The 71,863-nt window shown below is 45.5% G+C and overlaps 2 protein-coding genes and 6 long non-coding RNA genes across 12 annotated transcripts in view; 5 read left to right on the top strand and 3 right to left on the bottom strand.

Annotated features, from left to right (window-relative positions):
* Positions 1-4,501, bottom strand: part of LOC127311811 (uncharacterized) — a 7,309-nt gene extending 2,808 nt beyond the window's left edge. Inside the window, exons 1-5 of one of the 3 annotated variants that reach the window (XM_051342268.2) lie at positions 4,390-4,501; positions 4,113-4,300; positions 2,610-2,900; positions 2,081-2,205; positions 1,451-1,538 (exon numbers count right to left, since the gene is read on the bottom strand). In XM_051342268.2, the coding sequence (XP_051198228.1) occupies positions 1,451-1,538; positions 2,081-2,205; positions 2,610-2,763 (367 nt within the window). In that variant the 5' untranslated portion in view covers positions 2,764-2,900; positions 4,113-4,300; positions 4,390-4,501. Of the gene's footprint in view, positions 1-1,450; positions 1,539-2,080; positions 2,206-2,609; positions 2,901-4,112 lie in introns of all 3 variants that reach the window. The other 2 variants (XM_051342269.2, XM_051342270.1) reach the window with 2 other exon arrangements.
* Positions 4,502-18,408: 13,907 nt separating this feature from the next.
* On the top strand, positions 18,409-18,855 carry LOC139829993 (uncharacterized). The gene is made up of 3 exons (XR_011747979.1): positions 18,409-18,487; positions 18,569-18,706; positions 18,770-18,855. It is a non-coding gene; the product is annotated as an uncharacterized lncRNA (long non-coding RNA).
* Positions 18,856-20,398: 1,543 nt separating this feature from the next.
* On the top strand, positions 20,399-21,433 carry LOC139833479 (uncharacterized). Of its 2 annotated transcripts, XR_011749301.1 has the most exons (4): positions 20,399-20,654; positions 20,736-20,873; positions 20,937-21,001; positions 21,078-21,433. It is a non-coding gene; the product is annotated as an uncharacterized lncRNA (long non-coding RNA). The 2 variants fall into 2 exon arrangements; XR_011749300.1 differs by having other exon boundaries at positions 20,399-20,873.
* Positions 21,434-22,943: 1,510 nt separating this feature from the next.
* Positions 22,944-23,854, top strand: LOC139834159 (uncharacterized). Its single transcript, XR_011749589.1, has 3 exons — positions 22,944-23,029; positions 23,093-23,157; positions 23,233-23,854. It is a non-coding gene; the product is annotated as an uncharacterized lncRNA (long non-coding RNA).
* A 4,858-nt stretch (positions 23,855-28,712) lies between these two features.
* On the top strand, positions 28,713-29,354 carry LOC139830039 (uncharacterized). The gene is made up of 3 exons (XR_011749808.1): positions 28,713-28,839; positions 28,942-28,988; positions 29,192-29,354. It is a non-coding gene; the product is annotated as an uncharacterized lncRNA (long non-coding RNA).
* Positions 29,355-33,245: 3,891 nt separating this feature from the next.
* Positions 33,246-35,701, top strand: LOC127311812 (uncharacterized). Of its 2 annotated transcripts, XR_011748928.1 has the most exons (7): positions 33,246-33,303; positions 33,507-33,582; positions 33,664-33,801; positions 33,865-33,929; positions 34,006-35,058; positions 35,189-35,313; positions 35,416-35,701. It is a non-coding gene; the product is annotated as an uncharacterized lncRNA (long non-coding RNA). The 2 variants fall into 2 exon arrangements; XR_011748927.1 differs by having other exon boundaries at positions 33,507-33,801.
* Positions 35,702-58,831: 23,130 nt separating this feature from the next.
* LOC127315050 (FBD-associated F-box protein At5g60610-like) lies at positions 58,832-60,493 on the bottom strand. Its single transcript, XM_071824402.1, has 2 exons — positions 60,054-60,493; positions 58,832-59,816 (listed from the first exon to the last, which is right to left on the bottom strand). The coding sequence occupies exons 1-2, from the start codon at positions 60,491-60,493 to the stop codon at positions 58,832-58,834; spliced, it is 1,425 nt and encodes a 474-aa protein (XP_071680503.1).
* Positions 60,494-61,220: 727 nt separating this feature from the next.
* On the bottom strand, positions 61,221-64,796 carry LOC127311817 (uncharacterized). Its single transcript, XR_007857925.2, has 4 exons — positions 64,474-64,796; positions 64,317-64,380; positions 63,884-64,139; positions 61,221-61,586 (listed from the first exon to the last, which is right to left on the bottom strand). It is a non-coding gene; the product is annotated as an uncharacterized lncRNA (long non-coding RNA).
* Positions 64,797-71,863: the final 7,067 nt, after the last annotated feature.

Below are 71,863 nucleotides of genomic sequence, written 5' to 3'. Positions count from 1 at the left end.
CGGCAATTCGACCTATGGGTACGTCTGCCCATGGGCACCCGACCCGAATGGGTAGGGTATGGGTCCTGATGTTCGCCCATGAAGACGACACATGGGCAACCCGATTAGTAGTGGGTCGGGCATGGGTGTCAATCTATGCCCACGGGTTGCCGGACGGGTCACCCGATTAATATTACTAATTAAAATAATTGCATTATTTTTTATGGTACGTGGGCTATGGTACACATACATTATACATGTAGACAGTATACATCGTTTACACACATAGCTCTTGTATCCAGGCACCAAACATATGCATATTAGTACTACTTACACTCACAAAGTCATGAGCAGGAACACCACTCTTTATCCTGGCAGCCCAACAATGTGCCGATGTGTTCTAAAGAAGAAAGGCCCCATAGTGTAGCCAGCGGCCCATAGAAAAATAGCATGGCCGCTCATCACGCATAGTCACTGGCGCATGAACACGGAAACTTTAGTACCACCTCGACCATGTAGAGAGATGGATACATTCACAAGTCTATAAAATACAGGAGATGTCCTTCACTTGGTTAGAACGAAGCTCTTGCTACCTCACCAGGATACTAGACGCATCTTAAATTTTTATATGGAGAATGCCTAAGCTAGCCGCTAGCATGATAAATTTATTTATACTACTAAGCTTAAATATCGTCAAACTCTCCATTTTTTCTACCCGATGGGTTGCCCGATAGGGTTGGGTTGCCCGATGGGTTTGGGCATGGGTCTCATTCCTTACCCATGGGTAGGGTCATGGGTCACAGGTGTGCCCGATAAGGGTGATGGGCATGGGTCTAGTTTAGGTCAACCCGACCAAACCCGACCCATTGCCAGCCTTAATTCAGATACTTTAAATTTGCTACTAATTTCTCAAAAACAAATGCAACCATACAAAAAAAATGCCAGAGAAAAATCTAGCAGTGCATTATAGATCTAAACCAGTCAGGTAAAGAGAAAGCGGATACAGTGACTTAGGACTTCAAGATGGTCCACTTGTTACCACTCATCAAGGATTATCAGACACTCACAAATCGCCAACCCATAGAAAGAGCTCCATAATATATTAACCTGAATTGAATACTACAAATGGGACAGATCTATGTACTCCCTCTATCCCCTGAAACTTGTCTGAGATTCGTCTAAATTTGGTGTATCTAGACACTAAATAGTATCTTCATACATTCAAATTTTGATAAACCTCCAACATGTTTCATGGGACAGAGGGAGTATATCTTGGCCTAAAAATTTATAAATTAGGAAAAATGTGTGATTATATTGGTATTAGGACCTAAGGTATTCACGAAATAAGAATCATACCAAACAAGATGTTATCTTAAGCATAAATGTGGTACACAGATACATGTTCAGACGGTAAAATTTAAAATAACAATTTTTAATAGGGAAAGGAGTTCAATTGTCGAGTATTTTCTACCTTTGCCTAAGCCATCACCGTCGTCTTCGTTATGATGGTGGAATGGTTGAGAAAATATGGAAAGCTCTTCATCATTTTCGTGAGACTGCTGACAAAAGGAAGACCAAATAGACATATAAGAGTGTAAAGTAAATAACAGTTCAAGGAACAATCAAGTTCAGGATTCAGGTGATGCGACAAGTAATCCTACTCTAAATTTTGGCTCTAGCACTAATAATTAGCCATAAAAATGCTTAGTGCCAGAATCAAATAATTGCTGCACAATGATGGATGACCAATGTAGTCTTGCAGATGCAACAAATAGGCCTATGCCATACAAATACCTCAGGTATAGCTTATAAAGGACCTACGTAGTTTGTGTTTGCATTCCAAAATGTTGTTATGCAGAAGAAAAAAAACTCCCCCAGTCTCTAAAAATACTGCTAAACTTTTTCTAGATACGGACGTATCTATAACTAAAATGTGTCTATATACCTCTGTATCTAGAAAAAGTTGAGCAGCTTTTTTAGGGACAGAGCGAGTACTTAAATGAGACAGTTTCCAAATTTGAGCCCATTTTTATAACATAAGTAGAAAAAAGCAATTCAGCTAAATAAGTATATAGCACACTTAAACTAGAATGAACCATACCTTGTGATCAAGCATACTACTACTTGGTGCATTAGCAACTTCTTTTTCAGTATCGGTACAATCAGAGAGAGATGTCAATTTTCTACCACCACTAAGAGCTTCATTCTTCTTGGGCAAGTTTTCAGCTGCAGAATCATAATCAAAGCAATGATTAGTACAAAAGACAGCTCTAGTGGATACCCAGGTAACCAACTTCCTAAGAGCTCATAATATTACATTGTCCCAGAGGAACTTCTTATAGTAAACTGAAGTAATAATCACGGAAAACACATTTGCCAAAAGTGAGACAGTGTGTGAAAGGTCCTTATATATAACAGATTAGTTTGGAGTTTGGACTACAGAAAAACTGACAAATGACAATATACGGCAAGTAGGATATCTTAAAATAAAACTACTCTATTTATCTGTACTACTAAATGCAGGTTTTTTTAGTGGCTCTATGCAAGTTTCTATTGACTATCTTATTGTATACTTTACAATTAAATGTACACCATAACGCACAACAGTTGCCAAGGGAGGGAAATTTTACCAGGTTTCTGCTTTTTAGAGGAAGAAGTAATCAAATCATTGACTTTCTTATCAGGAACTGCACTTGAAGTTGACCTTCTGGGGTGTCTACTGGATTTCGTATTAACATGCTCGACAGTAGCATTTCTTGCGGGGCCTTTTTTTCTTGTCGGCATCCTTCAATCAAGAAGAATTCTTGTCCGCAGCTGGCTTGTATACAAGAAGAGGAATACCAGACCTTACAGCACGCTTCTGCCGAGATAGTTCAGGGTAATTGCACAAACTCCTTCAAAACAACCCTCGGAGTGCAGACCTGATGAAAATTGGCAAAGGGAATTAGGGCAAAGTCCAGCTCAAGGCTCTCTCAGTCAAAGCCTGATAAAGTGAAGGCAGCAAAAAATGAGAGGATGCTGCAGGATAACATTAACAATGAGGGTGTTGCAGGGTAACATAACAGTGGTGATTAAATGTGTACAGCAACAGAATTTTGCTTTCGATAGTTAGTAATTACTATAAACTCTCTGTAAGCACCAATCTTACACAACACATGAAGTTCACAGTCTCAGAGAAACATAGTTTCCTTGAGTCTACATTGCCCTGTGCTTAGCAATTCGAAAGATTCACATGACATTAATCCAGGGCTCTTGGCACTCCTAAATTTCATTCTTTTCGAGAAAATTCGTGTGCGCCTAATTATCCATGTGTCAGGAAGTGTCTAGGGGTCTGTGTGTTTGGGCTGCAGCTTTTGAGAAGCAGCTGTAGCTGGTGGGCTGTGAAGAAACAGCTGTTGGAAGCAGAGATTTGATGTTTGGCAGGAGTGCTTTTTACGCCTGCTGCTGTTGGTTTCAGGAGCAAAACGTCTGGAATGCCCCTGAGTGCTTAAGATGTCGTAGAAATGTTGTTTTGAAACGAAATAGCTATTTCTGACTGTTTTATTACATAAGTAGCATGTTTAAGAGCTGAATCACCTCAATTTACCAGTTTGTTTTCTAAAACAATTTTAAACATGCTTTCTATCGGAAAAACTTTGCAGTGCTTCGTAAGATAATACGAGATTGTTGCAACAATTTGTTTTACAAGGCTTCTCCATATATACAAACCCTAAAGAACTAGCAAGTTTCTAATGCCCATAATATATTACAAGACTTTACCATATGAACCCTAAAGAACTAGTACAATTTTCCAATGCCTAGAGTATTACAAGTCATTGGCTATGTCGTCACGAGTGTTGTTCATGCTAACATGGTCCCCTCCCAAATCACTGCCTACATTGCCCCCTGATGTGGAAGCAACATGCCGAGGAGGCATATAGGTCTGAAAGATACCCATCCTGATGTATCTCATCAATGTTCACAGATTTGAGCACTAAAAAACCCGCAGCACTTCAATTTCTCACAGCATTTCATGAACATGGCGTCAGCTCACAGATTTAAGCACTGAAAAACTCGCAGCACTTGATGTACACAGACTTCATAAGCATGTTCATCTCAAAACAATTAAATGGAGACAGGGGGAAGCGCCTCACCTTGCCGCGCCGCAGCAGGGGGCGGAGATCGGAGCAGCGCGTCGCCGGGGGAAGCTCGCAGGAGTCGGCGGCGCCTCGAACGCCTCCAGTCGCCCGGTGGAAGATGGGACGGCCCGAGCTTGGGGACGACGGGAATCGAGTCCTGGGGCGGCGGCGGGCGCTGGTGGCGGGGAAACCCTAGCCCTGCGCTGCCATGGAACGCGACGGGAAATGAGCGCGGGGGTGCCGGGCTGGCGCGTGGAGGGGTTGGGCGACTCGGGAGGCGGAGGAGGCTTACCGGCGGCGGCGGCGGCGACGGCGGGGGCCAAAACCCTAACCCTAGCGGCGGCGGCCGGAGGCGGGCGGGGGCGACGAGGGTTTTTTGAAACGGAGGCGGGGAGCGGAGCGGAATGGGGAGTGGGTGGGGAAAGCGTAGTGTCGAAGGAAAAGTAGTCGATGACGATTGGACGGGCGTTATTGACTCGCGGTGGGTTGCAGCCGGAGTCGATGACGGATGGTCCCGGGTGAGACGGGGCCGGTGGTGGGTCTACCTGTCGGTGGCTGGTCTGGGTACGTGTGGTGAGGAAAGATTGGCGGGGATTTGGGCGCGTGTGTGCACGGATGGATGGAGCTGACTCGTAGGACGCGAGTCAGATCGGATAGGGTAGCCTACTTTGGTGGTTTCCGATGGGCCGGGCAGGCTCGTGATCACTCCCGTCTGGCCCAACTCCGGCCCAACAAAATTGATCACGGCCACCTAAACAGGAGCCGATGCCAACTGCAGTACGGGGTGTGTTTGGTTTGACCTCAAACTTGTCCCGCCAAAATTATGCTCACCCAAAAAAACATCCGAGTTTGGGCATCCAGTTTTGGCTATATGCTCTGAATGCACAGCAAATTAAAAAAAAATCAAAAATTATGAATTTTCGTGCACCCGTTTTTTGTCACTATGGTTCGTGTTTGCATGTTTTTCGTGCAAAAAATAACGTACACGTTTTCCCAATACAAACGACAAAGTTCGACACTCAAGACAAGCGGCAAATTTAACACTCAACTTGTCATTTTAGCGCATGTCGCAGTAGTGGTGCTTTGTCCACAAACATTTGGAAAGAACCAACTGACATGAACATATACGTGTCTAATATTTTCCATATTATTTTGACATCAATAATATTAGTGTTCCGAATGGAGGGGTTCTTTGGAGCCGAATTGCATTTCAGACGATTATGCTAAAAACAAATATTATATCACTAAGAACATAGTATTTATACCTTTCACACACAAATGTCTCCATGAAAGCGATAAACCCTGAAGTGAACTAAGATGTTGGTTTCATTTTGATTAATGTAACATGGGCTTGGCTCTTTATCGTCTAAAAGAATATGTTACTCCATCAGTATAAAATTTGTAAGTTCTCTATTAGTTTTAAATCGAAAACATCTGATTTCGTTTTGGTAAAACAATGTGTAGAAGAAACACGAATGCCCTAACAAGCGCCAGCAATTCAAGCTGCTAGGTCACATAATTAAGCATCACCGGAAGACTGTGTTAGCTTTCTCGTTCATCAGCCAGCTTTTCATCTCCCACATCAATTCAGTCTGCATCCACAGGGGACCTTCGGCGAATTGGCACCACAGCTCGCCGATGACCGGAGCATTACAGAGCAAGAACTTGACCAGCGTCCTCTGCGCCCTGCCTTCCTGGTAATGTACCAGGTTGATCTCCCTCAATCGGTTCACCAAGCAAGGGATCATGGCGCCACCACTCGGCCAGTCGAGGATGTTGTGCCGGTTGTACTTGAGACGGTGCGTGTTGAGAAGATCCATTGCCTTGCAGTTGTCGCGGCCGGTTGGGAGAGGCCCATCGTCGTCAATGTCAGCCCCGGTCCCCGTCTCGAAGAACAAGGATAGCACCTCCAGGTTCGGGGCGTGATGGAGAATCCTGCTCGTCACGCTGACGGTGGCGGCGGCGTCGCCGTTGTGCAGCAGGTGTCCCCACAGCTCGAGGTGGTGGAGGTTCCAGAACGCCGGGAGCCTAGTGACGGCACCCTTACCGATGTCAGGGTACATGCGCTTGGACCTCAGGCGCAGGTGCTTCACGGATGCAAAGTGTTGGAGGAACGACGTGAGACTGGCGAGTTCCTCCGGCGCCGTGACCTCGCCGCCACAGATGTAGACGGTGCATGACGCGAGGGATGGCATGGTGGGGAACCAGCATGTGGCGCCCAACGTGGTCAGCAACGGCATCTCGGGCACGGCGCCACGGTACTCGAAGGTGCCAGCTCGGACACGTCGACGACGACGTGGGAAATGTTGTGGCAGCACCGTAGGGCGAGCCTGCGGAGGCGCGTGTCCAAGAGGGAGAGCATTGTCACCGCGTTGCAGGACTCGAGCGTGAGGTCCACGAGGCGCGGGCAGCCGGAGATGAGCCTTTGCACCAACTCCTCGGTATCGGAGATGCGGGTGAGGAGGAGCTCCTGGAGGGATGGCAGGCTGACGGCGGACGGCAGGGAGAGCCTGCAGGGCCCAATGCGGAGCGTTCGCAATGTGGAGCAGGAGAAGAGACCCCTCGGGACGGTGTACCGGAGTAGAGACGGACTTGGAACACTCTCGTCTTCGGATGAGACATTGCTATTGCCGCTGTCATCGTCCTCATCGGTGTCGCCACCGTCATCATCATCCCCCTCGCTGTCATCCTCTTCGTCGTCGTCGTCGTCATCGGAGTCATCTTCCTCCTCCGAGGTATCCGCGCCGTCGCGGCGACAGTAGATGGGCAAGGACCTGAAGCGGAGATCGAGCTCGAGCTCGAGCTCGGGGCCGGCCCTCTTCAGGGCGTAGGAGACCCACTGGTCCACGGCGACGGAGTCTAAGTAACTATAGTCCTGCAAGGCAACGCGGAGCGCGCGCAGCGGCGGCGCGGCACCCGGTTTGCGGTGGCGGGCGACGATGGCAGCGGTGATGGCGGCGCGGAAGGGCTCCGGTGGGTCGACCTCCGTGGGCCATCCGTTGTTGTCGTAGGTGGTGACGGGGCTGGGCTCCTCGAGAGAGAGGGTGTGGACTGCGGCGAAGGCGTCGCGCCACCGGGACGAGAGCGCGGCGGCGCGCGCGGCCTGCTTGGATGGGAGGAAGGAGAGGGCGTGGCCGAGTACGGCGTCATCGACCATGCTGATGCGATCTCTCCGAACCGGCGTCTTGGCGGCGTGGCCGATCTCCATCGTGCACGCACGTACGGGCGGCGCGCGCGCGGGGCTTGGACTCCATCGCTAGCTCGAGATGCAAACGACGAACTGTCTACGTCGGCGCGCGGCGGCCTCGTTGATCGAGAGGGCTAACTAAGTTTGCGCGCGTTACCGACCTGGCCGGTCTTGGGCAATACGTATCGGATGCGTGTCCAGACAAAAATTAGGCAGGCAAAAGAACCAAAACCAACGGAACAAAAAGGAAGATTAAGAGGTATCACTACCAGAAACCAGCATTTTCCTTTGGCCTGTCAATTTTCCTGTGAGGCCCGAAGTAGTTTACAGGAAAACACTGTATTTTTCAGTCGGTTTTGACTTGCCCGTCAGGAAAATACGTTTTTCTGTGTGCGGCTCAACTCACAGGAAAATGTTTACAGTTAACCGCCACCGTATTCGCGCGAGAGGCAAATTACACGCCAATATTTTCATCTCCGCGCCAACTCGAGACTGTTCCTGCCACGTCGCGCGAGAGGAAAAAAATAAGAAATGAGCAGATAAGGCAAGCCCTAGAAAATTTCCCCATTCTTTGTCTTCTCCACATCCTCATCGCCGCCGCCCTCAGCCCAGCTCCTCGCCATTGTTGGCCGCCGGCATCCTCTGCAGCCTCCTCGTTCCAGCGCCGCCGGCCTCCCATCTGCTTCGTCCTCCACCGCATACTGCTACCATATCCCTGCGCGGACAGATTCCATCTCCGACCTAGAGCTCCGCCACTCATGTATCCCTGACCTCCACCACCGCCTGCTCCTATGTCCATCCGCGAGCCCCGCGACCACCGTCCCCACCTCCATCCGCGAGCGCCGCCCCCCTGCCTTCTCCTCCCACCTCCATTCGCGGCCGGAAGTCTGTCCGAATCCTATCCGTTTGCAGCCGTCGCCCAACTCCACTCGGTCGACCTTGACAGCAACCGGCAATTCCTCTTCCGTTTTTCAGCAGATTCGTTTTTGGTGTGGTAAGTACTGCATTGATTATTATCCATACTTGATGTGCTGCACGGTGAAGTACCTAGCTAATTCATGCATGTATTGATTTGCTTAGAAGAAAAGGAAAGAGCAGGATGGGTTGCCGGGTGGCTGCATTCCAAACGATTTGAGGATAGCCTGGTTTGCATTATCTGTGATAGAAATTGGCTAGCTAGCTCAGATTCATTTTAGCTGAAAATATAAGCCATACTTGTCAGAAAACTAGGGCCATTTGTTTGACAGTATTGATTATTTTGTTTTCATGACGCAAGAGATAGCTTTGTTCTATTTTGTATGTTAAAGATTTAGGAGCCCGATTAAGTGTTGCGATTAGGTGTTGAGTGTCGCCTAAGCGTGCGGAAGCGGGCAGAAGCGAAGAAAAGTGCACTGCTGAGCATCCATGGTCGCCGGCGGCAAAACGAGAAACTGAGGGTAGGTGGGAGGGAAAAGTAGAAGATAGGGTTTCCGCCCCAGATTGAGGTCGACCTTGTCGCCGCCAACCATCCGCTGCGCCTCAGCACTTAGGTATTCCTTAATCCTTTTATTCTCCTTCACGTGCATGTGCTACTGGTGTGCTGTTGTGTGTATGTGAGTTGGTGTGGTGCTAAGATTTGCTTGCAATTTGTAGGTACTGTCAGGGTCGGTGCCTGAGGTGCCAATGGTATAGACCGGCAACTCAAGCAATGTTGGTTTGAAGTATGGCAAATATTGTGATCCAATCAACAAGAGTAAGTTGTTTGTGAAGATGATACCCTTTCTTTTCTAATTGTTAGTTAAGTAAATTTTGTCAGATTATATCAAGTGAATGGCATTGGATATGTGACATATTGATTCTTTTTTTCAAGCTTGATGTGCTGCATGGTGGTAGGATCTAGCTTTGAATCCTTCATACTGTCCTGAGCTATTATGGAAGGTGCAGCCCGTTGATACAACTTCTGCCTTTTGCCACCCTTGACAAAAAAGTAAAGGGTAAGCATTTAGGTTTAGAAGCAAGTTAGTTATCTCTTTACGTGGAAATATAAGTATTGCGTTTGAATAATTGTGATATCCTCTTGTAGCTTCTGTTTTGCATCTTCAGAAATGTTCGTGCAAAACAGAAGGAATTGTGTTGTGTAATTGCAGTTAAGTGCAACGCAGAATTAATAAGGTACCTCTCATACTTTGGAGATTACGAGTAAGATCCAAGGTTCAGTACCGATCGATAAGAGAGGTGTAATATCCTCTGCCCTTATCAAAGTATGCTTTATACTTTTATTTTCTACCTGTCTCGAGATATATACCATGAATAATGTTTCATAGTTATGTACACTTCCTATTTAAACTCATTGTATTCTTGCTTTTCCTGTAACTTTCTATTTTATTTTCCTTATGTTAGGATTAGGGAAGAATTGCACAGTTCTAGGGCAAGGGCAGGGAATATCATCAGTACAAGAACTCTGGTTATCCCTCAACAGGAAGAGGTACAGTTTCCTACTAGTCAATCCCCAGCCTCAATGATATCTTAATCATTTTGAGAAGCTAAAATGCAGATACTTAACTCTGTTATTAACTGGTTCAGCTAGGTGCTCATTTCTAGGTTCACCTATGTTCTCGTGTCACACTTGGTTAAAACTGATATTGCTACTATTTCTCACAGAACCAACATTGTTAAAACTGATCTTGCTACATTGTAATTTTTTTTGCTGAAACTGGTCTATTTCAACTTGAAGTTTCTGCTACTATTTCTCGCAGAACCATCTTGGTTAAAACTGATATTGCTAGATCGTAATTTTGCTGAAACTGCTCTATTTCAACTTGAAGTTTCTGCCGCGATTTCTCACAGAATCATCTTGGTTAAAACTGATATTGCTACATCGTAATTTTGCTGAAATAAGTTAGGTGTATGTTCCAAAGTTGATGTGAGGAACTGAGGTGCCAAGTAGATTCTGCTGATTATATCTTGTAGATATTATTTCTGCTTCCTGCTATCTTTTTGTAGCAACCTTTGCAACTTTGAACTGTTTAGTGTGACATTTGGCACACTTTTAAAAGTTCAATTATATCCATTGCAGGATCATCATAAAGAGAATCTTAAAACTCAAGTTGCAGAAAAAGCATCATGGAACATAAGATCTCTTCTACTGAATATTTACTTGATGCACCTGTGCGTTTTGAAATGGTTGAACTTGTGTTTATGTTGAGATTTGATGCATGTACGAAAATTCTATGGAATTGTATGACAATATATGTGATTTCATAACTCTACTGTTCATGTAAGTGACTGGTTTGATGTGTATCTTTTGTATATGCCAAGTACGGGCATAGTTATACAGAAGCATGATTCTGCTTTCCTATTTTTTTTTTGTTAATCCTTCCTTATTTTTCCTGATGGTTATGTCCTGACAGGATATATATGTTCGTGTTTTACCATGCCTGACATGAACATTTTGCTGTTAGCTACAGAACACCTTCAGGAAAACATGAAGAACCGACAGGAAATAGTTTCCTGTCAGCCAACCGTCAGGCATTTAGAATTTCCCTGTCAATTTATCCCTGGCGGTATTTTCCTGTCGGTCAACTGACAGGAACAATTACCCTGACGGTATTTGGTAATTTCCTGTAGGTGCTTAGCCGTGGGCAAAATACCAGTTTCTGGTAGTGTATTAAAATCTGCAATGATGCTCCCAGTGTTAATCACTTATTATTTGTTGATGACTCCCTTTTACTTATTGAAGCCAATGAAGGAAATGCAAGAGAAGTCAAAAGGATCCTAGACACCTATGAGAAATGTTCGGGCTAGATGATTAATAGAGACAAGTCCTCCGTTTTATTTAGCAAAAATACAAAGGAGCAGAACAAGAACAGGGTAAAGGCCATATTAAGTTTCAACAAAGAAGGACACTCAGGAAGGTACTTAGGCTTACCTGTCTATATTGGAAAATCTAAAGTTAAAACATTTGCATATCTAAAAGAAAAAATCTGGAAATGCATACAAGGATGGAAGGAGAAGTTACTTTCCATAGCTGGCAAGTAAATCCTAATTAAAGCAGTAGCACAAGCAGTGCCAGTCTATGAAATGGCATGTTTTGATTTAACCAAAAGTTTTGTGATCAGTTGAGCTCCATGATATGCAGGTATTGGTGGAGCCAGGTAGAAAAAGAAAATGGCATGCATTGGGTTAGCCGGGAAAGGATGACTCTACCCAAAAAAATTGTGGTGGCTTGGGATTCAGGAGTATACATCATTTTAACTTAGCTATGCTTGGAAGTTCTAATAGCAAAATATTTTCCAGATGGGAAGGTACTCCAAGCAAAACCAAGAAAAGGTATGTCATATACTTGGAGGAGTATACTGAAAGGAGTGGACTTACTGTGGTGATCCAGCAGATCACTGCATGGTGTAGTATGCAAGTCGTTGACATAACACCAATGAAATACCGTTCCACTAGTATTACATTGCTCAGAGTGGTACAACAGAAATATATGTGGGTCCAAGGCATGTCTATATAATTACAACACTGACTCTTTACAGAAGATCAACACAACCTCCTACTTTACAATAAGGTAAAACTGCAAATAATCTCCAGAAGAATGACTCGTAGTCTAATCTTATCACGAGCTCTATTTATAGAGGATTTGACTAGCTACAGAGATTATGACTAGATTCTAGCTAAAGAGGAGCTAGGATTAGGGAGCTAGTTCCCTTCTACTGCTAATCTAGGTTTTCTCCATGCTGGATGTGGTATATGACTCTTCTGGCAGGTTCCTGTCCCTTGAAGTAGTTGTTGACTCCTCGGTCTTCGAGTTGCACTGTAGATCCTTCTTTGATGCCTCCATATCTAAGCTAGGGATTTAAGGTGGGATGAGTACGAGCGTACTCAACAAGTTCATTATAGGAAAGAGGTGTTTAATGCACTAGCTACAACCATGGATCAGAAGGTCCAAGGTAATGCAGGTTTTTGTAATCATTTCTTCAAAAGGTTACTTTTATTCTGAGTGGCTATGTCCGTCAGCATTCACCGGGTGTCTAGAACTTAATGGAGTTCCTTTCCGGCAACGTTCACAGTTCCAAATCCCGAAACAGGGAGTGACATGTCACGATTTGTTACACTCTGCAGATGTGTGTTGCTTTACCCATAAGAGATCTTAACATTGGTGCCAACCGAGCGCGCAACCCGTCCACACTTCCATGGTGTGAGGCCCGGTATAAGGTCCTAGTCAATATTGTATTCCTTCGTGACCTTGCACACCCACCCTTTGTTGCAATTCCAACCTTGGGTCCTCGCCGGTCAGCGTATCTATTGGATACCATCCGACCTCGACTACTATCAGGTTTTGCGACCTCGATACCTTCGCTGGTCGTTGCAACCCATCATAGACCGCATTGCCGTGGGGAATTAGCATGGGATCCCCACACACCGGTTGTTCTCTCGAGATACAACTGCTACGGTAAGCACATCCGTTGATGTACGAGAGGAAGAAACACAATTGACTACTCCGTCCCACTCTAGATCTTATGGTTAACACGAGTCTTACGTCACAAGAATCACTGGACGACATTGGTTGTTAATCCTAGATGGATACAAACCCATTGTAATGGAGCTTCCACCGTACTCATACCATGGTTCCATTGCCCACCACATAGTCATATTCATAGTTATGAAATTAGCATTTTTGCTTTTCATGCAAGAGTGATAAGTATAGTACTTTGCAAGTAATTTGGTAAAAATACTCAAAATTGACATGTGCAAGCGATGAACTTGCCTTTCTTGACTGCAAGATTATGCAGACAAGGTCTTCGATACGCAATAACTCCAAATTCTGAAATAGCATCATCGTCCGGTAAGGATGATGTTTAAAAGATTGGCAAGGATGCAATAATGCATAAGTATGAGATGCAATCGCGCTAAGCGTGACCTAATCCCGATGATTTAGGATTGGTAAGTTGGTATGATTGGTTTAGGGTGTGTTGCACTTTTAGAGATAGTTCGCAAACAAGTTTCTTATTAAGGTTTGATTACTTGGTATCATAAACAAGTAATGCAATATATCATAACGATAACAAAGCTAGCACAAAATAATAGCATTTGGTATAATCTTAACATGTAATGGACAGTTATTGGTTTTAGTACTATATGACATGGTTAATGATTACTTATCATATACTTCAAAAGAATAACTTTTGAAGAACATGTTCTTTAATGAAGAACAAGTATGATAAGCAAAATAAGGTGTTGCCACCCGGTGGCACTACCACCCCTCCCGATACCGTCAGATCACGCTTTGCGATTCGTGCCACCGGGTGGAGATGGAATCAACTGCACGCACTAATGAGGGCCAGACCTGCAAATCACTTGCAGTCCACAGCGGGCCGCACGCGCTGAATGTAGTCAGATTGCATATATATACATAGGCGAGGCGACCAGTTCAACTTGTAGGGGGCTTGTCGCAATTGCCATCTGGAACTGCAAGTTTTTTCAAGGTTGTCGAGCGACCCTCCCAACAAGGTATGTATAGTTTGTATTCAGCAGACTTTTCATATATTCCAGTTGCTGAAAGATTTGTCGAACTCATCGTTTCCCCGCATTTGGTTTGGATGTAAAACAAATGGCGGTGTTCATCATCCCTGCAGCGATTGCAGCTGCTGCAACCATTGCTTTAGCTATTACATCAGAGATCCCTATATCCTCTGCCTTCGCAAACACAATAGCATGTTCTATTTTCCTTTTGTTCCGTTACAGGTCCAACGCCGAGGATCCAAGAGCAAGCACCGTAGACCGTGCAACAGCTAGGATTGGAGCTGCAGCTTTCAAGTTGTTCGTGTTCATGTTGCTGGTAGCACACGAAAGTTATGATTACTTGGCCAGGCCGCAAGCAATGTGCTGGGCTGCACTTGTTCTTACTGCGGGTTGATTAGCTCGGCAGCAAAGCTTATTCAGGCAATCAACACCCGCACGCAGGAGGTGGATGCAGCCGAAGTAGAGATAGAAATCATCTTGTGCGAGAATTAGCTTGGCTACGTAATCAGCTTTGTAATGCTCGATGCAAAAATTAGACTAGGAAGTTGTTATTTTATGTACATAGCAACAATGCAATCAGTAACCTAAGTGTTGTGGTCTGGTTATCTAATTAAATGTGAAGGAAGTTGGAGTACTCAGAACAGTTCAAACCATTAAAGCGAAGTATGTTAGTCCCCACCAACTAGCAGATCTTTAGAGCACATTAATAGACACCTACCGGCCCCAGCATTGTATGCGTCTGCGCTTTTTTGTTTTCATGCGCAGACTTATTCGCCGACCAGGTGTTTGCACGCGTACTGTACAAGACACGCGACTGCGAGTTTCACGTACTAGGTTACTGTTGATTGCAGGCGTCAATTTCTCTAAAGAAAGCTGGTGTAGTCTCGTCATGTGCAGGTCAGACCGCTGCCGGGGGCATTCAGTTTTTTCTGAAGTGCACAGTTCATTCGTAGGAACATAGTTGCACTAAAAGATGGTTTGGCAGATAGGGTAGGTGTAGTCGTTTTGCTTTACCAATTTTTTAGGAAGGCAAGTTTCCCGCGCAAACATCGACGTGAACTGTACCGAGCGCGAGAGAGATTTTCACCAGGGCTACCATGCCCCCTATATATATGTTAGTAGGCACTTACATTGTACAGGCACACATCCTCTTCCCTATCTCCAATGGCGACCCCGATGCCCGAACCAGGGTTAGTTAGTAGGTTTTTTATTTGAATTCGTCGTGCGTCCCTCCCCAGATTTTTAGTAGTAATACGAACTTTAATACACTCTCCTTTTTCATGCACAAGTCACCCGACGGTGTGAGGATGCCTGTCACCTCAATCTACGGTGTCGTGGAGCGGGTTTTACGCGACGATGGGTCCAGGGAAGGCGGTAAGGTATTTAACCTAGAACCATGCAAGACTTTTGAATCCATACAAAGAAGCGTACGAGTTCTACAATATGTATTCGTGGGAGAAGGGTTTCGGCATCCGTTTCGGCCGAAATAAACTCAGCTCAGCAGGAACAAGGACCAGGCAAGACATTCTATGTGCTTGCGAGGTACGTGAGTTTTTATTTTTATTTTTATTTCGGAGGCAAAACGATGCTCAGTATACGTTTTTATTCATCGTATGTGTTTACATTTTATGTAGGGGCACCACAAGAGCAACACACGACGAACCTCTCGGTGTGATTGTCTTGCGATGATTCGTCTTAGGAAGGTAGATAGCGAAACATGGGTAGTTATCACTTTTGTGTAAGAGCACACGCACTTATTATCTGCTAGCTGTGGAGAAAAACGATGATGGAAATCCCACAGCTTGACTTGAGAACACGTGACCTACTCAGACACCTTCGTGCAAACAATGTTCGGGTTTGCTCTATATTAGGTAGTTTGCATGGGGAGAATTCTTACGTGCCATTTAGCAGGCAGTCAGTTAGGAATCTATGTGCTCGGTTAGGACAAGAATCAATTGCCGGGGACATGGCAAAAACATTGAACCATTTTTCTGCCATGCAAAAAAGGACCCTTCTTTTGTAGTAAAAATGCAGTTAGACGACTAGAAGAGAGTTAAGTCACTTCTATGGTGTCATGGGTCTGGTAGGGCTAACTACGCCATTTTTGGGGATGTTGTTACCTTCGACACGACGTACCGCACCAATCTATACAATTTCCGGGGGTGTTTTTCTCACGGAAGAAACGATCGAGGCATTCCAATGGGCATTCCAAGTTTTCTGCGATGTTATGGATAATAAGCACCCCCCACCATATTAACAAGTAAGTACAGTGATAGGGTCATAAGCCTTCGATTTTAGTCATTCTGTCCGGCGTCATAAGCTTCATAGATGGTTATCTGTCCATATCAGCCAATAGCTGCAGGTAACTAAAAATGGTAACATCGTCCGATGGAAAACACATTTTGTAAACAATTACATTTTTTGTTAGCCCTTTTACATCGTATTTTACTTTTGCCGCACAGGACTGCTGACGTGGCAGAGATCGAAAGGCACACTGTTAATGCGCTCAAGCATTTCTTGGGTGGAGAAATACCTGTTGTAAGGTCAAAATGCTTGTCGTAGTGTTTTTTGTTACGATTTTTGCGAATATTTTTTGCAATCGCACACGCATCTACGCAGGGCCTGACCCCGGCGCCAGCAATTCGGATTAGGACCGATGGATGGACAGATACTGATCCCACCGTTGAACCACCACCCACACCATATTTTAATAATACAGAGGAGGATTACACCCATGGATCAGCACTGCATAAATTGGTGAGACCATGCAGCTCGTCATGTTTGATTTTTACCGAAGTTTTATGCTTAAAAAATTTCCAGGGTGCAACCCTTTTTAGAGCCATATTTTGAGGCAGTATTGGTTGTTCTGAAGTGCCTACACGAGAGGTAAATATAGTTAGATTATCACAGACGCACGTTTACTTAAGTCATCATACTGAAAAAACCTGAATGTATTTACAAGGTCCAATGGGATGGAAGGAGTGCACATAGAAGAGCTCGCGAACAATCTCCATGTCGTCTCTGCCTTTCTGAGGCCTTATCTATACGATCTGATGTTTGCTGGTGATAAATATCAGACGTTTTTGTAGGCGATATCCTATTCCCAAACTAGGCTCTTCGAGGGGGAGCATGTAATTGGATGTTTACTACCACTACAATCATTTCCTGCATTTATCTCACGTGTAATAATTGGAACTCCTGGAATTCTTCGAACTTATATGCATGACTATTTTCACGTTAGCTTATTTTTTCCTACATGTAAAAAAAAGTGGACGATGGATTAAAATAATGTGTTAAGTAGACACACATGGTTAGATAGACCACGACGTAAGTTCTAAGTTCCCATATTATCAAAAAAAAATCGGATAGTATCAAGGAAGCTCAACAGAAGCGTTATCTTTTCAGATGACACACACATACGATGAGGTGAAGTTTTTTTTCGGCGTCAACTTCGGTGGACACTGGCTTGTCCGAGCTCCACGATGCCAGCCTTGATTGACGCGTTCTGTGGACACGTGAAGTACATAATGATGCATGCATTCACATTTATCGAAGTCTAGCCAGTCTGTATGTAACTGTAGAAAAAATTAGCACCACATCTAGCCAATTGAGTGGAGGCTAGCTGCCCTTGTCACCAGCGTTTGGTAGCTGCAGATAACATGCATGTGCATTCATTGGGGTGCGGTGAGCAAGAACAAATCAACACGGTGCTAGTTTCAAACAACGTCTAGACGGGCCACACGCATACGGCCTTATAAAAATATATGCACGCGGAATGTCGCACCCGTTCGGGAGATGGTAACCAGCCCGCCAAATATGTGCGGAAATAGGCTTTGGATGGTTTTTATTGATGTAACAATAGTTAATAAATTTTTGGACGTTTGCGATTAGCATTTGAGCTATATATAGTGAGGTTACATACACGTTGTCGGCTCGCAACTGCCATTATCAATGTACATCAAGTCTTCGTAGTAGGAAAAAGAAGAGAACTACGGAAGGAAAAGCAGCCAGGCTCCAGAGGTAATGATCCGAACTCACATCAAACTCGCAGCTCTTCTATTGTTCTATAACATGTCAGTTACCCTGCTCTAACCTTACGAATGATCTCACCAACTATCTTTCCTCAACTAAATGGATTACCACAACCAAGGTCTGTCCCCGCTTGAAGATTACAATGTCTATGATAACTTTGCGTTCACCCCAGAGGACGATGACCCTGCGTCTAGCATGGATTTACATCTTGGAGCAGATGGCCCCGTGCTCGCTCGATTTGGAGTAAGTTTCGAAATACACTTACCGCATACGGCTTACACATTTGTAACAAATGGATACATGCTTGCGTTGTAAAGTTTAACCAAAAATAAATTTTTATGGCAGTTTCCATCACTGGGAGAAGAAGACATCTCGCCGAACCATATTAACAGGTAAGTACAGGGGTAGAGTCATAAGCCTTCGATTTTAGTCATTCTGTCCGGCGTCATAAGCATCATAGATGGTTATCTGTCCATATCAGCCAATAGCTGCAGGTAACTAAAAATGGTAACATCGTCCGATGGAAAACACATTTTGTAAACAATTTCATTTTTCCGTTAGCCCTTTTACATCGTATTTTACTTTTGCCACCAGGACTGCTGACGTGGCAGAGATCGAAAGGCACACTGTTAATGCGCTCAAGCATTTCTTGGGTGGAGCAATACCTGTTGTAAGGTCAAAATGCTTGTCGTAGTGTTTTTTGTTACGATTTTTGCGAATATTTTTTGCAATCGCACACGCGTCTACGCAGGGCCTGACCCCGGCGCCAGCAATTCGGATTAGGACCGATGGATGGACAGATACTGATCCCACCGTTGAACCACCACCCACACCATATTTTAATAATACAGAGGAGGATTACACCCCTGGATCAACACTGCATAAATTGGTGAGACCACGCTCCTCGTCATGTTTGATTTTTACCGAAGTTTTATGCTTAAATTTTTTCCAGGGTGCAACGCTTGGAGAGCCATATTCTGAGGCAGTATTGGTTGTTTTGAAGTGCCTTCACGAGAGGTAAATATAGTTAGACTATCACAGACGCACGTTTACTTAAGTCATCATACTGGAAAACCTGAATGTATTTACAAGATCCAATGAGATGGAAGGAGTGCACATAGAAGAGTTGGCGAACAATCTCCATGTCGTCTCTGCCTTTCTGAGGCCTTATATATATGATCTGATGTTTGCTGGTGATAAATATCAGACGTTTTTATAGGCGACATCCTATTCCCAAACTAGGCTTTTCGAGGGGGAGCCTGCAATTGGATGTTTACTACCACTACAATCATTTCCTGCATTTATCTCACGTGTAATAATTGGAACTCCTGAAATTCTTCGAACTTATATGCATGACTATTTTCATGTTAGCTTATTTTTTAGTGCATGCAAAAAAAAAAAGTGGACGATGGATTAAAAAATATGTTAAGTAGACACACATGGTTAGATAGACCACGACGTAAGTTCTAAGTTCCGATCCCATATTATCAAAAAAAAATCGGATAGTATCAAGGCAGCTCAACAGAAGCGTTATCTTTTCAGATGACAGACACATACGATGAGGTGAAGTTTTTTTCGGCGTCAACTTCGGTGGACACTGGCTTGTCCGAGCTCCACGCTGCCAGCCTTGATTGACGCGTTCTGTGGACACGTGAAGTACATAATGATACATGCATTCACATTTATCGAAGTCTAGCCAGTCTGTATGTAACTGTAGAAAAAATTAGCACCACATCTAGCCAATTGAGTGGAGGCTAGCTGCCCTTGTCACCAGCGTTTGGTAGCTGCAGATACCATGCATGTGCATTAATTGGGGTGCGGTGAGCAAGAACAAATCAACGCGGTGCTAGTTTCAAACAGCGTCTAGACGTGCCACACGCGTACGGCCTTATAAAAATATGCACGCGAAATGTCGCACCCGTTCGGGAGATGGTAACCAGCCTGCCAAATATGTGCGGAAGTAGGCTTTGGATGATTTTTATTGATGTAACAATAGTTAATAGATTTTTGGACGTTTGCGATTAGCACTTGAGCTATATATAGTGAGGTTACATACACGTTGTCGGCTCGCAACTGCCATTATCAATGTACATCAAGTCTTTGTAGTAGGAAAAAGAAGAGAACTACGGAAGGAAAAGCAGCCAGGCTCCAGAGGTAATGATCCGAACTCACATCAAACTCGCAGCTCTTCTATTGTTCTATATCATGTCAGTTACCCTGCCCTAACCTTACGAATGATCTCACCAACTATCTTTCCTCAACTAAATGGATTACCACAACCAAGATCTGTCCCCGCTTGAAGATTACAATGTCTATGATAACTTTGCGTTCACCCCAGAGGACGATGACCCTGCGTCTAGCATGGATTTACAGCTTGGAGCAGATGGCCCCGTGCTCTCTCGATTTGGAGTAAGTTTTGAAATACACTCACCGCATACGGCTTACACATTTGTAACAAACAGATACATGCATGTGTTGTAAAGTTTAAGCAAAAATATTTTTTTTTGGCAGTTTTCGTCACTGGGAGAAGAAGATATCTCGCAGCACCATATTAACAGGTAAGTAGAGGGATAGGGTCATAAGCCTTCGATTTTAGTCATTCTGTCCGGCGTCATAAGCTTCATAGATGGTTATCTGTCCATATCAGCCAATAGCTGCAGGTAACTAAAAATGGTAACATCGTCCGATGGAAAACACATTTTGTAAATAATTTCATTTTTTCGTTAGCCCTTTTACATCGTATTTTACTTTTGCCACCCAGGACTGCTGACGTGGAAGAGATCGAAAGACACACTGTTAATGCGCTCAAGCATTTCTTGGGTGGAGCAATACCTGCTGTAAGGTCAAAATGCTTGTCGTAGTGTTTTTTGTTACGCTTTTTGCGAATATTTTTTGCAATCGCACACGCATCTACGCAGGGCCTGACCCCGGCGCCAGCAATTCGGATTAGGACCGATGGATGGACAGATACTGATCCCACCTTTGAACCACCACCCACACCAGATTTTAATAATACAGAGGAGGATTACACCCCTGGATCAGCACTGCATAAATTGGTGAGACCACGCAGCTCGTCATGTTTGATTTTTACCGAACTTTTATGCTTAAAAAAATTCCAGGGTGCAACGGTTGGAGAGCCATATTCTGAGGCAGTATTGGTTGTTCTGAAGTGCCTACACGAGAGGTAAATATAGTTAGATTATCACAGAAGCACATTTACTTAAGTCATCATACTGAAAAAACCTTAATGTATTTACAAGGTCCAATGGGATGGAAGGAGTGCACATAGAAGAGCCGACGAACAATCTCCACGTCGTCCCTGCCTTTCTGAGGCCTTATCTATAAGATCTGATGTTTGCTGGTGAAATATCAGACGTTCTTGTAGGCGACATCCTATTCCCAAACAAGGCTCTTCGAGGGGGAGCATGCAATTGGATGTTCAGTACCAGTACAATCATTTGCTGCATTTATCTCACGTGTAATAATTGGAACTCCTGGAATGCTTCGAACTTATATGCATGACTATTTTCACGTTAGCTTATTTTTTCCTGCATGCAAAAAAAGTGGATGATGGATTTAAAAAATGTGTTAAGTAGACACACATGGTTAGATAGACCACGGCGTAAGTTCTAAGTTCCCATATTATAAAAAAAATCGGATAGTATCAAGGAAGCTCATCAGAAGTGTTATCTTTTCAGATGACAGACACATACGATGACGTGAAGTTTTTTTTCGGCGTCAACTTCGGTGGACACTGGCTTGTCCGAGCTCCACGCTGCCCGCCTTGATTAACGCGTTCTGTGGACACGTGAAGTACATAATGATGCATGCATTCACATTTATCGAAGTCTAGCCAGTTTGTATGTAGGGTTTAGGAAAATTAGCACCACATCTAGCCAATTGAGTGGAGGCTAGCTGCCCTTGTCACCAGCGTTTGGTAGCTGCAGATACCATGCATGTGCATTCATTGGGGTGCGGTGAGGAAGAACAAATCAACGCAGTGCTAGTTTCAAACAACGTCTAGACGGGCCACACGTGTATGGCCTTATAAAAATATGCACGCGAAATGTCGCACCCGTTCGGGAGATGGTAACCAGCCCGCCAAATATGTGCGGAAGTAGGCTTTGGATGGTTTTTATTGATGTAACAATAGTTAATAAATTTTTGGATATTTGCGATTAGCATTTGAGCTATATATAGTGAGGTTACATACACGTTGTCGGCTCGCAGCTGCCTTTATCAATGTACATCAAGTCTTCGTAGTAGGAAAAAGAAGAGAACTACGGAAGGAAAAGCAGCCAGGCTCCAGAGGTAATGATCCGAACTCACATCAAACTCGCAGCTCTTCTATTGTTCTATAACATGTCAGTTACCCTGCTCTAACCTTACGAATGATCTCACCAACTATCTTTCCTCAACTAAATGGATTACCACAACCAAGGTCTGTACCCGCTTGAAGATTACAATGTCTATGATAACTTTGCGTTCACCCCAGAGGACGATGACGCTGCGTCTAGCATGGATTTACAGCTTGGAGCAGACGGCCCCGTGCTCGCTCGATTTGGAGTAAGTTTCGAAATACACTCACCGCATACGACTTACACATTTGTAACAAATGAATACATGCATGGGTTGTCAAGTTTAACCAAAAATAAATTTTTATGGTATTTTCCATCACTGCGAGAAGAAGACATCTCGCCGAACCATATTAACAGGTAAGTACAGGGGTAGAGTCATAAGCCTTCGATTTTAGTCATTCTGTCCGGCGTCATAAGCATCATAGATGGTTATCTGTCCATATCAGCCAATAGCTGCAGGTAACTAAAAATGGTAACATCGTCCGATGGAAAACACATTTTGTAAACAATTTCATTTTTTCGTTAGCCCTTTTACATCGTATTTTACTTTTGCCACCAGGACTGCTGACGTGGCAGAGATCGAAAGGCACACTGTTAATGCGCTCAAGCATTTCTTGGGTGGAGCAATACCTGTTGTAAGGTCAAAATGCTTGTCGTAGTGTTTTTTGTTACGATTTTTGCGAATATTTTTTGCAATCGCACACGCGTCTACGCAGGGCCTGACCCCGGCGCCAGCAATTCGGATTAGGACCGATGGATGGAAAGATACTGATCCCACCGTTGAACCACCACCCACACCATATTTTAATAATACAGAGGAGGATTACACCCCTGGATCAACACTGCATAAATTGGTGAGACCACGCACCTCGTCATGTTTGATTTTTACCGAAGTTTTATGCTTAAATTTTTTCCAGGGTGCAACGCTTGGAGAGCCATATTCTGAGGCAGTATTGGTTGTTTTGAAGTGCCTTCACGAGAGGTAAATATAGTTAGACTATCACAGACGCACGTTTACTTAAGTCATCATACTGAAAAACCTGAATGTATTTACAAGGTCCAATGGGATGGAAGGAGTGCACATAGAAGAGTTGGCGAACAATCTCCATGTCGTCTCTGCCTTTCTGAGGCCTTATATATATGATCTGATGTTTGCTGGTGATAAATATCAGACGTTTTTATAGGCGACATCCTATTCCCAAACTAGGCTGTTCGAGGGGGAGCCTGCAATTGGATGTTTACTACCACTACAATCATTTCCTGCATTTATCTCACGTGTAATAATTGGAACTCCTGAAATTCTTCGAACTTACATGCATGACTATTTTCATGTTAGCTTATTTTTTCGTGCATGCAAAAAAAAAATGGACGATGGATTAAAAAATATGTTAAGTAGACACACATGGTTAGATAGACCACGACGTAAGTTCTAAGTTCCGATCCCATATTATCAAAAAAAATCGGATAGTATCAAGGCAGCTCAACAGAAGCGTTATCTTTTCAGATGACAGACACATACGATGAGGTGAAGTTTTTTTCGGCGTCAACTTCGGTGGACACTGGCTTGTCCGAGCTCCACGCTGCCAGCCTTGATTGACGCGTTCTGTGGACACGTGAAGTACATAATGATACATGCATTCACATTTATCGAAGTCTAGCCAGTCTGTATGTAACTGTAGAAAAAATTAGCACCACATCTAGCCAATTGAGTGGAGGCTAACTGCCCTTGTCACCAGCGTTTGGTAGCTGCAGATACCATGCATGTGCATTAATTGGGGTGCGGTGAGCAAGAACAAATCAACGCGGTGCTAGTTTCAAACAGCGTCTAGACGTGCCACACGCGTACGGCCTTATAAAAATATGCACGCGAAATGTCGCACCCGTTCGGGAGATGGTAACCAGCCTGCCAAATATGTGCGGAAGTAGGCTTTGGATGGTTTTTATTGATGTAACAATAGTTAATAAATTTTTGGACGTTTGCGATTAGCACTTGAGCTATATATAGTGAGGTTACATACACGTTATCGGCTCGCAACTGCCATTATCAATGTACATCAAGTCTTTGTAGTAGGAAAAAGAAGAGAACTACGGAAGGAAAAGCAGTCAGGCTCCAGAGGTAATGATCCGAACTCACATCAAACTCGCAGCTCTTCTATTGTGCTATAACATGTCAGTTACCCTGCTCTAACCTTACGAATGATCTCACCAACTATCTTTCCTCAACTAAATGGATTACTGATGTCTACTTCCCCCTCCTTTTCCTATAGACAGTGTTGGGCCTCCAAGAGCAGAGGTTTGTAGAACAGCAGCAAGTTTTCCCTTAAGTGGATCACCCAAGGTTTATCGAACTCAGGGAGGAAGAGGTCAAAGATATCCCTCTCATGCAACCCTGCGACCACAAAGCAAGAAGTCTCTTGTGTCCCCAACACACCTAATAGGTGCACTAGTTCGGCGAAGAGATAGTGAAATACAGGTGGTATGAATAAATATGAGCAGTAGCAGCGGTGCCAGAAAATAGCTTGCGGGCGTGTAGTTGATGGTGGTGGTATTGCAGCAGTAGTAACGCAGTAAAACAGTAAACAAGCAGCGATAGCAGTATTTAGGAACAAGGCCTAGGGATTACACTTAATAAGAGATAAAATGCATAATTACATATTCAATACCACAATAGTTTTTAAGCTATTTGTCCCATGAGCTATATATTGCAAAGGTGAATGATGGAATTTTAAAGGTAGCACTCAAGCAATTTACTTTGGAATGGCAGAAAATACCATGTAGTAGGTAGGTATGGTGGACACAAATGGCATAGTGGTTGGCTCAAGTATTTTGGATGCATGAGAAGTATTCCCTCTCGATACAAGGTTTAGGCTAGCAAGGCTTATTTGAAACAAACAAAAGGATGAACCGGCGCAGCAAAACTCACATAAAAGACATATTGAAAACATTATAAGACTCTACACCGTCTTCCTTGTTGTTCAAACTCAATACTAGAAATTATCTAGACCTTAGAGAAACCAAATATGCAAACCAAATTTTAGCATGCTCTATGTATTTCTTCATTAATGGGTGCAAAGCATATGATGCAAGAGATTAATCATGAGCACAACAATTGCCAAGTATCACATTACCCAAGACATTAATAGCAATTACTACATGTATCATTTTCCAATTCCAACCGTATAACAATTTAACGAAGGAGAAACTTCGCCATGAATACTATGAGTAGAAACCAAGGACATACTTGTCCATATGCTATAGCGGAGCGTGTCTCTCTCCCACACAAGCATGATGTAATCCAATTTATTCAAACAAAACAAAAACAAAAACAAACCGACGCTCCAAGCAAAGCACATAAGATGTGATGGAATAAAAATATAGTTTCAGGGGAGGAACCTGATAATGTTGTCGATGAAGAAGGGGATGCCTTGGGCATCCCCAAGCTTAGACGCTTGAGTCTTCTTAGAATATGCAGGGGTGAACCACCGGGGCATCCCCAAGCTTAGAGCTTTCACTCTCCTTGATCATGTTGCATCATACTCCTCTCTTGATCCTTGAAAACTTCCTCCACACCAAACTCGAAACAACTCATTAGAGGGTTAGTGCACAATAAAAATTAACATATTCAGAGGTGACACAATCATTCTTAACACTTTTGGACATTGCATAATGCTACTGGACATTAGTGGATCAAAGAAATTCATCCAACATAGCAAAAGAGGCAATGCGAAATAAAAGGCCGAATCTGTCAAAACAGAACAGTTCGTATTTACGAATTTTAAAATGGCACCAGACTTGCTCAAATGAAAATGCTCAAATTGAATGAAAGTTGCGTACATATCTGAGGATCATGCACGTAAATTGGCTTAATTTTCTGAGCTACCTACAGGGAGGTAGACCCAGATTCGTGACAGCAAAGAAATCTGGAACTGCGCAGTAATCCAAATCTAGTACTTACTTTACTATCAAAGACTTTACTTGGCACAACAAAACACAAAACTAAGATAAGGAGAGGTTGCTACAGTAGTAAACAACTTCCAAGACACAAATATAAAACAAAGTACTGTAGCAAAATAACACATGGGTTATCTCCCAAGAAGTTCTTTCTTTATAGCCATTAAGATGGGCTCAGCAGTTTTAATGATGCACTCGCAAGAAATAGTATTTGGAGCAAAAGAGAGCATCAAGAGGCAAATTCAAAACACATTTAAGTCTAACATGCTTCCTATGCATAGGAATCTTGTAAATAAACAAGTTCATGAAGAGCAAAGTAACAAGCATAGGAAGATAAAACAAGTATAGCTTGAAAAATTTCAGCACATAGAGAGGTGTTTTAGTAACATGAAAATTTCTACAACCATATTTTCCTCTCTCATAATAACTTTCAGTAGCATCATGAGCAAACTCAACAATATAACTATCACATAAAGCATTCTTATCATGAGTCTCATGCATAAAATTATTACTCTCCACATAAGCATAATCAATTTTATTAGTTGTAGTGGGAGCAAATTCAACAAAGTAGCTATCAAATATAGGAGGCATATTGTAATCATAATCAAATTTACTCTCCATAGTAGGTGGTACCAAAAGGCTACTATCATTATAATCATCATAAATAGGAGTCAAAGTATCATCAAAGAAAATTTTCTCCTCAATGCTTGGGGGACTAAAAAGATCATGAAAACCAGCTTCCCCAAGCTTAGAACTTTCTATATCATTATCAACAATGGTGTTCAAAGCGTTCATACTAATATTACTACCAGCATGCAAATAAGATTCCATAGGTTTTTTAATTTTCGCATCAAACAATCCATGTTTTAAATCAGGAAATAGAATAAGAAGCTCATTCTTGTCCATTATGCCAAACTAGTGTAAACAAGAAACAAAAAGATGCAATTGCAGGATCTAAAGGAAATAGCTTCGAGTACTTACAACGACGGAAAATAGCTTGGTAGCCGAGGTCCGGAGTGTGAGTACCTTTTACCTTTCCTCCTCGGCAACGGCGCCAGAAAATAGCTTGATGTCTACTTCCCCCTCCTTTTCCTGTAGACAGTGTTGGGCCTCCAAGAGCAGAGGTTTGTAGAACAGCAGCAAGTTTTCCCTTAAGTGGATCACCCAAGGTTTATCGAACTCAGGGAGGAAGAGGTCAAAGATATCCCTCTCATGCAACCCTGCGACCACAAAGCAAGAAGTCTCTTGTGTCCCCAACACACCTAATAGGTGCACTAGTTCGGCGAAGAGATAGTGAAATACAGGTGGTATGAATAAATATGAGCAGTAGCAGCGGTGCCAGAAAATAGCTTGCGGGCGTGTAGTTGATGGTGGTGGTATTGCAGCAGTAGTAACGCAGTAAAACAGTAAAGAAGCAGCGATAGCAGTATTTAGGAACAAGGCCTAGGGATTACACTTTCACTAGTGGACACTCTCAACATTGATCACATAACAGAATAGATAAATGCATACTCTACACTCTTGTTGGATGATGAACGCATTGCGTAGGATTACACGAACCCTCAATGCCGGAGTTAACAAGCTCCACAATTTGTTCATATTTAAGTAACCTTATAGTGTAAGATAGATCAATACAACTAAACCAAGTACTAACATAGCATGCACACTGTCACCTTCATGCATATGTAGGAGGAATAGATCACATCAATATTATCATAGCAATAGTTAACTTCATAATCTACAGGAGATCATGATCATAGCATAAACCAAGCACTAACACGGTGCACACACTGTCACCTTTACACACGTGCAGGAGGAATAGAACTACTTTAATAACATTGCTAGAGTAGCACATAGATAAATTGTGATACAAACTCATATGAATCTCAATCATGTAAGGCAGCTCATGAGATTATTGTATTGAGGTACATGGAAGAGAGATGAACCACATAGCTACCGGTACAGCCCCGAGCCTCGATGGAGAACTACTCCCTCCTCATGGGAGCAGCAGCGGTGATGAAGATGGCGGTGGAGATGGCAGCGGTGTCGATGGAGAAGCCTTCCGGGGGCACTTCCCCGCTCCGGCAGCGTGCCGGAACAAAGACTCCTGTCCCCCAGATCTTGGCCTCGCGATGGCGGCGGCTCTGGAAGGTTTCTGTGGTTTTCGTCGAACGTATCAGGGTTTTCGATCCAGGGGCTTTATATAGGCGAAGAGGCGGCGCAGGAGGGTCGAAGGGGCGACGACACCATAGGGCGGCGCGGCCAGGGCCTGGGCCACGCCGGCCTATGGTGCAGGGGGCCCGTGCCCCCTCTGGTCCTTCCCGGGTGTTCTGGATGCTTCCGGTGAAAATAGGAACTTGGGCATTGATTTCGTCCGATTCCGAGAATATTTCGTTACTAGGATTACTGAAACCAAAAACAGCAGAAAACAGGAACTGGCACTTCGACATCTTGTTAATAGGTTAGTTCCAGAAAATGCACGAATATGACATAAAGTGTGCATAAAACATGTAGATAACATCAATAATGTGGCATGGAACATAAGAAATTATCGATACGTCGGAGACGTATCAATTACCACAACCAAGATCTGTCCCCGCTTGAAGATTACAATGTCTATGATAACTTTGCGTTCACCCCAGAGGACGATGACCCTGCGTCTAGCATGGATTTACAGCTTGGAGCAGATGGCCCCGTGCTCGCTCGATTTGGAGTAAGTTTTGAAATACACTCACCGCATACGGCTTACACATTTGTAACAAACAGATACATGCATGTGTTGTAAAGTTTAAGCAAAAATAATTTTTTTTCGCAGTTTCCGTCACTGGGAGAAGAAGATATCTCGCCGCACCATATTAACAGGTAAGTAGAGGGATAGGGTCATAAGCCTTCGATTTTAGTCATTCTGTCCGACGTCATAAGCTTCATAGATGGTTATCTGTCCATATCAGCCAATAGCTGCAGGTAACTAAAAATGGTAACATCGTCCGATGGAAAACACATTTTGTAAATAATTTCATTTTTTCGTTAGCCCTTTTACATCGTATTTTACTTTTGCCACCCAGGACTGCTGACGTGGAAGAGATCGAAAGACACACTGTTAATGCGCTCAAGCATTTCTTGGGTGGAGCAATACCTGCTGTAAGGTCAAAATGCTTGTCGTAGTGTTTTTTGTTACGCTTTTTGCGAATATTTTTTGCAATCGCACACGCATCTACGCAGGGCCTGACCCCGGTGCCAGCAATTCGGATTAGGACCGATGGATGGACAGATACTAATCCCACCTTTGAACCACCACCCACACCAGATTTTAATAATACAGAGGAGGATTACACCCCTAGATCAGCACTGCATAAATTGGTGAGACCACGCAGCTCGTCACGTTTGATTTTTACCGAACTTTTATGCTTAAAAAAATTCCAGGGTGCAACGGTTGGAGAGCCATATTCTGAGGCAGTATTGGTTGTTCTGAAGTGCCTACACGAGAGGTAAATATAGTTAGATTATCACAGAAGCACATTTACTTAAGTCATCATACTGAAAAAACCTTAATGTATTTACAAGGTCCAATGGGATGGAAGGAGTGCACATAGAAGAGCCGACGAACAATCTCCACGTCGTCCCTGCCTTTCTGAGGCCTTATCTATAAGATCTGATGTTTGCTGGTGAAATATCAGACGTTTTTGTAGGCGACATCCTATTCCCAAACAAGGCTCTTCGAGGGGAGCATGCAATTGGATGTTCAGTACCAGTACAATCATTTGCTGCATTTATCTCACGTGTAATAATTGGAACTCCTGGAATGCTTCGAACTTATATGCATGACTATTTTCACGTTAGCTTATTTTTTCCTGCATGCAAAAAAAGTGGATGATGGATTTAAAAAATGTGTTAAGTAGACACACATGGTTAGATAGACCACGGCGTAAGTTCTAAGTTCCCATATTATAAAAAAAATCGGATAGTATCAAGGAAGCTCATCAGAAGCGTTATCTTTTCAGACAGACACATACGATGACGTGAAGTTTTTTTTCGGCGTCAACTTCGGTGGACACTGGCTTGTCCGAGCTCCACGCTGCCCACCTTGATTAACGCGTTTTGTGGACACGTGAAGTACATAATGATGCATGCATTTACATTTATCGAAGTCTAGCTAGTTTGTATGTAGGGTTTAGGAAAATTAGCACCACATCTAGCCAATTGAGTGGAGGCTAGCTGCCCTTGTCACCAGCATTTGGTAGCTGCAGATACCATGCATGTGCATTCATTGGGGTGCGGTGAGGAGGAACAAATCAACGCAGTGCTAGTTTCAAACAACGTCTAGACGGGCCACACGTGTACGGCCTTATAAAAATATGCACGCGAAATGTCGCACCCGTTCGGGAGATGGTAACCAGCCCGCCAAATATGTGCGGAAGTAGGCTTTGGATGGTTTTTATTGATGTAACAATAGTTAATAAATTTTTGGACATTTGCGATTAGCATTTGAGCTATATATAGTGAGGTTACATACACGTTGTCGGCTCGCAGCTGCCTTTATCAATGTACATCAAGTCTTCGTAGTAGGAAAAAGAAGAGAACTACGGAAGGAAAAGCAGCCAGGCTCCAGAGGTAATGATCCGAACTCACATCAAACTCGCAGCTCTTCTATTGTTCTATAACATGTCAGTTACCCTGCTCTAACCTTACGAATGATCTCACCAACTATCTTTCCTCAACTAAATGGATTACCACAACCAAGGTCTGTACCCGCTTGAAGATTACAATGTCTATGATAACTTTGCGTTCACCCCAGAGGACGATGACGCTGCGTCTAGCATGGATTTACAGCTTGGAGCAGACGGCCCCGTGCTCGCTCGATTTGGAGTAAGTTTCGAAATACACTCACCGCATACGACTTACACATTTGTAACAAATGAATACATGCATGGGTTGTCAAGTTTAACCAAAAATAAATTTTTATGGTATTTTCCATCACTGCGAGAAGAAGACATCTCGCCGAACCATATTAACAGGTAAGTACAGGGGTAGAGTCATAAGCCTTCGATTTTAGTCATTCTGTCCGGCGTCATAAGCATCATAGATGGTTATCTGTCCATATCAGCCAATAGCTGCAGGTAACTAAAAATGGTAACATCGTCCGATGGAAAACACATTTTGTAAACAATTTCATTTTTTCGTTAGCCCTTTTACATCGTATTTTACTTTTGCCACCAGGACTGCTGACGTGGCAGAGATCGAAAGGCACACTGTTAATGCGCTCAAGTATTTCTTGGGTGGAGCAATACCTGTTGTAAGGTCAAAATGCTTGTCGTAGTGTTTTTTGTTACGATTTTTGCGAATATTTTTTGCAATCGCACACGCGTCTACGCAGGGCCTGACCCCGGCGCCAGCAATTCGGATTAGGACCGATGGATGGACAGATACTGATCCCACCGTTGAACCACCACCCACACCATATTTTAATAATACAGAGGAGGATTACACCCCTGGATCAACACTGCATAAATTGGTGAGACCACGCACCTCGTCATGTTTGATTTTTACCGAAGTTTTATGCTTAAATTTTTTCCAGGGTGCAACGCTTGGAGAGCCATATTCTGAGGCAGTATTGGTTGTTTTGAAGTGCCTTCACGAGAGGTAAATATAGTTAGACTATCACAGACGCACGTTTACTTAAGTCATCATACTGAAAAACCTGAATGTATTTACAAGGTCCAATGGGATGGAAGGAGTGCACATAGAAGAGTTGACGAACAATCTCCATGTCGTCTCTGCCTTTCTGAGGCCTTATATATATGATCTGATGTTTGCTGGTGATAAATATCAGACGTTTTTATAGGCGACATCCTATTCCCAAACTAGGCTTTTCGAGGGGGAGCCTGCAATTGGATGTTTACTACCACTACAATCATTTCCTGCATTTATCTCATGTGTAATAATTGGAACTCCTGGAATTCTTCGAACTTATATGCATGACTATTTTCATGTTAGCTTATTTTTTCGTGCATGCAAAAAAAAAGTGGATGATGGATTAAAAAATATGTTAAGTAGACACACATGGTTAGATAGACCACGACGTAAGTTCTCAGTTCCGATCCCATATTATCAAAAAAATCGGATAGTATCAAGGCAGCTCAACAGAAGCGTTATCTTTTCAGATGACAGACACATACGATGAGGTGAAGTTTTTTTCGGCGTCAACTTCGGTGGACACTGGCTTGTCCGAGCTCCACGCTGCCAGCCTTGATTGACGCGTTCTGTGGACACGTGAAGTACATAATGATACATGCATTCACATTTATCGAAGTCTAGCCAGTCTGTATGTAACTGTAGAAAAAATTAGCACCACATCTAGCCAATTGAGTGGAGGCTAGCTGCCCTTGTCACCAGCGTTTGGTAGCTGCAGATACCATGCATGTGCATTAATTGGGGTGCGGTGAGCAAGAACAAATCAACGCGGTGCTAGTTTCAAACAGCGTCTAGACGTGCCACACGCGTACGGCCTTATAAAAATATGCACGCGAAATGTTGCACCCGTTCGGGAGATGGTAACCAGCCTGCCAAATATGTGCGGAAGTAGGCTTTGGATGGTTTTTATTGATGTAACAATAGTTAATAAATTTTTGGACGTTTGCGATTAGCACTTGAGCTATATATAGTGAGGTTACATACACGTTGTCGGCTCGCAACTGCCATTATCAATGTACATCAAGTCTTTGTAGTAGGAAAAAGAAGAGAACTACGGAAGGAAAAACAGCCAGGCTCCAGAGGTAATGATCCGAACTCACATCAAACTCGCAGCTCTTCTATTGTTCTATAACATGTCAGTTACCCTGCCCTAACCTTACGAATGATCTCACCAACTATCTTTCCTCAACTAAATGGATTACCACAACCAAGATCTGTCCCCGCTTGAAGATTACAATGTCTATGATAACTTTGCGTTCACCCCAGAGGACGATGACCCTGCGTCTAGCATGGATTTACAGCTTCGAGCAGATGGCCCCGTGCTCGCTCGATTTGGAGTAAGTTTTGAAATACACTCACCGCATACGGCTTACACATTTGTAACAAACAGATACATGCATGTGTTGTAAAGTTTAAGCAAAAATAATTTTTTTTGGCAGTTTCCGTCACTGGGAGAAGAAGATATCTCGCCGCACCATATTAACAGGTAAGTAGAGGGATAGGGTCATAAGCCTTCGATTTTAGTCATTCTGTCCGGCGTCATAAGCTTCATAGATGGTTATCTGTCCATATCAGCCAATAGCTGCAGGTAACTAAAAATGGTAACATCATCCGATGGAAAATACATTTTGTAAATAATTTCATTTTTTCGTTAGCCCTTTTACATCGTATTTTACTTTTGCCACCCAGGACTGCTGACGTGGAAGAGATCGAAAGACACACTGTTAATGCGCTCAAGCATTTCTTGGGTGGAGCAATACCTGCTGTAAGGTCAAAATGCTTGTCGTAGTGTTTTTTGTTACGCTTTTTGCGAATATTTTTTGCAATCGCACACGCATCTACGCAGGGCCTGACCCCGGCGCCAGCAATTCGGATTAGGACCGATGGATGGACAGATACTGATCCCACCTTTGAACCACCACCCACACCAGATTTTAATAATACATAGGAGGATTACACCCCTGGATCAGCACTGCATAAATTGGTGAGACCACGCAGCTCGTCACGTTTGATTTTTACCGAACTTTTATGCTTAAAAAAATTCCAGGGTGCAACGGTTGGAGAGCCATATTCTGAGGCAGTATTGGTTGTTCTGAAGTGCCTACACGAGAGGTAAATATAGTTAGACTATCACAGAAGCACATTTACTTAAGTCATCATACTGAAAAAACCTTAATGTATTTACAAGGTCCAATGGGATGGAAGGAGTGCACATAGAAGAGCCGACGAACAATCTCCACGTCGTCCCTGCCTTTCTGAGGCCTTATCTATAAGATCTGATGTTTGCTGGTGAAATATCAGACGTTTTTGTAGGCGACATCCTATTCCCAAACAAGGCTCTTCGAGGGGGAGCATGCAATTGGATGTTCAGTACCAGTACAATCATTTGCTGCATTTATCTCACGTGTAATAATTGGAACTCCTGGAATGCTTCGAACTTATATGCATGACTATTTTCACGTTAGCTTATTTTTTCCTGCATGCAAAAAAAGTGGATGATGGATTTAAAAAATGTGTTAAGTAGACACACATGGTTAGATAGACCACGGCGTAAGTTCTAAGTTCCCATATTATAAAAAAAAAATCGGATAGTATCAAGGCAGCTCATCAGAAGCGTTATCTTTTCAGATGACAGACACATACGATGACGTGAAGTTTTTTTTCGGCGTCAACTTCGGTGGACACTGGCTTGTCCGAGCTCCACGCTGCCCGCCTTGATTAACGCGTTCTGTGGACACGTGAAGTACATAATGATGCATGCATTAACATTTATCGAAGTCTAGCCAGTTTGTATGTAGGGTTTAGGAAAATTAGCACCACATCTAGCCAATTGAGTGGAGGCTAGCTGCCCTTGTCACCAGCGTTTGGTAGCTGCAGATACCATGCATGTGCATTCATTGGGGTGCGGTGAGGAAGAACAAATCAACGCAGTGCTAGTTTCAAACAACGTCTAGACGGGCCACACGTGTACGGCCTTATAAAAATATGCACGCGAAATGTCGCACCCGTTCGGGAGATGGTAACCAGCCTGCCAAATATGTGCAGAAGTAGGTTTTGGATGGTTTTTATTGATGTAACAATAGTTAATAAATTTTTGGACGTTTGCGATTAGCACTTGAGCTATATATAGTGAGGTTACATACACGTTGTCGGCTCGCAAGTGCCATTATCAATGTACATCAAGTCTTCGTAGTAGGAAAAAGAAGAGAACTACGGAAGGAAAAGCAGCCAGGCTCCAGAGGTAATGATCCGAACTCACATCAAACTCGCTGCTCTTCTATTGTTCTATAACATGTCAGTTACCCTGCTCTAACCTTACGAATGATCTCACCAACTATCTTTCCTCAATTAAATGGATTACCACAACCAAGGTCTGTCCCCGCTTGAAGATTACAATGTCTATGATAACTTTGCGTTCACCCCAGAGGACGATGACCCTGCGTCTAGCATGGATTTACAGCTTGGAGCAGATGGCCCCGTGCTCGCTCGATTTGGAGTAAGTTTTGAAATACACTCACCGCATACGGCTTACACATTTGTAACAAATGGATACATGCATGCGTTGTAAAGTTTAACCAAAAATAAATTTTTATGGCAGTTTCCATCACTGGGAGAAGAAGACATCTCGCCGAACCATATTAACAGGTAAGTACAGGGATAGAGTCATAAGCCTTCGATTTTAATCATTTTGTCCGGCGTCATAAGCATCATAGATGGTTATCTGTCCATATCAGCCAATAGCTGCAGGTAACTAAAAATGGTAACATCGTTCGATGGAAAACACATTTTGTAAACAATTTTATTTTTTCATTAGCCCTTTTACATCGTATTTTACTTTTGCCACCGAGGACTACTGACGTGGCAGAGATCGAAAGGCACACTGTTAATGCGCTCAAGCATTTCTTGGGTGGAGCAATACCTGTTGTAAGGTCAAAATGCTTGTCGTAGTGTTTTTTGTTACGATTTTTGCGAATATTTTTTGCAATCGCACACGCGTCTACGCATGGCCTGACCCCGGCGCCAGCAATTCGGATTAGGACCGATGGATGGACAGATACTGATCCCACCGTTGAACCACCACCCACACCATATTTTAATAATACAGAGGAGGATTACACCCCTGGATCGGCACTGCATAAATTGGTGAGACCACGCAGCTCGTCACGTTTGATTTTTACCGAAGTTTTATGCTTAAAAATTTTCCAGGGTGCAACCCTTTTTAGAGCCATATTCTGAGGCAGTATTGGTTGTTCTGAAGTGCCTAGACGAGAGGTAAATATAGTTAGATTATCATAGACGCACGTTTACTTAAGTCATCATACTGAAAAAACCTGAATGTATTTACAAGGTCCAATGGGATGGAAGGAGTGCACATAGAAGAGCTGGCTAACAATCTCCATGTCGTCTCTGCCTTTCTGAGGCCTTATCAATACGATCTGATGTTTGCTGGTGATAAATATCAGACATTTTTGTAGGCGACATCCTATTCCCAAACTAGGCTCTTCGAGGGGGAGCATGCAATTGGATGTTTACTACCACTACAATCATTTCCTGCATTTATCTCACGTGTAATAATTGGAACTCCTGGAATTCTTCGAACTTATATGCATGACTATTTTCACGTTAGCTTATTTTTTCCTGCATGCAAAAAAATGGACGATGGATTAAAAAAATGTGTTAAGTAGACACACATGGTTAGATAGACCACGACGTAAGTTCTAAGTTCCCATATTATAAAAAAAATCGGATAGTATCAAGGCAGCTCAACAGAAGCGTTATCTTTTCAGATGACAGACACATACGATGAGGTGAAGTTTTTTTTGTTTGCGTCAACTTCGGTGGACACTGGCTTGTCCGAGCTCCACGCTGCCCGCCTTGATTGACGCGTTCTATGAACACGTGAAGTACATAATGATGCATGCATTCACATTTATCGAAGTCTAGCTAGTCTACATGTAACTGTAGAAAAAGTTAGCACCACATATAGCCAATTGAGTGGAGGCTAGCTGCCCTTGTCACCAGCGTTTGGTAGCTGCAGATACCATGCATGTGCATTCATTGGGGTGCGATCAGCAAGAACAAATCAACGCGGTGCTAGTTTCAAACATCGTCTAGACGGGCCACACGCGTACGGCCTTATAAAAATATGCACGCAAAATGTCGCACACGTTCGGGAGATGGTAACCAGCCTGCCAAATATGTGCGGAAATAGGTTTTGGATGGTTTTTATTGATGTAACAATAGTTAAGAAATTTTTGGACGTTTGCGATTAGCACTTGAGCTATATATAGTGAGGTTACATACACGTTATCGGCTCGCAACTGCCATTATCAATGTACATCAAGTCTTCGTAGTAGGAAAAAGAAGAGAACTACGGAAGGAAAAGCAGCCAGGCTCCAGAGGTAATGATCCAAACTCACATCAAACTCGCTGCTCTTCTATTGTTCTATAACATGTCAGTTACCCTGCTCTAACCTTACGAATGATCTCACCAACTATCTTTCCTCAACTAAATGGATTACCACAACCAAGGTCTGTCCCCGCTTGAAGATTACAATGTCTATGATAACTTTGCGTTCACCCCAGAGGACGATGACCCTGCGTCTAGCATGGATTTACAGCTTGGAGCAGATGGCCCCGTGCTCGCTCGATTCGGAGTAAGTTTTGAAATACACTCACCGCATACGGCTTACACATTTGTAACAAATGGATACATGCATGCGTTGTAAAGTTTAACCAAAAATAAATTTTTATGGCAGTTTCCATCACTGGGAGAAGAAGACATCTCGCCGAACCATATTAACAGGTAAGTACAGGGATAGAGTCATAAGCCTTCGATTTTAATCATTCTGTCCGGCGTCATAAGCATCATAGATGGTTATCTGTCCATATCAGCCAATAGCTGCAGGTAACTAAAAATGGTAACATCGTTCGATGGAAAACACATTTTGTAAACAATTTTATTTTTTCATTAGCCCTTTTACATCGTATTTTACTTTTGCCACCGAGGACTACTGACGTGGCAGAGATCGAAAGGCACACTGTTAATGCGCTCAAGCATTTCTTGGGTGGAGCAATACCTGCTGTAAGGTCAAAATGCTTGTCGTAGTGTTTTTTGTTACGATTTTTGCGAATATTTTTTGCAATCGCACACGCGTCTACGCATGGCCTGACCCCGGCGCCAGGAATTCGGATTAGGACCGATGGATGGACAGATACTGATCCCACCGTTGAACCACCACCCACACCATATTTTAATAATACAGAGGAGGATTACACCTCTGGATCAGCACTGCATAAATTGGTGAGACCACGCAGCTCGTCACGTTTGATTTTTACCGAAAATTTATGCTTAAAAATTTTCCAGGGTGCAACCCTTTTTAGAGCCATATTCTGAGGCAGTATTGGTTGTTCTGAAGTGCCTACACGAGAGGTAAATATAGTTAGATTATCACAGAGGCACGTTTACTTAAGTCATCATACTGAAAAAACCTGAATGTATTTACAAGGTCCAATGGGATGGAAGGAGTGCACATAGAAGAGCTGGCTAACAATCTCCATGTCGTCTCTGCCTTTCTGAGGCCTTATCAATACGATCTGATGTTTGCTGGTGATAAATATCAGACATTTTTGTAGGCGACATCCTATTCCCAAACTAGGCTCTTCGAGGGGGAGCATGCAATTGGATGTTTACTACCACTACAATCATTTCCTGCATTTATCTCACGTGTAATAATTGGAACTCCTGGAATTCTTCGAACTTATATGCATGACTATTTTCACGTTAGCTTATTTTTTCCTGCATGCAAAAAAATGGACGATGGATTAAAAAAATGTGTTAAGTAGACACACATGGTTAGATAGACCACGACGTAAGTTCTAAGTTCCCATATTATCAAAAAAATCGGATAGTATCAAGGCAGCTCAACAGAAGCGTTATCTTTTCAGATGACAGACACATACGATGAGGTGAAGTTTTTTTTTTCGGCGTCAACTTCGGTGGACACTGGCTTGTCCGAGCTCCACGCTGCCCGCCTTGATTGACGCGTTCTATGGACACGTGAAGTACATAATGATGCATGCATTCACATTTATCGAAGTCTAGCTAGTCTACATGTAACTGTAGAAAAAGTTAGCACCACATATAGCCAATTGAGTGGAGGCTAGCTGCCCTTGTCACCAGCGTTTGGTAGCTGCAGATACCATGCATGTGCATTCATTGGAGTGCGATCAGCAAGAACAAATCAACGCGGTGCTAGTTTCAAACATCGTCTAGACGGGCCACACGCGTACGGCCTTATAAAAATATGCACGCGAAATGTCGCACCCGTTCGGGAGATGGTAACCAGCCTGCCAAATATGTGCGGAAATAGGCTTTGGATGGTTTTTATTGATGTAACAATAGTTAAGAAATTTTTGGACGTTTGCGATTAGCACTTGAGCTATATATAGTGAGGTTACATACACGTTGTCGACTCGCAACTGCCGTTATCAATGTACATCAAGTCTTCGTAGTAGGAAAAAGAAGAGAACTACGGAAGGAAAAGCAGCCAGGCTCCAGAGGTAATGATCCGAACTCACATCAAACTCGCAGCTCTTCTATTGCTATAACATGTCAGTTACCCTGCTCTAACCTTACGAATGATCTCACCAACTATCTTTCCTCAACTAAATGGATTACCACAACCAAGGTCTGTCCCCGCTTGAAGATTATAATGTCTATGATAACTTTGCGTTCACCCCAGAGGACGATGATCCTGCGTCTAGCATGGATTTACAGCTTGGAGCAGATGGCCCCGTGCTCGCTCGATTTGGAGTAAGTTTCGAAATACACTCACCGCATACGGCTTACACATTTGTAACAAATGGATACATGCATGCGTTGTAAAGTTTAACCAAAAATAATTTTTTATGGCAGTTTCCATCACTGGGAGAAGAAGACATCTCGCCGAACCATATTAACAGGTAAGAGCATCTCCAACAGGAGCTGTAAAATCTGGCGCTGTAAACGCGCGATTCGGCGCGCTGTATACCGTTAGCGCACTGTTGGCGTCCGAAACCCACCGGCGAGCAACGGCTGGCAACACGAAGAGCCGGGAACAACCTAGGGCTGCGGCTGGCCCTGGTCCCTCCGAGCGACGGCCCGCAAAGCTCCTGGTACGCACGTCCCGATGCTGGTGCAAGGGCGTGCCACCTGATCTATACCTGATCAGGAAGGTGATGGATTTGCTTCGCTTAGTTTCCTGCATGGCATACACATAAACATTAAATACGAGCCTCGATCGGCTCTCAGGTTGTCCTGTGAATCGGCTCAACGAGCCGATCCACCCATGGTTCGTATGAGGTCTACGATCACATGGAGGTCCTGCTTGATCGATAAATAGCTAAACGACCTACAACGATTTAGGGTTTTCACCGCATAATCGGAACATCCTACGCGTGATTGAGCCTGGCAGCCACGCACGGTGATAACAAACCGACCCTAGACAAGGCCTAAAAACCAACATGAAGTTGATCCCCGGAACATCTTGTCTAGGGCTAGCAAACTACACCCTACGTGCTACTGGATCCTTCAACCCGTTTGCAAGGCCTAACTATGCAGATATTAAACTAATCCTTGAAGAACAAGGAGCAATCATAACGGATCGGATCTACTAGATAATGATCAAGCAAGGTGCCGCCCTTACACCTAAGATAGGTGTAAGGGCGGCTAGACGTCTAAGGGTTGCATGGACGAAAGCATGTATCGTGGTAAAACAATGCTAACCCTAACACATCTTTGATAGCTACGTTGCTCGCCACCAACAAGGCTTCAGCACGAGCAACGCATGAACGACAAATAAACGTGTACTGCCTAGATCGCAAGATGCGATCTAGGCAGCATGATGCTTACCCGGAAGAAACCCTCGAAACAAAGGGGTTGGCGATGCGCCTAGATTGGTTTGTGATGAACGTGATTGTTGTTTTTCTCAATAACCCTAGATACATATTTATAGTCCATAGACTTTCTAACGTGGGAATAATCCCAACCGTGCACGAGCCAAATTCTATCTAACCGACACGTATCCTACTATATTTACAGGTACAAGGGCAAACTAGCCCAAACTTCGTGTACAAGGACGGTTCACGTATTTCTTCCATGTATATTCTTCAAGCCCAATCTTGATCGCGGCCCACCTCTGATCCGGTCAAATTCTGGTGATAACACATGCCCCCCTGGTTTTGGAATTGATAATTCCAAAATCACTCTGCTTTTTCTTCGTCGGGTCATGTCGTGGCAGGGCAAAACCGTCGCAGTATCCTTCATCATGATGCCTCGCCTTCTCAACTTCTCCGCGTGATTTGACCGTTGTTGTTTTTTTTCTTTTGGGCACCACTTCCTCGGAAACTGCTGTGGCATTGAATCTCCACTATATCCCCTTTTATTTAACCACTCCAAACAATTTCGCCACTTCATCCCCTTGCTCTGCTCTGGCCATCGGCACCAAGAAACCCCAATCTCAGAGCAATGTCTTTCTCCTCTTCCTCCTCCGCCTCGTCGGATCTCTCCTCCCAGTCCTTCTCCTCCTCCTCCTCCTCCCGCGAACCCACGCCAGAGTGGGATCCGATGGCGGCTCAGATGGAGGCGCACGACGAGCGCGCCCCAGAGGAGTGGGACCAGGAGGACCACGCTTCCTCCGTCTGGTCCGAGGACGACAAGTCCTTGACCAGCGGAGAAGAAGAGCTCCAGTTCCTCGCCGATGGGGAACTGGAATCGGGGAGCGAGGACGACTCGTTCTCCTGGGACGATTACACCTCCTCCGAGGAAGAGGAGGAGGAAGACGACGACGACGACTCCCTCGAGGATTACCCGCCGGCGAAGCGTTTCCGCGCCGGGTCAGACGACGACGAAGACGACGACGACGTCGACGATGAAGATGATGAGGCCCCCACTGGGGGCCGCTGGAGCAGTGACGAGGAGCCCGCCGGCAGCAGCGCCGACGAGAGCTCTGACGACGACGAGGGCAGCGACGGCCCGTAGACTAGGATCTACTAGTATAGGCCTAGTAGTAGTAGTAGATTGGCCAATAGGCCTTTCTTTTGTTCTTCCTCCCTTGAGTAATCAGCTCTTTCCTTGTAAGAAATCTCCTTTATTAATGAAGAAAATATTCCTCTATTAATTTTCGCTCTCTTGTTAATTTTGCCGATTGTCAAACGAAGTTGCTGCACAAAGAGCCGATGGCAGGGCATCGGCTTGCACCCTAAACACGATTTGAGGCCAACAGTTGCCTATTCGCACGGTCAAACAGATCTCATCCGTGTCCACGCCATCCTCAAATTTCAAACGCACAGATTCAGCAAATCCAACGAGAGAAACATCTCAAATGCCATGGGCTCTAGCTTGAAATTGATCTGTTAACCTGCTCAATTGAGCTTGTTCTATCTAGAGTCGATGGCAATGCATCGGCTTTTTATTATTCTGAAGTCGATGTCCGTGCATCGGCTGTACTGGCATCCATATTTCTCAAGTCGATGTCTGCGCATCGGCTGTGATTTGTATATAAATTTTTTTTAACTGGCTGATTTTATACATCGGCCCTCATGTTTTACTGTCCATCATCCCACATGCTTGGGAAATATTTCTTGAGGTGCTGACCATTGACAGCTGCTGGGAACTTGGCGCCGTCCAGCTGCTCCAGCATGTATGCATTACCCTTCAAAACCTGGACGACTTTGTATGGACCGTGCCAATTAGGAGACCATTTGCCATATGCTTTATCCTTGGTTCCTAATGGCAACACTGCTTCCCATACTAGATCACCAACTTGGAACTCCTTTGGTCTCACCTTCTTATTGTATGCACGAGCTACCCTGGCTTTGTTCTCTTTAATCTTCTCCAACGACCAAAGTCTAAGTTCCGTTGCATCCTCAATAGTATCACTCATCAGAGCTGCATATTCTTCAGCTGTCAGGTCATTCTGAAATGTGACACGTCTTGATCCAGTCGTAATTTCCCAAGGCAATACGGCTTCCTGCCCATAGATGAGCTGGTATGGCGAAGTTTTTATAGCTCCATGGTATGACATGCGATAGGCCCACAAAGCTTCTGACAATGTTTCATGCCAAACCCTAGGGTTCTCGTCAATTTTCCTCTTAATCAGCTTGATCAGGCTCTGATTGGACGCTTCAGCCTGCCCGTTGGCTTGGGCATAGTATGGAGATGATCGAATCAGCTTAATTCCCATCTCATCACAGAATTTTCTGAATTCTTTAGAGATGAAGACCGAACCTCCATCGGTCGTGATGGTTTGAGGAATCCCGAACCTATGAATGACGTGTTCTTTCACAAATTTGATAACATCTTCTGATTTTACCTTCTTCATAGGGACGGCCTCCACCCATTTGGTGAAGTAATCTGTAATGGCCAGGATCCACTCGTGGCCTTTGCTCGACGCAGGATGGATTTTGCCGATCATATCCATGCCCCAACCTCGGAATGGCCAAGGCTTGATGATGGGATTCATTGCTGATGCGGGTACCATCTGAATCTTCCCGAACATCTGACACGCTTGGCATCCCTTGTAGTACTTGAAGCAATCCTCAAGCATGGTGGGCCAATAAAACCCTGATCGCCTGATCAGCCACTTCATCTTATGAGCCGATTGGTGAGTTCCACAGGCGCCTTCATGCACCTCATGTAGGAGCCGATTAGACTCAGTTGGTCCCAGGCACTTGAGCAGTAACCCTTCCAACGTCCTGTAGAACATGTCATCTCCTATAAGGACATATTTCATGGCCTTGTATCTTATCCATTTAGGTGCCCCCCGAGCCGAATCCTTCAAGTAATTGAAGATATCGGCTCTCCAGTCATCCTGTTCTAGGAACTGCACCTGAATTTCTGACCCGTCTGGTATGTCCTTATAGCCTGACACCATCTGTGCGAGATCGTTGGCCTCGGTATTTTGAGATCTTGGGACCCAATTGAAGTTGATGTACCGAAATTTTGTCATCAGCTCGCGGCATTCCATCCAATATGGGAAGAGTGACTCACTCTCGCACTTGTACTCATCTATGAGCTGGGAGATCACCAACTTCGAGTCTCCAAAAAGCTCCACCGCTTCTGCCCCGGCTTCCAAAAGCAACTCCATTCCCCTGCGTACTGCCTCATACTCGGCAACATTGTTAGTGCAAGGGGTAGATAGCCTGATGGAGAAGGAATAATTTGCCCCCCGAGGCGACACGAGCAAAATGCCGATGCCACAACCGTCGTCACAAGCCGATCCATCGAAGAACATAGCCCATGCACGTACAGATAGTGCTGCTATATTAGTATTAATCCGCTCAGCTATGAGATTGGCCAACGCTTGTCCCTTGACTGCTTTCGCAGGCTGATACCGGAGATCGAATTCCGATAACGCAAACATACACTTACCAAGTCGGCCTTTCAAAACAGGAGCCGGCAGCACGTGCTTGACAACGTCTGACTTGCATATGACGATGATTTCTGCCGTCAAAAGGATATGATGAAGCTTGGTGCAGGTGAAAAACAGGCATAGGCATAACTTCTCGACCTCAGGATACCTTGTCTCTGTATCCAACATCCTCCTGCTGAGGTAGAATACGACCTTTTCAACACCCTCGTCAATGTTCAAGATATCGCTAATTGGTAACTGATCGGCCGGCCTCCGATGAGAGATTAATCGCTTATCGGCCGATTAATCGATTTTATCGGTCAACTATTTATCGGCTAGCTTTTTGTCAGATCTCTAAATCTAAGCATTGAATATTCTATATTATAATATGAAAAAAAAAAATATTGCAGTTCTACATTTTGCATCCGAGTCTGTGCACAAATATAAAGATGAAAACAACCAGTAGTGGATGCTCTGAAACTTCATATTTCCAAATCGTTCATAATTATAGACACAAATATGAAATATCACGAAAATAGGATAGCCATAGAAGTTCTCTAACAAAGCAAAGTAAGAAAATAAGCGAACAAGCATCAGGTTCTCTCTCTCACGTTGACACTCATTGTTCTCAAAAGCTGATGAAAGAGAAAGAAACGTACATCTGAATAGATCTTCACAGTAAGAGAGAGAGAGAAGAGACTGTGGATGGAAGAATTGCTGTAGGGAGGGACGCTGGCGTTGGTCTTGGCCTCTTGGCTGCTGTTTGCGGGAGGGACACAAGCGGAGCACTGCTGTCGGAGAACCGCCGGCCTTGGTCGAGCTGCTGCCTCCTTCACCTGGACGGGACGGGCCGAAGAAGATGAGGACGGTGGGAATCTAGATGGATTGGAAGGAGGACGAGAATAAGGTGAACATGCTGGCGGCGCCGATGGGTTGCATACTCGCATCGGAAACTGGCGGAGGCAAGATACGAGCGGGCGGCCCTATCTATCGACCGGCGGGCGGCCCTATCGAGCACGGGAAGTTATGGAGAGCGGCGGGCGTACGTATCGAGTAGCACTAATTAGGAAGGGCGGTGGACGTTTTGAATTCTTTAGAATTTTTGCCTCACAGGATTTGAGCGATTTATCGGATTTTGGCCGATTTATCGCTTGTCAGAGCGATTAAACGCTCCAAACGCGAAGCACCAACGATATGGCAAAATCTTATCGCCTACCCTACGATTCACGATTAATCGTCCGATTAATCGGAAAATCGGTTGATTTTTTGAACATTGACCCTCGTAGAGTTGTACCACCACCGAGGCGATGGACGTGTCAGCCACTGACAAGTAGATATAGAACGGCCTGTCTTGCTGGGGTGGAACTAGCACAGGCGGCGTTGTTAGATACCGCTTAATCTCGTCAAACGTCTGCTGCTGTTCTGCCCCCCAGTGAAACTCGTCATCAGACTTAATCTTCACCAACGCCATGAACGGCTCAATTCGTCCTGACAGGTTAGAGATGAATCGTCTGACGAAGTTGATCTTGCCGATAAGACGTTGGAGCTCCTTCTTCGTGGTAGGAGGCTGCATGGTACGTACTGCCTCTTGACTTTTCAGGCCGATCTTAATTCCTCGTTCATGAACCAGAAAACCTAGGAACTGACCGGCCGTCACACCAAAGGCACACTTCTTTGGATTTATTCTCAGTCCGAATTTACGAGTTCGGTCTAGGATGCGTCGTAAATCATCCAAGTGTCCCTCCATGGAAACAGACTTGACTACCACGTCATCGATGTAGATTTCCACCAACTTGCCGATCAGATCATGAAAAATATAATTCATGGCTCGTTGGTACGTTGCACCGGCATTCTTCAGCCCAAAAGTCATGACCACGTATTCAAACAAGCCCGCCGACCCTGGTACTCTGAATGCAGTCTTGTGTATATCTTCTGGAGCCATGAAGATCTGGTTGTAGCCGGCGTTGCCATCCATGAAACTCAACACATTGTGGCCAGCAGCTGCATTGATCAATGTTTCTGCCACAGGCATTGGGTATTCATCCTTTGGAGTGGCTCTGTTGAGATCTCGGAAATCTATGGCCACGCGCCATCGGCCGTCCTTTTTCTCTACAGGTACGATACTGGAGATCCATTCAGCGTACCTGCATGGCCTGATGAACCCGGCGGCTAGCATTTTCTCGATCTCTTTCTTGACTTCTTCGAGAATTTCGGCCTTCATCTGACGTGCTCGTTGTTGGAATGGCCGAAATCCTTTCTTTAGAGGGAGCCGATGCTCAATGATGCTCCTGTCTAACCCAGGCATCTCTGTGTAATCCCATGCAAAGCAATCCGGGTACTCTTTTAAAAGAGCTATCATCTGGCTCCTGAGATATGGATCTAACTTTTTGCTGATGAAAGTTGGTCGTGGCTTATCCCCAGGACCAATGTCGACTTCTTCTAGCTCATCAGCCGATGTAAACCCATACCCTAGCTTTCCGTCACCTGTTAGATCGACACTGAACACAGGGAAAACGTGTGGTAAGGATAATATGGGCCGATTACCGGAATCGGCCCCCATTTTGGTTGCATTGCTCAATGAAGGTTTACATCGTGGTCTTGCTTTACTATGACTACGTGACATGCTTGAGACAAGATCATTACTTTTTATTTTTTGGGGCCGATCACAAGGATCGGCCTTGCCACGTACGTCCATAGCTTTTGCTCTTGTTACACGGTCAGGCCGGTGGATAAGACCAGCCTCACCCCGTTTTTTGTCACGTCGATGCGCTCGCAGTCGTCCAAAGTGATGCCTGAGAGTGGCTCTTGGCCTGCCGTCTCCCAAACGTTCATGCCAGCCGTTGAAATCTCGGCTGAGTCATCTGCGTGGACGACCTCGACTTCATCTCCATCCCACTGTATCAAGCATTGGTGCATTGTAGATGGGATGCAACAGTTGGCGTGGATCCAATCTCTGCCTAGCAGGACAACATAAGTGCTCTTGCTGTCGACGATGAAGAATGTCGTAGGGATGGTTTTCCTCCCTACGGTCAGATCCACGTTCAGAACACCTTGTGCTTCAGATGCTTGGCCGTTGAAATCGCTCAGTGTAACGTTGGTCTTGATCAGATCCGAGCTAGAGCGTCCCAACCGACGTAGCATGGAGTATGGCATGATGTTGACTGCCGCTCCGGTGTCCACCAGCATCTTGTTGACAGGTTGCCCATTGATATAACCTCGTAAGTACAGGGCTTTAAGGTGTCTGTAGCTTCTTTCTCGTGGCTTCTCGAAGATAACTGGCCGTGGGCCACAGTCAAGTTGTGCCACAGGTGCTTCGTCTAATCCTGGAGCACAAAACTCCGTTGGAAGGATGAACACCATGTTTGTACCAGCCGATGTCTCATCATCGACTTTCCTTTGCTTCGGGCGCCACTCCATCTTTTGTGGTCGACCCTCTTCGTCTAGAGTTCGCTGAATTTTCGCGGCCAGATCGGGCCGCGCCTTCCTTAACGTGTGCAGGTATAACCTTTCGGCTTCCTCCAAGCCACGTAGTCGCTGAACCCTACGCTTTTGGGAACGGCTGAGTCCATCAGGGCACCACCTTGGCCGGTGGTACTTATCTTCTTCCTCTTCATCGTCATCTTCTAACTCCTCGAGATCTTCCACCCGAGAGGACTCAGCTTGCTCGTTCCGAGATGGGAGAGGTCCCAGACGCTTGAACACTGACACGCCTCCTGTGCTCTTCTTCTTCTGTCTACATTCTGGGCAGTTGCCGATTGTAGGCAATCGGCTCATTCCTGAATCCCAGCAGTGTTTGAAGAAAGGACAGTCCCAGTGCTTGTCCACGTCATCTTGCTCTCTTGACTCGTTCTTGGTACGGCGCTCACATCTCTCCTCGTCTCGATCATGCCGACGATGTCTCCTGGCGTCCCTGTTAGCCAGACGATCTCTTTCATCGTCGGCGTTGGTCGTACTGACTCACATATTTGTTGAGGAGATGATCAGAGAGAGGTCGTTGATATCGCACATTCTTCACTTCTCCCTCTGTGATGTAGCGCTTGCCATCGTGTCGGAGCCGATCGCGCGGAACGGCTTCTTCCTTGTCCTTGCTACGAGAGCGGCTGCCCTCGTCTCTGTCCTTACCAGAGTGGTGCCCAGGCCCTACCATGTTAATGCTGAACGAGAAACCTGGCTGGCACCTCCCAGGGTAAGTGCATTCCACCATGTTAACGGCGGGGAAGGGGTGTGTGTCGACTTTCATGGCGTATTGGTTAAAGATTAGACGTCCTTGCTCTATCGCCATTTGGATCTGCTGACGCCACACCCTGCAGTCGTTGGTGGTATGGGTGAACGTGTTATGCCATTTGCAGTATGGCTTTCCGTTCAACTCCTGTGCCGTGGGGGTTTTTAGGCCTTCGGGTAACTTTAGCTGCTTCTCCTTGAGTAAGAGGTCGAAAATTTGCTCAGCTTTGGTCACGTCGAAGTCAAACCCTCTTGGAGGCCCTTGTGGCTTAACCCACTTGCAGGACACGGGGCTTGCCCCCCGAGTCCATTCAGCCACTGCTACCTCTTGATCTCCCGCAGAGCCTTCATCTTCATCGGCCTCAACCAGGACTACTGCGCGCTTGAATTTGTCCTGGTACAAGTCTGGGTGGCGCTGTTCATATAATGATAGTTTCTGAACCATATGCGCCAGTGAAGGGTAGTCGGCTTGGGAAGCCATATCCTTGATCGGCGATGCGAGACCCACCACCGCCAACTCGACTGCTTCTTTTTCTGTCAAACGAGCCGAATAGCATCGGTTCCTAACGGTCCTGAAGCGCTGGATGTACTCTGACACTGTTTCTCCGTGCTTCTGACGTACTTGTGCTAGATCGGCAATGCCAGCCTCGGAAGCCTCTGAATGATATTGCATGTGGAACTGCTCTTCCATCTGCTTCCAAGTCCGGATTGAATCTGGTGGCAGCGAGGTGTACCACCCGAAAGCCGATCCTGTGAGGGACTGTGCAAAGAACCTCACACGTAGTTCATCTGATGCTGAGATCGTGCCCAGCTGCGCCAAATATCGGCTCACATGCTCGATTGAACTGGAGCCATCTGACCCACTAAACTTGGAGAATTTAGGGAGCCGATATTTGGGTGGTAGTGGGATCAAATCATACTCGTTGGGGTACGGCTTGGAATAGCCGATTGCCCTCCTTTTCGGCACCATGCCGAACTGGTCTCTCAAGATTGTACTGATCTGATCTGCGGTGCTGGCTGCAGGAGTCGAGCTCTGAAGATTCGCTGGAGTGGCGTACTTAGCCAGCCACACTTGCTTCTCAAGCTCTGAGCTAGCTGCAGGAGTTGAGCCTTGGAGGTTTGTTGGCGTGGCATACTTAGCTAGCCACGTCTACTTCTCACGGTCTGAGCCAGCTGCAGGAGTTGAGTTCTGGAGGTTCGTCGGAGTGGCGTACTTAGCTAGCCACGTCTGCTTCTCAAGTTCTGATCCAGAAGCTCCTCCTGCTGTTCCGGAAGTCCCTGCTGTTGTAGTCTGGTTCGTGAGTGCCCAGCCACTGCAATCTGGCACGTATGTGCACGTGTATCCGCGAGGGATCTCCTTGGGCGCCTCATACAAGAACTGGTAATCACTAGGGTCACCACCGATCTTGTGGACGACGAATGCCGGTGAACTCGGCACTTCTGGTGCTGCCAACGCGAATGGCAGCGGTGGTCGGGACTGGAGTGGTATCTCTCCTTGGTGAGTCCCTAGAGCGGGTCCTGACGGAGAGTACTGATGCCTCATGATTTCCTGGATCACCCGAAGGGCGACACGCTCCAAAGTGTTCACCAGGCTCTCAGAATGGCGGTGTAGCGAATGAGCTACCATGAAATTGATCTCCTGACTCAGAGACCTGGTGCGTTCTTCTGAAGGGGTAGACAGGTCCACTCCATCGAGCGCGCCTTCAGGCGAGAACCCTCTCCACCTGATGCCGTGTGAGCGGGTCCTCTGGAAAGAGCCGATGAGGTCGGCTTCGAGGATAGCTTTGACCTCGTCATACTTCTTCTTGAGCTCGTCAGTCAGATCCTCGTACGTGACTGGAGTACCTTCCGCCATCTCAGATGTAGATGGCGATGCAGTTGATGTCGAAGACTGTCCCACCGGGCGTGCCAGAATGTGTTGGCGTCCGAAACCCACCGGCGAGCAACGGCTGGCAACACGAAGAGCCGGGAACAACCTAGGGCTGCGGCTGGCCCTGGTCCCTCCGAGCGACGTCCCGCAAAGCTCCTGGTACGCACGTCCCGATTCTGGTGCAAGGGCGTGCCACCTGATCTATACCTGATCAGGAAGGTGATGGATTTGCTTCGCTTAGTTTCCTGCATGGCATACACATAAACATTAAATACGAGCCTCGATCGGCTCTCAGGTTGTCCTGTGAATCGGCTCAAGGAGCCGATCCACCCATGGTTCGTATGAGGTCTACGATCACATGGAGGTCCTGCTTGATCGATAAATAGCTAAAACGACCTACAACGATTTAGGGTTTTCACCGCATAATCGGAACATCCTACGCGTGATTGAGCCTGGCAGCCACGCACGGTGATAATAAACCGACCCTAGACAAGGCCTAAAAACCAACATGAAGTTGATCCCCGGAACATCTTGTCTAGGGCTAGCAAACTACACCCTACGTGCTACTGGATCCTTCAACCCGTTTGCAAGGCCTAACTATGCAGATATTAAACTAATCCTTGAAGAACAAGGAGCAATCATAATGGATCGGATCTACTAGATAATGATCAAGCAAGGTGCCGCCCTTACACCTAAGATAGGTGTAAGGGCGGCTAGACGTCTAAGGGTTGCATGGACGAAAGCATGTATCGTGGTAAAACAATGCTAACCCTAACACATCTATGATAGCTATGTTGCTCGCCATCAACAAGGCTTCAGCACGAGCAACGCATGAACGATAAATAAACGTGTACTGCCTAGATCGCAAGATGCGATCTAGGCAGCATGATGCTTACCCGGAAGAAACCCTCGAAACAAAGGGGTTGGCGATGCGCCTATATTGGTTTGTGATGAACGTGATTGTTGTTTTTCTCAATAACCCTAGATACATATTTATAGTCCGTAGACTTTCTAACGTGGGAATAATCCCAACCGTGCACGAGCCAAATTCTATCTAACTGACACGTATCCTACTATATTTACAGGTACAAGGGCAAACTAGCCCAAACTTCGTGTACAAGGCCGGTTCACGTATTTCTTCCATGTATATTCTTCAAGCCCAATCTTGATCGCGGCCCACCTCTGGTCCGGTCAAATTCTGGTGATAACACGCGCGTGTTAGCGAATTTGCCCGCGGCAGAGGCGCTATTTTCCAGCGCGCGTTGCTGTGCGAAAAACGCACCTCCGGCAGAGGCGCTATTTTGCAGCGCGCGGTATAAAGTGCTAAATCCGACCGTTTTTTGAAAATTTAAATCGAACAAACTATGAAATTTTGATCGAAAATACGAATATATTATAAAAGTTGTACGATACAATGCGACATATATTATAAAAGTTCTATGATACTACTCGGAGGAGTCCCAGTCGAAGTCCGAGCTGCTCGGAGTCGTCTCCGACACCGACGTCGTCGTCCACTCGAAGGAGGAGGAGGAGGAGAGGACGATCGTCGACAGCCCTGCGCCGTTCTTCTTTTCCTCCGCCTTCCTCGCCGCCTTCGCGGCCCTCGCCGCCTTCCTCGCCGCGGACTCGGCGCGGCGCTTCTCGCGTGAAGCTTTTTTCTTCGCCTTCTCCGCCGCCTTCTCCTCCTCCTTCTTCTCTTTCTCCGCGTAGAAGGCCGTCGTGGCGGCGACGTCCTCCGGGAAGCGGCACGCCCATTCAACGCAGAGCGCCTCATCGCGCTCGGCGATGAGCAGGCGCTGCTCCAGCTCCCGCTGTCGGCGCTGCTCCTCCCGCGTGATCATCGGCGGCGGCGGCGCGAGCATCTCCGCCTGCTCGCGCGTGAACACGTCGTGGAAGTTCATCGCGCGGCGGCTGCGGCCCAGCCGCCACGCGACGGCGTCGTAGGCCCGCGCCGCCTCGTGCGCCCTGTCGAAGGTGCCGAGGCGGATCCACTCCTCGCCGGAACGGATCTCCGCGTCGAATCGGCCGCTCGGCCGCGCCCGGACGCCGTGGTAGCCGGAGGGTGGGCGGCGGCGCGGCGGCATCTTCGCGTGGAGGCGGAACGGCCGGAGGCGGAGCGGCGCGGCGCGGGAGGGAGAGCGGCGGGGAGAGAGAGGCGCGGGAGGAAGACGCGTGGGAGGAGTGGCAGTTGGCCGCTTCGCGCGTGTCGTCTTTATTGCGCGCGCGGCAGCGCACGCGGCAGACTTCCCGCGCGGGATAGCGTGAAAGCGCGCGGGCGGCAAAAGTTTTAGTGCGCGCGCCGTTTTCCCGCCTCCGCTGGAGCAGCGCGGCAGCGTCCGCGCGCGGCAAACCGGTGGTTTTTTTGCCGCGCGGGGCTTTTAGCGCGCCTGTTGGAGATGCTCTAAGTACAGGGATAGAGTCATAAGCCTTCAGTTTTAGTCATTCTGTCCGGCGTCATAAGCATCATAGATGGTAATCTGTCCATATCAGCCAATAGCTGCAGGTAACTAAAAATGGTAACATCGTTCGCTGGAAAACACATTTTGTAAACAATTTCATTTTTTCGTTAGCCCTTTTACATCATATTTTACTTTTGCCACCCAGGACTACTAACGTGGCAGAGATCGAAAGGCACACTGTTAATGCGCTCAAGCATTTCTTGGGTGGAGCAATAGCTGCTGTAAGGTCAAAATGCTTGTCGTAGTGTTTTTTGTTACGATTTTTGCGAATATTTTTTGCAATCGCACACGCGTCTACGCAGGGTCTGACCCCGGCGCCATCAATTCGGATTAGGACCGATGGATCGACAGATACTGATCCCACCGTTGAACCACCACCCACACCATATTTTAATAATACAGAGGAGGATTACACCCCTGGATCAGCACTGCATAAATTGGTGAGACCACGCAGCTCGTCACGTTTGATTTTTACCGAAGTTTTATGCTTAAAAATTTTCCAGGGTGCAACCCTTTTTAGAGCCATATTCTGAGGCAGTATTGGTTGTTCTGAAGTGCCTAGACGAGAGGTAAATATAGTTAGATTATCACAGACGCACGTTTACTTAAGTCATCATACTGAAAAAACCTGAATGTATTTACAAGGTCCAATGGGATGAAAGGAGTGCACATATAAGAGCTGGCTAACAATCTCCATGTCGTCTCTGCCTTTCTGAGGCCTTATCAATACGATCTGATGTTTGCTGGTGATTAATATCAGACGTTTTTGTAAGCGACATCCTATTCCCAAACAAGGCTCTTCGAGGGGGAGCATGCAATTGGATGTTTACTACCGCTACAATCATTTCCTGTAATTATCTCACGTGTAATAATTGGAACTCCTGGAATTCTTTGAACTTATATGCATGACTATTTTCACGTTAGCTTATTTTTTCCTGCATGCAAAAAAAAAGTGGACGATGGATTAAAAAAATATGTTAAGTAGACACACATGGTTAGATAGACCACGACGTAAGTTCTAAGTTCCCATATTATCAAAAAAAATCGGATAGTATCAAGACAGCTCAACAGAAGCGTTATCTTTTCAGATGACAGACACATACGATGAGGTGAAGTTTTTTTTTCGGCGTCAACTTCGGTGGACACTGGCTTGTCCGAGCTCCACGCTGCCAGCCTTGATTGACGCGTTCTGTGGACACGTGAAGTACATAATGATGCATGCATTCACATTTATCGAAGTCTAGCCAGTCTATATGTAACTGTAGAAAAAATTAGCACCACATCTAGCGAATTGAGCGGAGGCTAGCTGCCCTTGTCACCAGCGTTTGGTAGCTGCAGATACCATGCATGTGCATTCATTGGGACGCGATCAGCAAGAACAAATCAACGCGGTGCTAGTTTCAAACAGCGTCTAGACGGGCCACACGCGTACGGCCTTATAAAAATATGCACGCAAAATGTCGCACCCGTTCGGGAGATGGTAACCAGCCTGTCAAATATGTGCGGAAGTAGGCTTTGGATGGTTTTTATTGATGTAACAATAGTTAATAAATTTTTGGACGTTTGCGATTAGCACTTGAGCTATATATAGTGAGGTTACATACACGTTGTCGGCTCGCAACTGCCATTATCAATGTACATCAAGTCTTCGTAGTAGAAAAAAGAAGAGAACTACGGAAGGAAAAGCAGCCAGGCTCCAGAGGTAATGATCCGAACTCACATCAAACTCGCAGCTCTTCTATTGTTCTATAACATGTCAGTTACCCTGCCCTAACCTTACGAATGATCTCACCAACTATCTTTCCTCAACTAAATGGATTACCACAACCAAGGTCTGTCCCCGCTTGAAGATTACAATGTCTATGATAACTTTGCGTTCACCCCAGAGGACGATGACCCTACGTCTGGCATGGATTTACAGCTTGGAGCAGATGGCCCCGTTGACATAGGCATCCCCAATGAGTCTGCCGAAGATAGTATCCGGGGTTTATTGAAGGCCCACAACCCGAAGGATAAGGAGAATTCGGAAGCCCAATTTGCTAGTTAAGGAAACTAGAGTTGTATTAGGAGAGAACACTTGTAATATTACGGGAGGAGTTGGAAACCTTCCCGAACTCTGTAACTTGTACATCACGAATCCCTCGGCTCCACCTCCTATATAAGGGGGAGTCGAGGGACAAAGAAATCATCGATTCATTGTCTCACAAACCCTAGTTTTCATATCGTGGAGTACTTTTCGGCTGAAACCTTCGAGATCTACTTGCCCTCTACTTCTAACTAAACCCTAATCTACAACCCGTAGGCATTGACAAGTTAATACCTTGTCAATTGGCATCGTCTGTGGGAATTAGAGGCGTCAAGGATCTGATCTCGATGGCACGTTCTAGATCGTCGACTTCGTCAACAGCAAACAACGCGATGGATCGAGGTAAATAGATCGCAACTGGTCCTGTCGATTTTTTTCCTCACCCGCCCTCCTGTTTGGATGCATATGCGTATCTGGAGGAGCCTATGGAGATGACGTTCGGAAGATTCCATTTCCGCGTCGAAAAGGAGGGAGCGTATCGTCTCGAAATTCCGATCTCGTCGGGATTATTGGCGGTCGATTCCGATTCTTCGAACTCAACATCGTCAACTGAGTCAGGCGAAGAGGAGACTTCATCGCCACGCTTCATCAGCACCAGGGCAAGCGAAAAGCTCGCCAAGATCTTCAGTGACATGTCCTTCGAGTCGTCTGCGGACTCAGATATAAGCGACGACTCGAATAGCTTCGACAACTTCAACTTCATCGACCAATCCACTACCATTGGCAAGGTCTTCACCAATCTCTATGATGGTGTCACCAAACCCAACATGGTTCAGTATCCAAAATATCATCAGATCTATGCAATCGGAGATCCGAGTCGCCCACAAGAGGAGACATCAGAGAACTTCGACGAGGCAGGGAATCCGTAAGTCGATCCTGCAAATCTCACGAGAGGTCTAGGAACAAAGTATATCGGACCAGGAACACGAGAGATGGTGCGATTTCCGCAGGAAGTATGGGATCGAGTCACAAGAGCTATTAATGGTACAGAGCCAATGACTGTAACGGCGACACCTGAGGAGTTACAAGCATACCAATATAGGCTTGCACGTACCAGGCGGGAGCTCGAGAAGCAGAAAATCGCGTTGGACAGAAGGCAGGAGGCAGCCTCTGCATCAAGCAGGCGAAGGGCGGAATTAAGTCGACATTCAGGAACTTCGGGAGATAGCCACAGAGAAGCTCGAAACAGGGCAAGATCTAGGATGCAAAACATTCCTGAAGCTGATAGAGAGCACTTGGTACAAAACCTCGACATGTACATTATGTCGATAGATACTCGAGGGAACATCATCCCTAAAACACCGGAAACTGGGTATATGGCGACACATTTGTAACAAATGGATACATGCATGCGTTGTAAAGTTTAACCAAAAATAAATTTTTATGGCAGTTTCCATCACTGGGAGGAGAAGACATCTCGCCGCACCATATTAACAGGTAAGTACAGGGATAGAGTCATAAGCCTTCGATTTTAGTCATTCTGTCTGGCGTCATAAGCATCATAGATGGTTATCTGTCCATATTAGCCAATAGCTGCAGGTAACTAAAAATGGTAACATCGTTCGATGGAAAACGCATTTTGTAAACAATTTCATTTTTTCGTTAGCCCTTTTACATCGTATTTTACTTTTGCCACCCAGGACAGCTGACGTGGCAGAGATCGAAAGGCACACTGTTAATGCGCTCAAGCATTTCTTGGGTGGAGCAATACCTGCTGTAAGGTCAAAATGCTTGTCGTAGTGTTTTTTGTTACGATTTTTGCGAATATTTTTTGCAATCGCACACGCGTCTACGCAGGGGCTGACCCCGGCGCGAGCAATTCGGATTAGGACCGATGGATGGACAGATACTGATCTCACTGTTGAACCACCACCCACACCAGATTTTAATAATACATAGGAGGATTACACCCCTGGATCAGCACTGCATAAATTGGTGAGACCACGCAGCTCGTCATGTTTGATTTTTACCGAAGTTTTATGCTTAAATTTTTTCCAGGGTGCAACGCTTGGAGAGCCATATTCTGAGGCAGTATTGGTTGTTCTGAAGTGCCTTCACGAGAGGTAAATATAGTTAGATTATCACAGACGCACATTTACTTAAGTCATCATACCGAAAAAACCTGAATGTATTTACAAGGTCCAATGGGATGGAAGGAGTGCGCATAGAAGAGCTGGCGAACAATCTCCATGTCGTCTCTGCCTTTCTGAGGCATTATCTATACGATCTGATGTTTGCTGGTGAAATATCAGACGTTTTTGTAGGCGACATCCTATTCCCAAACTAGGCTCTTCGAGGGGGAGAATGCAATTGGATGTTTAGTACCACTACAATCACTTCCTGCATTTATCTCACGTGTAATAATTGGAACTCCTGGAATGCTTCGAACTTATATGCATAACTATTTTCAGGGCCGCATGCAAAAAAAAAGTGGACGATGGATTAAAAAAATGTGTTAAGTAGACACACATGGTTAGATAGACCACGACGTAAGTTCTAAGTTTCCATATTATCCAAAAAAAATCCGGATAGTATTAAGGCAGCTCATCAGAAGCGTTATCTTTTCACATGACAGATACATACAATGACGTGAAGTTTTTTTTCAGCGTCAACTTCGGTGGACACTGGCTTGTCCGAGCTCCACGCTGCCCGCCTTGATTGACGCGTTCTGTGGACACGTGAAGTACATAATGATGCATGCATTCACATTTGTCGAAGTCTAGCCTGTCTGTATGTAACTGTAGAAAAAATAGCACCACATCTAGCCAATTGAGTGGAGGCTAGCTGCCCTTGTCACCAGTGTTTGGTAGCTGCAGATATCATGCATGTGCATTCATTGGGGCGCGGTGAGCAAGAACAAATCAACGCGGTGCTAGTTTCAAACAACGTCTAGACGGGCCACACGCGTACGACCTTCAAAAAATATGCACGCGAAATGTCGCGCCCGTACCGGAGATGGTAACCAGCCTGCCAAATATGTGCGGAAGTAGGATTTGGATGGTTTTTATTGATGTAACAATAATTAACAATTTTTTGGACGTTTGCGATTAGCGCTTGAGCTATATATAGTGAGGTTACATACACATTGTCGGCTCGCAGCTGCCATTATCAATGTACAGCAAGTCTTCGCAGTAGGAAAAAGAGAACTACAGAAGGAAAAGCAGCCAGGCTCCGGAGGTAATGATCCGAACTCACATCAAACTCGCAGCTCTTCTATTGTTCTATAACATGTCAGTTACCCTGCCCTAACCAGCTATATTTTCCTCAACTAGATGGATTACCGCAACCAAGATCTGTCCCCGTTTGAAGATTACAATGTCTATGATAACTTTGCGTTCACCCCAGAGGAAGATGACCCTGCGTCTAGCATGGATTTACAGCTTGGAGCAGATGGCCCCGTGCTCGCTCGATTTGGAGTAAGTTTCGAAATACACTCACCGCATACAGCTTACACATTTGTAACAAACGGATACAAGCATGCGTTGTAAAGTTTAACCAAAAATAATTTATTTTGGCAGTTTCCGTCACTAGGAGAAGAAGACATCTCGCCGCACCATATTAACTGGCAAGTACAGGGATAGGGTCATAAGCCTTCGATTTTAGTCTAAACAAGGCTAGAGATATGTACGTATCTAAACTATCCAAAGTCTATCAGGGCTCTTTGGAGCCGAATTGCATTTCAGACTATTATGCTAAAAATAAATATTACTATATCACTAAGAATATCATAGTACACGCACAAATGCATCCATGAAAGCAATAAACCCTCAAATGAACTAAGATGTTGGTTTCATTTTGATTAATGGAACGCGCGCTTGGCTCCTTCTCCTCTCAAAGAATAAGTTACTCCACCAATAGAAAATTTATAAGTTCTCTATTAGTTTTAAATCAGAAACATCTGATTTTGTTTCGGTAAAACATTGTGTAGAGGAAACACGAACGCCCTAACAAGCGCCAGCAATTCAAGCTGCTAGGTCACATAAGCATCACCGGAAGACCGTGTTAGCTCTCTCGTTCATCACCCAACTTTTCATCTCCCGCATCAATTCAGTCTGCATCCAAAACGGACCCTCGGCGAACTGGCACCACAGCTCGCCGATAACCGGAGCATTACAGAGCAAGAACTTGGCGAGCGTCCTCTGCGCCCTGCCTCCCTGGTAATGTACCAGGTTGATCTCCCTCAACCGGTTCGCCAGGCAAGGGATCATGGCGCCGCCACTCGGCCAGTCGAGGATGTTGTACCGGTTGTACTTGAGACGGTGCGCGTTGAGAAGCTCCATTGCCTTGCAGTTGTCGCGGCCGGTTGGGAGCGGCCCATCGTCGTCAATGTTAGCCCCGGTCCCTGTCTCGAAAAACAAGGATAGCACCTCCAGGTTCGGGGCGTGCCGGAGAATCCTGCTCGTCACGCTGACGGTGGCGGCGGCGTCGCCGTCGTGCAGCAGGTGCCCCCACAGCTCGAGGTGGTGGAGGTGCCAGAACGCCGGGAGCCTTGTGACGGCACCCTTACCGATGTCAGGGTACATGCACTTGGACCTCAGGCGCAAGTGCTTCGCGGATGCAAAGTGTTGGAGGAACGCCGTGAGACTGGCGAGTTCCTCCGGCGCCGTGACCTCGCCGCCACAGATGTAGACGGTGCATGACGCGAGGGATGGCATGGTGGGGAACCAGCATGTGGCGCCCAACGTGGTCAGCAACGGCATCTCGGGCACGGCGCCACGGTACTCGAAGGTGCCCAGCTCGGACACGTCGACGACGACGTGGGAAAGGTTGTGGCAGCACCGTAGGGCGAGCCTGCGGAGGCGCGTGTCCAAGAGGGAGAGCATTGTCACCGCGTCGCAGGACTCGAGCGTGAGGTCCCCGAGGCGCGGGCAGCCGGAGATGAGCCTTTGCACCAACTCATCGGTATCGGAGATGCGGGTGAGGAGGAGCTCCTGGAGGGATGGCAGGCTGACGGCGGACGGCGGGGAGAGCCTGCAGGGCCCAATGCGGAGCGTTCGCAATGTGGAGCAGGAGAAGAGACCCCTCGGGACGGTGTACCAGAGTAGAGACGGACTTGGAACACTCTCGTCTTCGGATGAGACATTGCTATTGCCGCTGTCATCGTCCTCATCGTTGTCGTCATCATCCTCGTCGTCATCGTCGTCATCATCATCTGAGTCATCCTCCTCCTCCGAGGTATCCGCGCCGTCGCGGCTGCAGTAGATGGGCAGGGATCTGAAGCAGAGATCGAGCTCGAGGTCGGGGCCGGCCCTCTTCAGGGCGTAGGAGACCCACAGGTCCACGGCGATGGAGTCTAAGTAACTATAGTCCTGCAAGGCGACGCGGAGCGCGCGGAGCGCGCGGAGCGGCGGCGCGGCACCCGGTTTGCGGTGGCGGGCGACGATGGCGGCGGTGATGGCGGCGCGGAAGGGCTCCGGCGGGTCGACCTCCGTGGGCCATCCGTTGCTGTCGTAGGTGGTGACGGGGCTGGGCTCCTCGAGAGAGAGGGTGTGGACGGTGGCGAAGGCGTCGCGCCACCGGGACGAGAGCGCGGCGGCACGCGCGGCCTGCTTGGACGGGAGGAAGGAGAGGACTTGGCCAAGTACGGCGTCATCGAGCATGCTGATGCGATCTCGCCGAACCGGCTCGGCGGCGTGGCTGATCTCCATCGTGCTCGTGCACGCACGCACGTACAGGCGGCGGCTTGGACTCGCTATCTCGAGATGGTGTCTACGTCGGCGGCGGCCTCGTTTAGAGGGCTAAACTAACTTTGCGTTACCGACCTGGCCGGTCTTGGGCAATACGTATCGGATACGTGTCCAGCTCAACGAAGACGTTATGGTCTCCGATCCGCCAGATCGATCGCTCTGAAACACGTCAGGAACAACCGGCATTAGGCAGACAAAGATTTGGCAGGCAAAAGAACCAAAACCAATCACCCGCTGGCTGCACTTGCCTAATGTACAGTATATAGTCTAAACGGCAAGGGTAAAATCTAGGGACACGTCTAGGGAGGCTGGTTAGTTCAAACCAGCCATCGCTCCAGATTTGGAAACTTTTCCCAGCCCACGCAAGAACCAAACCGAACCAAAAACAGAAGTTCTACACGACCAGGTTTCCTCCGCGTTATCTCAAGCTATCGCGCACTAAAATTCTCACGCCAACTACTCCCTCCAAGACAACGTGACGCCCCTCTCTATCTCTTCTTCCTCTGCAAGGCAGCATCTCTCCTTCATCTCCCTTCAGATAATCCTAATAACGTGCTTGGCTGCTTGAACCAAGAAAGAACCTAGTGCACAAAACGGTAACGCATGCCATCATCACCAATGGAGAATCCTGGAAAATCGGGCACAAGTCCAGCAGTATTTGAACGCGACAAAAAAGACAACTGAAAACTGCGATCTGCAGGACAATAACAATATGGAGTACAACCAAGTAGCTGCAACTTAGCTGCACCCCCTAAACCTACAGCAAACCTACAACGACTAAGTGACATTAACAGTGGCATGGAGAACACATAATATACATGAACTGTCTCTTTGAGCTAAGAATACATCCAAAAGACCGCAACTAGCGTCTCACAAAATTCAACGAAATCTTCAAAAGGTGCAAGCTAGGTTTGTTGTCATCAAGGGTAGTCTCTATTTTGGTTTTGTTCCAGGTGATAAAGCACAAGGCACAAAACAACATGTGATTGTTGGTGTAGTGCAAATTTGATCATTCTGCCCTTCTTGATCTTCACTTGTATATCATGTCAAATGTCTGAAAAGAAATTGCATCATGTATGTGAGAAAAAGGTAGATCTACATCTGAATAAGGATAGCCAAAACCAGCGGAAACAAGCCCCTTAATCACATGATGACAATATGACTTAGGAGGAGACCAAAAACCACAAGACCTACTCCCCTAACAAATATACAACAACCTGGTACAAACACATTATGAACTTAATTTATGGCGAAAAGCAACTTAATAAGGGGATAAGAAATGCCTATTCATGGAGGAAAAAACACAAAATACTAGACACCCATCCAACCCACCGATTGCATGGTCAGATAGATAATAACTTGATGGGCTAGGAAACTTAATCAGTATGACGATTGCCTAGTCAGACAACAAAAACCTAGTCTATGCAGAAAACAACTTAACAGATGGACAGTAAGCAACTTATTTAATGGGCTAAGCAACTTATCATTTTGATTATTGTCTGGTCAAACAAACAAAAACCTAATCCATGGATATGCAAAACAACTTAATATGGAACAATAAGTAACTAAATTAAAATGGTTAAGCCACTCATCAAATGAAAAAAATGGATGCCATGCTTCTGTATATCACTATCAACTTGAGGGGGGCAAAATAACTTGGATATAAAACAACTTAATAATGAGTAAGCAACTTAATTAAATTTAATAAACAACTTAAAAGCCCTAAATCAATGAAATATGCATGAGCAAAGGACCAAAACTATGTACTTTCATTTGTAGGGTCGTGATAGGTGATGGGATGATTACAACTTTGTTAAAACAACAAACAATGAAGTGGAACCAAGATTGCAACTTAAGTACCCGGAAATCAACTAGGTGATGAGATAACTACTGGTGCGCTTGGTTCTGCGCCAGGACCAAGCTTACAAAAAATATTTTCACGCCCACAAGGCTTTGGTGCTGCTTGGTTGGGTGCTAAATCGTGGGCAATCGAACGACAGTGTTTTTGGCAGGCACACCAGGGCTTAATCCAAACAGCCCCTGCAACTTTGTGGTAAACCAACAACAACACAATAGAACCAAGAGTGTAACTTACCTACACCCGAAAAGCAACTAACTGATGGGATAACTACAACTCAGATAAACCAGCAACAACAAAGTGGAACCAAGACTGCAACTTACCTACACCCAAAAGGCAACTAGGTGATCTGATAACCATAACTTAGTTAAACAAAACAACATAGTGGAACCAAGACTGCAACTTACCTACACCCGAAAGGAAACTAGGTGATGAGATAACGACAACTTAGTTAAACCAGCAACAACACAGTGGAACCAAAGTTGCAATTTACCTACACCCGAAAAAGCAACTAGGTGATGGGATAACTATGACTTAAATAAACCAACAACAACAAAGTGGAACCAAGACTGCAACTTACCTACACCCAAAAGGCAACTAGGTTATCTGATAACCATAACTTGGTTAAACCAAACAACATAGTGGAACCAAGACTGCAACTTACCTACACCCGAAAGGCAACTAGGTGATGAGATAACAACTTAGTTAAACCAGCAACAACACCATGGAACCAAAGTTGCAATTTACCTACACCCGAAAAAACAACTAGGTGATGTGATAATTACGACTTAGATAAACCAACAACAACAAAGTGGATCCAAGACTGCAACTTACCTACACCCAAAAGGCAACTAGGTGATCTGATAATCATAACTTGGTTAAACCAAACAAATTAGTGGAACTAAGATTGCAACTTACCTACACTCGAAAGGAAACTAAGTGATGAGACAAGGAAAACTTAGTTAAACCAGCAACAAAGACAAGACAGTGGAATCAAGGTTGCAATTTGCCTACACCCGAAAAAACAAGCGGTACAGTTAATACAAACTTTACATAAATCCCTACTGCAGCTAAGTGGCACAGCAAAACAAAACTGACATGTACAATCCTATTTGGAAAATGCAACTTAGCGCATGTGTGAAGAAACACTTTATCGTATGCAAATGCAACTTAACGCATATGTGAAGCGACACTGTCTGGATCGTGCGGCAAGTGTGATTAGACAAACATTTCCCTCAAAACTACAATTTACTATCTGCATGAAACTTATCGCATTTTTGAAGCAACAATGTAAGGCATGCAAATGCAGCTTGCACATTTTTTGAAGCAACAATTTAGCGTCTACAAATGCAATTTAGCACATTTTTTAATCAACAATATAACGTTTGCAAATGCAACTTAACAGAACACTATGTATCGACATTCTGGTAAGCTACTTATGGCAAGTGTGAACATCAACGTACTATATTGATAAGCCAAATTAGAAGACATACCATTAGGACGCCCTGCCTGATCACTTGAGACACACCAAAAAACCACCATCTCTGAAAATCAGCATTGCATATATACATGCACCTCCCAAACAGTTTCAAGGTGGGAATGATTTCACGGTAACCATACCGTGCTCTTTCAAATGCTCGTTCCTCTGTATTGTGGCCTCAGTACCACGGCCAAATACTCATGAGACGGGAACCACCCATTCAGTCTGCTGAGAGAACTTGCATCGAGCACTACCCCATCTGCCCTGCACTTTAACCATAAACAATGGTTTACTATCATCATCTTTTTACTAAATCATAGTGTAAATGCAGAGCACCGCAATTCTTTGATAGATACTTTGCTACCATAAGAAATATCAGGTAGTAATAGTATAGAATAGTACTAGTATGATTTTCTATCAGATGATACTTGAAAGTTGGAACTGACATGTACAATCCAATCTGGTAGCTTGAGTCGTAGCCATGGCGTTGGATTAAATTGGCAGCTTGGCCTATATATGCAAGATGAATACAAGATGTTAAACCAGAATCCAAGAAAGCAGAGGATATTGCGGCTAAAACACATCGCTAAAAACATCACGCACCTCATGGTCCGTGTCAGTCGCTGCCATGCCGGGTAACGCTATAGCTCGATCTGCCCAAATCAGATGTTGTGGTCGCCACTGCCTTGGCTGGATGACGCTGATCCAAACCTACCCAGATCGGGCGTACTGGTCGACGACCCTGCTCCGCCTCGCCCAAATACGGCGCCCCAGACCAGCGCTGCCGCGATTCGCCGCCACCGCTACTAGATGACGATCCTGCGCCATCTCACCTAAACAGGGCACTCCTGGTCGACGACGTCGCGATTCGCTGCTGTCACCGCTGCTGGCGGACTACCTCTCTCCATCTCCAACGAGATCGAAACCCTAGCTACAAAGGAGAGTGGGGAATGGGGGAAAATGACATGGGGGAAAATGATCAGAACATGGTTGCATGTCACAGCACTGTTCATCCGGTGAACATGGTTGCTGTGGGCATGTCACCGGTGAACAGTGCCGTAACATGCGCTGAAGGCCGTTGGATCGAAAATGGATAGACAAGATCAAGCACTATAGCGATGCACTGTAGATGACCCTGTAGCAGATGTACTGTAGTGATGCACTGTAGATTTATCCCTATAGCGATGCACTGTAGATTGTCCCTGTAGCGGCTACTGTTCATGTTCATCTGGCCATCCATTTTCAATCCAATGATCAGAACATGGTTGCATGTCACAGCACTGTTCATCCGTGACATGCCTATTGCATGTCACCTGATCTCTGTCCCACGGGGAATGGGGGAGACGGACGATAGGACCTCCCCGGCACGCACCAGGTGGGTCCCAGGTGAGTTTTGGTCGGCACGGTTTGGGTCAACGCGAGCATGATGGACGTAGATGGAGACAATCGGATGGCCACAAATCAAGGGCTAGATCAGACAAACAAGCCACCGAGCACTTTTTAGCATTTGGGAAATCTAGAGAGAGATCGTTTGTTCCGTGCAAGAGATCCATCCTTTATTTTGCTGGATTTGTTTTAAGATTAGCACGTGGAGGGAATCTTCGCATACAACCTTACCCTCCTCATACTATAGCACTTTCTCTCTTTTTTAATCCATGGATTTAATTTATAGTGTTGAATTTGAAATAGCTATATTTATTGGAACCTATGCCCGACTAACAATTCCTTTAAATTTGCCTATTCCTTTCAATGAAATCTTTTAACAAGCCAAAAAAGGGTTCGTTCACTAGTAGAAAAATGGGCATCCATCTAAGCCTTTAGTACCGGTTCCCTTACGAACCGGTACTAAAGGGGGCATTAGTACCGGTTCCATGCGTGAGACATCTATACCGGTTCGTTAAGGCCCTTTTATACCGGTTCGTGTTGAAAGGGTTCCTGCCCAGTTTTCAGGCGGAGGTGGGGCCAGGGCTGCACCTTTAGTACCGGTTCATCTAAGGAACCGGTACTAAAGGGTCTGTGCCTATATCCAGCGCGCGCCGCCGCGCCCGAGCCCCCTGCATCTCATTATCCTTCTCATCCTCTCTCACATTTCCAAATATTTTGCACCTCTCACACTCCAATAATCTTCATATTTCTCCACCATTTTAACAAGATTAACGGCATACATCTATCCAAGGGTTAGCAATATCATCCTTCCTTCCGGCGTTCCTAATTTAGCTCATTTCTTTGGTAGTTTTAACTCGTACTATTTTTCTAGTGATAGCAAGGTGTTCGATGAAATGCCTAAGTTAGGGATTTTATTTTTTTATATGCAATTTGAGCTGAAATTATGGTATGTTTTGTAGGTTTTAATTAGTATCATCCCCGCCCTCACCGCCGTCGATCGCCAGCGTCGTCCCCTAGCCGGCACGGTACCACCTCGGTGAGCCTCTTCTTTTTTATAAAAAAAAATAGTTTTATGTGATGAACTTGAATATTAATTAAGTTGGTCACTCATATATCCACGATGTTGTGTACTTAATGATTTTTGATATACATATAAAATGCAGATGAGTCGACAATGGATGTACGGTGACCGGTGCCATCCCGAGTTCATTAATGGCATGCATTATTTTCTCAACGTGGCTGAGGCAAACAGGCGGTCGAATGGTTTCATGTATTGTCCATGTAGTTCCTGTAAGAATATGAAGGATTACTCTACCTCAAAGACCCTTCACGTCCACCTGCTGGAGAACGGTTTCATGCCCAGCTATAATTGTTGGACCAAGCACGGAGAAAGGGGGTTATATTGGAAGACAACGAAGAAGAAGAGGATAGTGACAACTATCCCTTATTCACTGAAGATGGTGATAGTAGAATGGGGGAAGACGAAGCTGAAGAAGAGCCCATTTTCGATGAGCCGATTTTTGATGACCCGGATGACGATTTGGGTCGGGCCATTCTTGATGCGAAGATGAACTGCGGAAATGAAAAGGAGAGGTTGAAGTTGGAGAAAATGTTAGAGGATCACAACAAACTGTTGTACCCAAATTGCGAAAATGGTCGAGAAAAGCTGGGTACCACGCTGGAATTGCTGCAGTGGAAGGCAGAGAATGGTACTTCTGACAAGGGATTTGAAAAGTTGCTGAAAATAATAAGGAAGATGCTTCCAGGGGAGAACGTATTGCCCTCTAGTACGTACGAAGCAAAGAAGGTTGTCTGCCCTCTAGGATTAGAGGTGCAGAAGATACATGCATGCATCAATGACTGCATCCTCTACCGTGGGGAGTACGAGAATTTGAATGCATGCCCGGTATGTAGTGCATTGAGGTATAAGATCAGGCGAGATGACCCTGGCGATGTTAAGGGCGAGTCCACCCCCAGGAAGAGGGTTCCTGCGAAGGTGATGTGGTATGCTCCTATAATACCACGGTTGAAACATTTGTTCCAGAACAAAGAGCATGCCAAGTTGTTGCGATGGCACAAAGAGGACCGTAAGAAAGATGTGATGCTAAGACACCCCGCTGACGGGTCGCAGTGGAGAAAAATCGACAGAGAGTTCAAGTCATTTTTAGATGACGCAAGGAACTTAAGATTTGGTCTAAGTACAGATGACTTTAATCCTTTCGGGGAGCAGAGCTCCAGTCATAGCACCTGGCCAGTGAATCTATGTGTCTATAACCTTCCTCCTTGGTTGTGCATGAAGCGGAAGTTCATTATGATGCCAGTGCTCATCCAGGGCCCGAAGCAACCCGGCAACGACATTGATGTGTACCTGAGGCCATTGGTTGAAGAACTTTTAGAGTTGTGGCGTGACGAAGGTGTACCTGTGTGGGATGAGCACAAACAAAAGGAATTTAACCTACGAGCGTTGTTATTTGTAACCATCAATGATTGGCCTGCTCTTGGTAACATTTCAGGGCAGTCAAACAAGGGATACAATGCATGCACACACTGTTTAGGTGAGACCGACAGTAATTATTTGGGAAACAAGAATGTGTACCTGGGGCATCGTCGATTTCTTCCAAAACAACATCACGTAAGAAAGAGAGGAAAGCATTTCGGAGGTGAGGCAGATAACCGAACGAAGCCTACCCGCCCTACTGGGGAAGTTATATATGATATGGTCAAGGATTTAAAAGTGATCTTTGGAAAGGGTCCTGGCGGACAATCTGTTCCGCATGATGTTGACGGACACGTACCCATGTGGAAGAAGAAGTCGATATTTTGGGAGCTACCTTACTGGAAATTCTTAGAGGTTCACTCTGCAATCGACGTGATGCACGTGACGAAAAATCTTTGCGTGAACCTGCTAAACTTCTTGGGCGTGTATGGGAAGACAAAAGATACACCGGATGCACGGCAGGACCAGCAAAGTATCCACGAAGGAAACAACCTGAATCCAGAGAAGTATCAAGGTCCTGCCAGCTACGCTCTTACCAAAGAGGAGAAGGAGATCTTTTTTGAAGTCCTGAGTAGCATCAAGGTCCCGTCTGGCTTCTCATCGAATATAAAGGGAATAATAAACATGTCAGAGAAAAATTTTCAAAACCTAAAGTCTCATGACCGCCACGTGATTATGACACAATTACTTCCGGTTGCATTGAGGGGGCTTCTGCCGGAAAATGTTCGAGTACCCATTGTGAAGCTATGTGCGTTTCTCAATGCAATTTCTCAGAAGGTGATCAATCCACTTACTCTACAAAATTTACAGAAGGATGTGGTCCAATGTCTAGTCAGCTTCGAGTTGGTGTTCCCACCATCCTTCTTCAATATTCTGACACATCTCCTAGTTCACCTGGTCGAAGAGATTGGCGTTCTCGGTCCTGTATTTCTACACAACATGTTCCCCTTTGAGAGATTCATGGGAGTCTTAAAGAAGTACGTTCATAAACGTGATAGGCCAGAAGGAAGCATCTCCAAGGGCTATGGAACAGAGGAGGTCATTGAGTTTTGTGTTGACTTTATTCCTGACCTTAAGCCGATCGGTGTTCCTGAATCGCGCTATGAGGGGAGACTGTGTGGAAAAGGCACGCTAGGAAAGAAATCAACAACGTGTATGGACGGACATTCTTTCACTCAAGCACACTACACAGTTCTACATTATTCCATCTTGGTGGCTCCGTACAAAGAGGAACACAAGGATATCTTACGCTCTAAATACCCAGAGCAGCGTGAAGATTGGATTGATGGAGAACACATGAAGACTTTCGGCGGTTGGTTGCAAACACGTCTCATGAATGTCACCGATGACGAGAAGCTGTACTTGTTGGCCAAGCAACCATCTTCTACTATATCGACTTTTCAAGGGTACGAGATTAATGGGAACACATTTTACACTTTCGCCCAAGACAAAAAGAGCACCAACCAAAACAGTGGTGTCCGCTTTGATGCAGAAGATGGCAATGGGAACAAGGTCACATATTATGGGTACATAGAGGAGATATGGGAACTTGACTATGGACCTAATTTCAAGGTCCCTTTGTTCCGGTGCAAATGGTTCAACCTGAAAGACGGGGTACAGGTAGACCCGCAGTACGGAATGACTACAGTGGATTTCAAGAATCTAGGGTACGACACCGAACCATTCGTCCTAGCCAGTGAAGTGGCTCAGGTTTTTTATGTGAAGGATATGTCTAGCAAACCGAAAAAAAGAAAAGAAAGGCAAGAGGACACATCATACGATGAGCCAAAGCGGCACATAGTTCTTTCAGGAAAAAGAAACATCGTGGGAGTAGAGGACAAGACAGACATGTTAGAAGATTATAATAAGTTTGACGATATTCCACCCTTCAAGGTAAAAATTGACCCAAGCATCATCTTAAACAATGAAGATTGTCCATGGTTGCGTCGCAGTAAGAAGAAAGGGAAACAGACGAAGAAAACTCAGAAGACTAGCTAGATATAGGGATCATAACTTGTGTATCTCAATATGGAAATCACTTTTATGTAATGATGTTACTGTATGTAAGATATTAACAATGGAGATGGTTGGCTTGTTTTACTAGTTAAGTAGCTTTCACGGGCTTGCAGGGAAATTTTTCCGAGGCGGAACTTCCGAATATGCCATATATAGGGCATGTGCACCAAGGGCATATTCGAGAAGTTCCGCCACGGGAGATTTCCCAACCCTTTCATTGTTAGAGGAGATGGAGTCTTTCACGGGCTTGCAGGGAAATTTTTCCGAGGCGGAACTTCCGAAGATGCCATAGGGCGTGTGCACCAAGGGCATCTTCGACAAGTTCCGCCACGGGAGATTTCCCAACCCTTTCCCCAGCATTGTTAGAGGAGATGGAGTCTTTCACGGGCTTGCAGGGAAATTTTTCCGAGGCGGAACTTCCGAAGATGCCATAGGGCGTGTGCACCAAGGGCATCTTCGACAAGTTCCGCCACGGGAGATTTCCCAACCCTTTCCTCCATCCATGGTGATGAAACTCTCGATCCATGTTGGCTTGTTGAGCTGCTTGCCATGGCGTATCGATGCTCCTTTTATAGGCACGGTGCCGCTTCTACATTGTCTTCTTCCTCCGACAGGGCGTCGTGCGCTACATGTTTTATCTCATCAAGCAGGGCGTCCTTATCCTGCCGACAACTTTAGTACCGGTTGCACCCACCAGCCGGTACTAAAGGTTACCTGATACGTCTCCGACGTATCGATAATTTCTTATGTTCCATGCCACATTATTGATGTTATCTACATGTTTTATGCACACTTTATGTCATATTCGTGCATTTTCTGGAACTAACCTATTAACAAGATGCCGAAGTGCCGATTCTTTGTTTCTGCTGTTTTTGGTTTCAGAAATCCTAGTAACGAAATATTCTCGGAATTGGACGAAATCAACGCCCAGTGGTCCTATTTTGCCACGAAGCTTCCAGAAGTCCGAAGAGGAGACGAAGAGGGGCCACGAGGGGGCCACACCCTAGGGCGGCGCGGCCCCCCCTTGGCCGCGCGGCCCTGTGGTGTGGGGCCCCCGTGCCGCCTCCTGACCTGCCCTTCCGCCTACTTAAAGCCTCCGTTGCGAAACCCCCAGTACCGAGAGCCACGATACGGAAAACCTTCCAGAGACGCCGCCACCGCCGATCCCATCTCGGGGGATCCAGGAGATCGCCTCCGGCACCCTGCCGGAGAGGGGAATCATCTCCCGGAGGACTCTACGCCGCCATGGTCGCCTCCGGAGTGATGTGTGAGTAGTCTACCCCTGGACTATGGGTCCATAGCAGTAGCTAGATGGTTGTCTTCTCCCCATTGTGCTATCATTGTCGGATCTTGTGAGCTGCCTAACATGATCAAGATCATCTATCTGTAATTCTATATGTTGCGTTTGTTGGGATCCGATGAATAGAGAATACTTGTTATGTTGATTATCAAAGTTATATCTATGTGTTGTTTATGATCTTGCATGCTCTCCGTTACTAGTAGATGCTCTGGCCAAGTAGATGCTTGTAACTCCAAGAGGGAGTACTTATGCTCGATAGTGGGTTCATGCCTGCATTGACACCTGGGACAGTGACAGAAAGTTCTAAGGTTGTGTTGTGCTGTTGCCACTAGGGATAAAACATTGATGCTATGTCTAAGGATGTAGTTGTTGATTACATTACGCACCATACTTAATGCAATTGTCTGTTGCTTTGCAACTTAATACTGGAGGGGGTTCGGACGATAACCTGAAGGTGGACTTTTTAGGCATAGATGCAGTTGGATGGCGGTCTATGTACTTTGTCGTAATGCCCAATTAAATCTCACTATACTCATCATGATATGTATGTGCATGGTCATGCTCTCTTTATTTGTCAATTGCCCAACTGTAATTTGTTCACCCAACATGCTGTTTATCTTATGGGAGAGACACCTCTAGTGAACTGTGGACCCCGGTCCAATTCTCTATACTGAAATACAATCTACTGCAATACTTGTTCTACTGTTTTCTGCAAACAATCATCTTCCACACAATACGGTTAATCCTTTGTTACAGCAAGCCGGTGAGATTGACAACCTCGCTGTTTCATTGGG

This window comes from Lolium perenne, chromosome 7, assembly GCF_019359855.2.
Source record: "Lolium perenne isolate Kyuss_39 chromosome 7, Kyuss_2.0, whole genome shotgun sequence".
In the NCBI taxonomy this organism is placed as follows: Eukaryota; Viridiplantae; Streptophyta; class Magnoliopsida; order Poales; family Poaceae; genus Lolium; species Lolium perenne.
Note: the sequence above shows the minus strand (reverse complement) of the source record. Positions and strands in the feature narration are given on the sequence as shown.

Coding starts and splice junctions, on each gene's coding strand:
- LOC127315050 (XM_071824402.1), bottom strand. CDS start 60,493: ATGGAGATCAGCCACGCCGCCGAGCCGGTTCGGCGAGATCGCATCAGC. Junction 59,817..60,053: donor GATCTCTGCTTCAGATCCCT/GCCCATCTACTG, acceptor TGGGCCCTGCAG/GCTCTCCCCGCCGTCCGCCG.